This window comes from Centruroides sculpturatus, unplaced genomic scaffold (assembly GCF_000671375.1).
Source record: "Centruroides sculpturatus isolate CEXI.00-Female unplaced genomic scaffold, Cexi_2.0 scaffold59, whole genome shotgun sequence".
Lineage (NCBI taxonomy): Eukaryota > Metazoa > Arthropoda > Arachnida > Scorpiones > Buthidae > Centruroides > Centruroides sculpturatus.
This window is the reverse complement of record NW_019384301.1, coordinates 520,821-581,768: the sequence shown is the minus strand read 5'-3', so window position 1 is coordinate 581,768 and position 60,948 is coordinate 520,821. Positions and strand designations below refer to the sequence as shown.

Sequence of the window (60,948 nt, the reverse complement as noted above, 5' to 3'; positions counted from 1 at the left end):
AGGACCGTTGTAATACCATAGTGGGTAACTCAAAACGTCTCAAAATCTATGATACATATGAGATTCTGTGTCATACGCGACAGCGTGTTTGATTTGTATTAATGCAAATGGAACATGATGTGCGATTTTGGAAAGTTTAGTATTTCAAATATGGATTAAATAAAACATAGTAAAATTCCTTTTTCTATCTTTTTCTTCGAATCCTTAATGTTTCCTCTTAACACATTTTCTTCAAATTTGAGGAAAATTCCTCAAGGTTGACAACGCATGAAAGTCATAATTAAAAAGCTCCGTTAGCGCCCGCAGAAGTTAATTAAAAATGAAATATATTAAAATCAAATATTAGAATAACATATTAGTTTCTTTTTGCAGTTAAAATTTTAAATATTATATCTCAACATTTCGTTATTATTTCATTTATTAATCTTAATTATAATTATTATTATTATATTTACAAGTATTTTTCTTTCTCCCTCTTTCATTCTTCGTTATTTCTTCAAAGTTCATACGACTCTGTTAAAATTATTTAATATTAAACACCATAACCAAAATCATATCGTCGATTTACGATGAAATAAGACAAAAACTCAGACGAAATCACAACTAACATTGAATGATCCAACTACGGCAAAACTTATTTTTATTTCATATTTATCCGGTCGATTTTCTCTTTTCCTCTACATAAGAAAAGTATAAATAAAAACCGGATATGTCTATTTTGAAACTAGTCATATCAGCAATAGGTTAATGTGGATATTAAAATTTCATACTCCAAATTCGAAAATTTGATAGAATGTGATTCATTACAGATAAGGGCATTCAGCCGATTTATTTCAGTTACTTTTTATTTCATTTATTTATTTATTTTATTTACTTACCCGGCTGTTATATATAACAGAAAGTATGGCAATCGGTCAAAAAATCACCCCCATATTTGATTTTTACATTTCTGGACTCATGGGACTTTGAAACGTCGAGAAATGCAAAAAATTCGGGGTTTTTTCTGTATGTATGAATGTTAGTGTGTGGGGGGTATTTTAAAGGTGCCCACCGGTGGCCGAGTCTCCGCTCATAGCGGCGGTGACCAGACCCTAAACACTGGAGTTCGGTTGTGGGTTCATGCTCGATTGGACAAGCTGGCAGCTTGGAGTTTTTCCGGGTTTTCTCCTTGCAGATGATGCCTAAATATGGGCCAGCTCCCATTAAAGACTGGGTCTCTTCTGACCGTCTTCTATAAGGCCGACTCTTTCGTCGCCTTGCGATCCATCTTCTGTCTCTTCTTCCTTTCGGAGTAAAAACGAATAGCAACACACTCCTCTATCGAAAGGAAAGAACGGGGTATTACGTAAGATAACCTTTGTATAAATCAAATACTATAATAACAAACATTAAAACGAAAACCATATAAAGATTTTAATTAATTTAGCCTACCATTGCCACGTTTATCGCGATACTCGGATGTACGAAATGGCACAATTTCATTGGCCAAGTAGACATCAATTGAAAATATGAAAACTAAAAAAAATTATGTCGTATCTTTTCCTAATGTTGACTTTAAGAAACTGTATTATTCACAGCCTAATATCAAACGGTAATCTGCCAACCAATTAAATTTTGCAAAAAAAAAAATTAAAAATAAATAAATAAATAAATAAAAAGAACCAAATATTTATTAAGAAGACTTCCGAAAGGAATCTCAACTCATATACATGTGAGCACCACAATACGATAAGCTTCCTGCTATTATCTAGGCAAGTTCTCAACAACGATGTCGTGATTTCTTGTAAAATTATTTAAAGATCCAATTGATTCGTAATCACCTTTTATAAAATGTCATTGTCATTAGAAAAAAAATAATTTTTAGCGTGTAGTTTCACACCAAAAAATTTCTAAATTAAAGTTTATTAATCAAAATAAGTTTATGTGAATATCATTGGTTGAGTTTTTCTTGAACGCTTTCCTACGATCTATGGGCACTAAGAGGGTATCTTTTAGCAAGCCCATTATGATTCAGTCAGGCCTACAATGGGGAGACTGGGGCCCGAAATATCCGAACGAACCACTCCCCGAAAAATTTCTGGGGATTTTTCGACCCGTTCGGAATCGAGCCCGGGTCTCCAAAAGCAGTATGCTGCCGCCTTGGCCGCTCGGCCATCCGGCCAAACTTAACTACAGTATTTAACACGAACAAATATTTCTAATAACGACAATTAATGAAAACGCATGTCTTTTCAAATGATTTCATAACCGAGTGTGACAACACTCAACTAACGATAACGACAGGATGGCCAAGCGGTCAAGATGGCAACCAACCGCTCTGGGGGGACCCGGGATCGAATCCTGGACGGGTCGAAAAATCCCTAGGAATTTTTCGGGGGGTGGTCCGTTCGGATATGTCGGGCCCCGTCCCTCACCACCCGGCAGCCCCATTGTGGGTCTGGCCGAACCCATAATGGGCTTGCAAAAAGAGGCCCTTTTAGTGCCCACAGGGCGGAAAGAGTTAATTAAAAAAAAGTTGGTAGATTTTATCGGTATTTTTAATCTGCTTCACACTTTACGCATATTCAAATCGATGAAAATAGTCGATTATAGACAATAAAATTACAGTATTGTAAATTTCCAAATATTAAATTTTTAAGAACAATTTTATAATGCAAATAAAAATTATTTGTTGTGAAAAATAAATATTTTTTTTCTATTTGTTAAAACTTTATAACTTAAAATATATAATATAGGAATGATTTAATGTTGGTTGGCAACGTTAAATTATGTACAGTAAGTATCATGCCGGTGTTGTGAAGTTTTTATTTGATAACAAATTGAGAGAAAATAGCACTATTTCGTGTAACTTAACTGAATAAATAATTAAATTTTTTTTTTAAGATATTTCAGATATCTTTTATACATTCAATGATTTTCATTTTCATTTTTGTAATTATGAAAGTTTGAATAGGCCTATTATTGATAAAGTCCAAATTTACAGTTTATTTTAGGTGTATTTAGAATTCTTCTCCCCAATTTATTTTTTAAAACTTTCAATATTAAGTTCATAAAACAGTTAATTGGAATCTTAAATAAGCACTTAAACAAAATAGCCTATTTAAATCTTAAATCTACATTAGTGAGGAGTTACACTGAATATGTCTCAGTGCATAGTTTATGTACTGTTCTATGTACTGAGTATGTCTCAGTACATAGAAATAATATCTGAATAGCAGAATTTTGTTTCTGAAGTTATATAAACAAACAGTTATCATCTATGTTTACATTATATACAGTACTGTACTTTAACATTATTTAGGTTTTATGGAGTTTCTGGTAGTACCATTAAGGTAAATAAATATTCCTTAATAATCTTATTTTCAGAGTAATGCTCTTATATCAAAAGTAGGAGTACAGTTTATTATTTCAATGTTATATTTTCTGATATTTATCATAATTACTACTTTAGAATTAGAATAAATAGATGATGATGATGATTTTTGGATTATAAATAAATATTCGATAATTAAAATTATAGTTAACAGATTCTTTTTATATTTTGCACTGTTATTCTCTTTTGATATTACAACAGAAAACAACTTAACTTTATGTAGGCTTTACCATTCAGCTTATAAATTTTTCTTATGTTAAAAGTAACTATTTAGTTTCCATACCTTTTCAAAACATAATAATTATTGTTTATGTTTGATTTTTGTTAATTTACTATTATATTTTGTGATAAATATATATATATATATATTTTTTTTTTTTTATGACTAGCCTGAAATTGCTTGAAAAGGTTTTGTTTTAGTTTCTGTTAAAACATTTGAAATATTAATTGTTAACTTGATTCCAATAAAATAATTTTTTATTTTGTAAAAAAAGAAATTTTTAATATTATATGCACTAGACTAGAGAAGTTTTTATTCAAGTGTTCTACTTATTTTTAAGTTTGTTGCCATATTTCATTGATTCTGAGATGCATTTTTAACCATCTTTACTTTGTCTGAATTAGAAATGCATCTTACAATTGATTGTATCTTGCATTTGCAGTCTAAAACAACATTAGGCCTTCATTGCAAGTAGACTGTATGATGCATTATGCACAATAATAAATGTTTTTTGCTGTACTTTGTAATAGTCACATCAGTTCAAATGAGCTTTAGTTTAATTTAATTTAATAACTCCCATTTAATATTTAAAATTTCTTCTAGATGATACATCATTAAAACAAATATTTATTGATATTTTATATGCAAAAGGACAGCTTCCAAACATTATATATTTCATGACATTTGTATTGTTTTTCTAACTTTATTATTTAGCAAAACACAATATCATACTGGACCATAAGTCACTAATAGCTGGAACATACATAAATTAAAAGCAATACACCATGCATACAAAATTCCAGCAAATACTATGTATTTGAATTATGTATTTAATTTGAATACATAGCATTTACTGGAAATTTTGTATGCATGGTGTATTGCTTTTAATTCATACTGGATCAAATATCTAGCTTACAAAAATCTGAAATTACCAGAAAACCAGATAATTTTGAATTTACAACTATAGTTTGCCATATAGCTACTTTGTTTTTTCCTTGGAATATGCATTGCACAATCCCAGTTCCAGTGTAAAATACAATTTTTTTCTTTACTTTTCATTGTTCATTTTATATTTTAAGTATATATTTAGCCTGTGTCCATAAAACTGAAAAAACCAGAAATTCAGACCCTATTTCCAGTACAAGCTTGCCAGGCATATAATGCCTGATTAATTCTAACAATTCAAACTATGAGTATAAAAAAAATTCAAAGACATGCATGTGCGGCTTTGAATTTTTTTTATACATTATTATACTTTGTAATTTTTTTATATTACTAATATTATTATTATTTTTTTAAATTAACTTTTTATAATCTATTAATTATTATTACATATAAATGACATGCACTAAACAATTTATACATACAATTTATACTGTAAAAATTCTCTTGATATGTTTAAAATGACAACATCCATAAATAGATTTGATAGACAGATTTGATAGATTTATTATTATTACAGTTTATAACAATTATCAGATTTTAGCAAAATTACAAATAATTTTGTTTTAAACTGAGAAAAAACTGCTAAAATATATGCAAAGTTCGTAATAAATTCTGATATTTTTAAGAAATTATTTTCAAATAATGTTAAGAAAAAAATCAACTGTCATGAAATGAACTATTCAAAAAATTCACTTACAGTATATATAAAGTCCAAACTTTATTTCTGGATTAAGCATTTTTCATAGGATTTTTAAATAAGATTCTAATAATTGGATCTGAAGATGAAGTCAAACAAATCTAAAAACTGTAAAAAAATGTTTAATCCAGAACTAAAGCTATAATTTTATAAAATACTAGCTGTTATCCGCAACTTCGCTTGTGCAGATTTTTCAAGCAAACACCATTTATATTCAGTATTTCAACAACCCTAGTAATTGTTATATAACACCTAATGAACTGTTTTCAATTTGATCAATTTTCTGGAATGTTTGCATTTGTTCTATAATCGAACCAATAGGCATAACAAATTCAAATTTAAAACGGTTTGAGCATTTGGCTAAAAAATCAAAATATATAAAAATATTTATAACAATGTCTGAAATGTTATCAATTTAATACACCTAAGTACTCAATGAAGACTAAACATAGTTGAAAAAAAATTGCATCTAAAATAGTACAGTAGAAGCCATTCTTCAGGTTAAGCCTGAATGCTTTCCCTCTCCCCCCACGGGGAATTTCCAAAAATCCATTCTTAGTGTGCATCCTCATGGCATACTCTAACTGTGTACCAAATTTCATCTCTAGGTTCAGCAGTTTGCTCTGGGCATGATGAATCAATCAGTCAGTCAGTCAAGACAAGTAATCTAAATATATAAAATTACTTGTTTTGACTGACTTATATATTTAGATGAGCAGATTTTTTGAATTACATTACATTCTGGAATACATTATGGAGTCAAGTGTTTCTTAAATGTTAAGAATGATTTGTTGTATCAGAATATGAAGTTATATTTATTTAGAAATAAAATTTTTTAAGTAAGAATATCTTATGCAAATTTACATAATTGTATTGATTTCATGTGATGATAGTAATATGCAAATTTTTAAATCTTTTGTAAACATTTATAAAATATTTAAAATTTATACATTAAGTCTTCTTAAGAATTTTAGACTTTAAATACATTCATATTTGATTTATGAAATTTTATTATATTTATTCAAAACAGTTCATACTTTACAGGTTAGCAGTTAGTTGACATCATGAGTTATCCAACAAGTCATAAAACAATATTTGTGCTAGATCATAGTCCACAATTTCATTCTTCCTGCAAACAGACCGTTGAGTTTGATATTTTTACTAAGACAAGGCAACCAGGTATAATACCTCTTGCTCCAATAGCAAAATCTTTATGGACCTGTGCTGTTGAAGCTGCAATTGAATACTGTAGAATAGTATGGGATATTTATCCAACAGGAAAACTGGTAAATATTGGAGTTTTATATTTTCAGTTTTTATTTCTCTTTGTTTATATTTTATATATATATGAATGAGGATGTTTATTTGCTTGTTTGCTATACACTCCTCAAGGAAGGAAAGACAGGTGGAGGACAGTCGGAATTTATAGGCTACAATTTTTTCAAATTGCAATCCAATAATCTTTCTATAAATGCAATATTCATGAGAACATACTTCCCACATAGTTTATACAATCTGTTGCAAAATTATAAACACTTATTAGATAAAAGCAAATATTTTCACAGTTTTACAAGATTTTTTATTTAAATAAGTCATATGAAGTCTTTCAGATATTAAGGTTAACAACTCGATCACATGCAGGGCCATCACAACCTATCAACATGGATTACTTTTCAAATATTAATAGCAGATTAGTATTAAGTAGTAGTCATTGACCATCCTTTTTTCCAGGAGGATGTCATTGATTACTTTTGATCAAATTACTTCAATCCCCTTCAGCAATAGCCCCTTCTTTCTATTGGACCAGTCGTTTGATGGCATTTGAATTGAAAAATTACATAATATAAGGTTACCAGCCTGCACAAAATATTTTTAAAGTGGTTTTCAAGGGTGTCAAGTTTAAATATTTGGTCAGTATTAAATATTCATTTGTAATTTAATGCCTATATGTTAAGAAGTTTCTCTTATTAAACGATTGGTGTGCTGTCCATTTCTGAATTATAAATATTTGGTCCATTTTTCACAAAATTTCATTCATTGGCAGAATTACTATTTTATATTTGGCTGTGAATGGTACAGTTTCTTAGAGTTAATATTAGGAGAAAATATGATATCTTAAAAAATTTAACATGTCATATTTTCAATTGGTATCTACTTGGCCAATGAAATTGTACCATTTTGTATCATTGTAGTATTGTGATAAACATGACAATGGTAGGCTGAAATAACCAAACTTTGTGTGGTTTTTGTTTTAGTGTTTGTTATATTATAGTATTCGATTTATATAACTATGAAGATTATCTTACATAAGGGTTTATCACACCAAGTGATCCCTCTAACACATTTTTAAAATTATTTATTTCTCTACTATACACAATTTAAATCACCTTTGTAGTTATATAAATCAAATACTATAATATAATATAATATAATATAATAAAAAGGGTTAAACGTATGAAATAATGATAAAGTAGTGGCTGAAAACATTAGAAGATTGAATTTCTTTGCTGGAAATATTGAATTGGGATGTAATTTTTATCTTCATGAAATAATCTAATAATCTTAATCTTTGTTGTTGTTATTTTTACCCAGGCAATGCCGGGCTCATCTGCTAGTATACTGTAAATTAGAGAATGACTTTATATATAAAAATTATATTTTACAAAACAATTTCATTTTTATTTTTAGATTCAGTTTATCATCAGTGATAACACTACAAGGACTTTAAATACATGGTCGCAATCAGAGCAAAATCTGAATTTGGTAAATATATTAGTTTTAGACTTCTATTGTATTTCTTTTCCTCAAAATATATTTAAGTATTAAATGAATAAAGTTTTCAAGGTCTTAACTTAAAAAAAAACTTTTTATCTGTGTAGGTCCACAGTAATTTCAATTAAAGCAATGGCTAACTAAATACAGTTTTATATTTTCTTTTGAGTATTGTTGATAACTTTTCTCAACAATGACATTTCACTTGTCAGCTCAAAAAATTGATCTAGATAAACCAAAATAAAAAAAAAACTTTCCATGAAAAAGGCCCAAACCTTACACTAAAAGACCATTCTAAGTTCTAATGTTACTAACTCAAAATTCATCACTACATATTCTAAAAAATCCAGCAGTGAGTTGTTTAACTTTTCTGGCAACATTTAAAATTTTAGTGGTGCCATTTGTTTTGCTATTTTATTTTAAAAATTTTTAATATTTTTTAATTATTATAAAATGGCAAAAAGCTTAATTTTGAAGGTAGGGATGGGTTTTATAAAAAATTGTAAATGCTAATAACGAGTAAAATTGTCATTAAGTCCAACTCTACTTGAAATATGACACATGACCTCCTTTATCTCCCCCACCCCTTGACTTTTAACCATCAAAATTTAATAGAATCAATCCCCTTAATACACAAATCTCCGTGTAAAATTTCAGAAATTTTTGACAAAAAGTACAGGAGTTATTAAGCTTCAAAGAGGAACTAAATCATGTCCCCCTACACACAAATGCTTATACATACAGAAAAAACTTCCAAATTTTTTTGCATTTCTCAATGTTTCAAGGTCCTCTGAGTCCAAAAATTTAAAAAGCTTGGGAGTCATTTTTTGACTGATTGCCATACTTTCCCTCTGTCATTTATAACAAAGCCAGTAAAGTAAAAATAACCAAATCTATATTGACACAACCACTGTATGTATCCAAGAAATACTATTTATTATCCTACAAACGTTTTCTACATGCTCCACAGGTCATTATCAGGTATATTTGAAATTTATGGAAAGTTTCCTTGAATCTGTTTCAGTTCGAATGCTTATGTGCAACCAAAATTCAAATTTCTGTATCCATTCAACAATTGTTTAAAATATAAATATATAAAAAATAAATAGAAAATAACTAAATACATGGATCCAANCAATTAAATTTTGCAAAAAAAAAAATTAAAAATAAATAAATAAATAAATAAAAAGAACCAAATATTTATTAAGAAGACTTCCGAAAGGAATCTCAACTCATATACATGTGAGCACCACAATACGATAAGCTTCCTGCTATTATCTAGGCAAGTTCTCAACAACGATGTCGTGATTTCTTGTAAAATTATTTAAAGATCCAATTGATTCGTAATCACCTTTTATAAAATGTCATTGTCATTAGAAAAAAAATAATTTTTAGCGTGTAGTTTCACACCAAAAAATTTCTAAATTAAAGTTTATTAATCAAAATAAGTTTATGTGAATATCATTGGTTGAGTTTTTCTTGAACGCTTTCCTACGATCTATGGGCACTAAGAGGGTATCTTTTAGCAAGCCCATTATGATTCAGTCAGGCCTACAATGGGGAGACTGGGGCCCGAAATATCCGAACGAACCACTCCCCGAAAAATTTCTGGGGATTTTTCGACCCGTTCGGAATCGAGCCCGGGTCTCCAAAAGCAGTATGCTGCCGCCTTGGCCGCTCGGCCATCCGGCCAAACTTAACTACAGTATTTAACACGAACAAATATTTCTAATAACGACAATTAATGAAAACGCATGTCTTTTCAAATGATTTCATAACCGAGTGTGACAACACTCAACTAACGATAACGACAGGATGGCCAAGCGGTCAAGATGGCAACCAACCGCTCTGGGGGGACCCGGGATCGAATCCTGGACGGGTCGAAAAATCCCTAGGAATTTTTCGGGGGGTGGTCCGTTCGGATATGTCGGGCCCCGTCCCTCACCACCCGGCAGCCCCATTGTGGGTCTGGCCGAACCCATAATGGGCTTGCAAAAAGAGGCCCTTTTAGTGCCCACAGGGCGGAAAGAGTTAATTAAAAAAAAGTTGGTAGATTTTATCGGTATTTTTAATCTGCTTCACACTTTACGCATATTCAAATCGATGAAAATAGTCGATTATAGACAATAAAATTACAGTATTGTAAATTTCCAAATATTAAATTTTTAAGAACAATTTTATAATGCAAATAAAAATTATTTGTTGTGAAAAATAAATATTTTTTTTCTATTTGTTAAAACTTTATAACTTAAAATATATAATATAGGAATGATTTAATGTTGGTTGGCAACGTTAAATTATGTACAGTAAGTATCATGCCGGTGTTGTGAAGTTTTTATTTGATAACAAATTGAGAGAAAATAGCACTATTTCGTGTAACTTAACTGAATAAATAATTAAATTTTTTTTTTAAGATATTTCAGATATCTTTTATACATTCAATGATTTTCATTTTCATTTTTGTAATTATGAAAGTTTGAATAGGCCTATTATTGATAAAGTCCAAATTTACAGTTTATTTTAGGTGTATTTAGAATTCTTCTCCCCAATTTATTTTTTAAAACTTTCAATATTAAGTTCATAAAACAGTTAATTGGAATCTTAAATAAGCACTTAAACAAAATAGCCTATTTAAATCTTAAATCTACATTAGTGAGGAGTTACACTGAATATGTCTCAGTACATAGTTTATGTACTGTTCTATGTACTGAGTATGTCTCAGTACATAGAAATAATATCTGAATAGCAGAATTTTGTTTCTGAAGTTATATAAACAAACAGTTATCATCTATGTTTACATTATATACAGTACTGTACTTTAACATTATTTAGGTTTTATGGAGTTTCTGGTAGTACCATTAAGGTAAATAAATATTCCTTAATAATCTTATTTTCAGAGTAATGCTCTTATATCAAAAGTAGGAGTACAGTTTATTATTTCAATGTTATATTTTCTGATATTTATCATAATTACTACTTTAGAATTAGAATAAATAGATGATGATGATGATTTTTGGATTATAAATAAATATTCGATAATTAAAATTATAGTTAACAGATTCTTTTTATATTTTGCACTGTTATTCTCTTTTGATATTACAACAGAAAACAACTTAACTTTATGTAGGCTTTACCATTCAGCTTATAAATTTTTCTTATGTTAAAAGTAACTATTTAGTTTCCATACCTTTTCAAAACATAATAATTATTGTTTATGTTTGATTTTTNAAAAAAAAAATCTTTATTTGAAATTTAATATTAATTTCAAAGTAAGAATTTTTTATTTGATCAACAAAATATACAAGGTGCGTTCCATAAGTAATGCGACCAAATTCATAAAAAATCATTTATTGAACATATTGTTACAATTAGTCAAAAATCCTCGAAATAGCACCCTTCTGCATCGATACACTTGTGAAGGTGGTGTTTCCAGGCCTGGAAGGCCTTCTCCAGAATGTCTTTTAGAGCTGATGTAACATAAGCCTTGATGTTTTCAATTGTGTCCCAATGTTTCCCTTTCATGGCCCTTTTTAAGCGAGGAAACAAAAAAAAGTCGGCGGGAGCCAGGTCAGGACTGTAAGGTGGCTGTGGAACTAATGAGGTGTGGGTCCTGGCCAGGAAATTGTTGACAATGAAGACACTGTGGCTTGGCACATTGTCATGATGAAGTTTCCACGTGTCCTTGATGTCACTTCGGCGGCGCATGACCCTCCTTTTCAGTCTTTTGAGTACTTCCAAGTAGAAAGCTGCATTTACAGTGGTCCCAGCAGGTACAAATTCATGGTGGATAATGCCTCTGACATCAAAGAAGACAATGAGCATGGTTTTGATCCTGGACTTGCTCATGCATATCTTCTTGGGGCGGGGAAACACTGGGGTGTATCACTCCGAACTCTGTCTTTTTGTCTCAGGGTTGTACTCAAAAATCCATGACTCATCAACGGTGATAACTGGGTTTAAAAAATTAGAATAATTTTCACACATTTCCAAGAGATCTTGGCACTGGAGCACTCGCATGTCCTTTTGTTCGTCAGTTAACACTTTTGGGATCAGTTTGGCACACTCCTTTTTCATGTTTAAATCTTCAGTCACAATGCGATAAACAGTTGTTTTTGTCATGTTTAGAGTGTCTGCTATCAATTGAAGGCTCAACCATCAGTCAGTGTTCAAACAATCATGCACACGCATCACATTTTCGTTGATTCAGGAGGTTGATGGACGTCCACTGCGTGGTTCGTCATTGACCTCCTCTCAGCCATCTTTGAATGACTTGTACCATCAGAAAACTTGTGATTTGGACAAGTAATCACTACCAAAGACCTGCTGAATTAATTTAAAGGTTTCGGTGGCAGACTTTCCAAGTTTAATGCAAAATTTGATAGCGTAATGTTGCTCCACAAAATGATTTATTGTGCCATGTTACATTAACTGAAAACGGGGTTCATGGGATCAAACATCCTCGCATGCCGGCACTTTGGAAGCAAACGAGACCGAGTGAGTTTTGAAGCCAACACTTCACGCCATCTAGTGCAGCAGGTTAGAACTAGATACGGCATATCCTCGCGTCATGAAAAAAATTGGTCGCATTACTTATGAAACGCACCTTGTATAAACATTTGACAGAGGAGAATTTTTTGAAAGTATTCTAGAAAAAAATATAGAATTGTCTTCATTATTTTTAGTTATTTATATCATTATTGAAATTATATTTTTGTATGTAAAAATGAGTTAAGTGAAAAGAAACATTTAATATTGTATCATCTTTAAATTTTAAAGTTTTTATTTCAATTTAAATTATAATTAAAACTTATAAGTTGTATGTTTTAATTAATTATTGCATACCATCATATGTAATTTAAAAAATTTTTTTACAGTTAATAATTAATGTAAATTAAATATAACATCTTAGATAAGAATAAGAATTGTCCATATATATTTCCATTAGTATTATACTATTAAGATACAAGCTAAGTAGCTTAACTTAATTAATAGTGTAATATTAAGAGGAAATTTACCTTACTGGTAAATTTTTACATATGGAATCCCAATGATAATGCTAATCATCATCCTTGCTTGTAAACATGATGTCTACAGGATAACAACTAGTGCCACTGCTATCTATCACAACAATCAAAATGTATTAAATTCTACTCACTGAAAATGTATGCCTAAATGCATTTTTTCTTTCTCTTCAGAACACCACTAGATGTATAAGGTTGTTCTGGTTCTTCCATACTCCAAACAAATTTTTTGGCTGTTTCTTCTGTGCTCAAAATGCATATCTTGGCCCAAATTTTCCTTGCATTGAACATGTTTCTTTGCTGTAGATTTCAGAGCTGTAGGAATGATTTCCGACTCTTGCCACATTGCAGTGTGCCTTGCTCCTTGGTACACTTTCCCTGTATGCTGAACAAACACCTCAAAATGTTTGCCAGGTTTTAACTTTTCTCAAAGTTAAAGTTTCTTGTAGATAAAGGCATATAAATACAAACTGAACATATCATTTTGTGAAATGCATTGCTGGGACCATCAATTTTCATTAATGCTAAATTAAAAATGGAAATAATCATAATGTGCTATATGAAATTTAGCACATTATGATTATTTCCCAATTACAGCACTACATGCCACAGTCAATGTGCACTCAATGCAAATTATATGTCACACAAACAACAGAATAGTTCCCTGACAAATTTTTTCAAAATTACTTTTAAAAGTGCCATTGAACACTGAAGTAAACAGGTTGCATTTATGGCACTGAAAAGTTATTTTCTGCCAACATTGATACTTTTCAAAAATTACTTCCATTGGCTGCAATCCCAACTTCACATCTGACAAAATTTGCTCAAAATCAACTGAATAAAGTGGATAAATGCCAAGTGTTTTAATAATAACACAGTCTTGTGTTCAATAGCAAAAAAAAAAAAAAAAAAAAATTTGCTCATTGACATCAATGTCAGGAAACAAAGAAAACATTAACTGGAAAACATCCAAGGATGTGCATCTCCAACAAATCTCTTGCACAGTTTTGCATGACTCCATCAAACACAAAAAGTATTTAAAATTTATCAAACCAGTAATGCAACTGTGCATTACAAGATAAGACACACCACATTACACTTTTCAAATTACAGTCTACTGACTATTACTAAAAAACAATGGATTGTCTCCAGAATTGAACACATTATCATCTAATTGCAATGTTAACAAGATTATGGAAGTATCTCCATTAGGGTTCCATAAGTAAAATTTTATCTACTTACTAATTAAGCTACTTACTGCAGAATAAATAATTTTGAAATATGATTTTTATTCATTTTAGCTTACACCACAAATAACAAGTGAGATTCATGTTGTGAAATCTGGTCGCAATCTTGCAGCAAAATTAGGATATTTAGTGCAACAGCATTATAATTTAGCTTCTACCACAGTTACTGGAATTCCAATGAAGGTAAATATAAATTTAAAAAAGCTAATTGGATGGTAGGGTGATGGATGTAACCATCCCACGGATATTATATTTTTTTTTTTTTTTTTTTTTTTTTTNTGTATTTAATTATTTTCTATTTATTTTTTATATATTTATATTTTAAAGAATTATTGAATGGATACAGAAATTTGAATTTTGGTTGCACATAAGCGTTCGAACTGGAACAGATACAAGGAAACTTTCCATAAATTTCAAATATACCTGATAATGACCTGTGGAGCAGGTAGAAAACGTTTGTAGGATAATAAATAGTATTTCTCGGATACATAAGGTGGTTGTGTCAATATAGTCAAAGAATCTGAGTGTTTATTGAGAAATAACCAAATCATAAATTCAAAATGTTTCAATTATAATTCTTCTGATTTTATAATATAATTTTTACTATCAAAGAAATTAGTTTATTAAAATACAATTCATCAACTGTTTGAAAGTTTTGCATGTAAGTGAGACATCTGTTATTAACAATTTTGGTCTACACTTTTTTGGTACAATACCAAGTATACAGATAGATTTTTCCAAAATTAAATCATTTTGCTGCTCAGATAACAGATTTCTCACTTATGTGCAAGGCCTGCATAATGTTGTTGAATTATATTTTGATTTATGTCTTGTTATTAGAAGATTAATTTACTAGTTTATTATAATTTTGTATTAATTTCACTTACTTAAGCATTAAAAGTATGTGATTGATCTAATGTGCAATTGATCTAAAATGCAGCTTTAAATTTTTTATCTATGTTTTGTCAATAAATCTGCTACTCCAAGACAAAAGGTTCTATTTCCAGATAATTTAAAATCAAGTTGAACACTTGGTATCATGTCTAATTAGTATTCTTTATTCTTCATTGATGCTACAAACTACCTAGCATAAAAAATATTTTATGTAATTATTACAGAATGTTTTTCACTCTAGATATTGGGCAGTATCAATAAAGGATGTGTAAGAGAGACCTGTAAAAGAGATATTGTTAGTAAATTCTACTAGAGTATAATGGTACTGTGAATTCATTGTGGCTTCATCAGTTTTTCTGGTGGTTGTATTGAATTGAACAAATTTTCATTCAAGATTATATCCTGGTTAAAATGTTTTTGTTTGGTAGAGTTTTGTTGCATCTGCATGTAATTGTATGTTGTAAGGTTTTTACCATGAAATTATTAATGTATATTCATATACTTACAAATTCTAAACAAAAGGATCTATGTATTAAGACTGAAGAGGAACTTGTCTTGTCTGAAATGAATATTGTAAAATAAATACACAGAATTACTCTATAAATTATGTGCCTCAGGATCATTCTGTTCTATATTTAATCCAGTATGTTAAGTCTGTCTTTGGGAAAAGTGTACTAAGACAAAACATACAGACCAGGACAACAGGACAAAAAGCAGTCAGAATAATCAATAAAGGATACTAATTACGTACAATATCAAGTATACAACTTGATTTAAAATTTTTTGAAGGTAGAGTTTTTTTGCCTTGAGGCAGTAGAAATGTGGTTAGTTACTTCAGTGTAAAGTGAGATGAAATAGTTCAAAATTAATAATAGATGTAAACTTAATACTTCTATATACATAAATTATTCATTGAAATTTTAATTAATTTAGATATATTAATAAGACTTGGCTGTGATGGGTATGATAAAGATGATTCATTGACTTTATTATAATTGCCTTACAGTCCTTACTTCTAATTTTATTTTTAATCATCTACTTGCTACTACAGGTAATATAATAAAGAAAATTTGTTTTTTCTGAACTAACTCTCATTATTGTGTCAATTTTTAAATAACAGTATAAAGTCCTATTAATGAGTAACGTCCAAGTAGACAATTAAAAATAAAAATGATTCATTGGCAATTAGTTATTGAAATCTATCATGCTATCAACATGTGAAATATAAAATATGCATAAAACCTAAGAAAGTAACAAAATATGCTTTTTAGTCTCAAATTTGTTAAATATGCTTTTATATCTTCTAAAGTAACAGGAGTTGCACCAAACAATTTAGTATTTAAGTACTTTCAACAAAGGAAACCTGGAAAAAATATGCTTTTTACCTTCATTCCTTACTTGTAATATCAGCATGAAGAAAATTTTCAGAACTTGTGATTACAATTTAAATTTTGTATACTTTAACACATTTAAATGGTTGTTATGAAAGTTTTCCAATGTGTTTAAATATCTAATAAACATTCTTAAGTTTTACAAGAATGTTTGAAATGAAGTTATAGAGTATTAATTAATAATAATTCACAACAATATCTCAAACATTCAAAATTAATCTAGTTTACAAAATTAGATAACATTAGAAAAATTAATTAAAAAATAAGATAATTTAAATTATCTAATTATACATATAAATAAATTTTACAGCTGATGAGTTCTCTTGCACATGTTGGTACACCAGATACACAAATGAAAAAAGATTGTAACATTCATCATGGTTTGAGAGCGGCAATAGAATCTCTTTGTCAGTGTAGTGAAGTTCAACATGAAAAAAGAACATCTCTCACAGAAAATGCTGGAAAGGTGATGAATCGAGGAAGAATAGTATGCATTACGTATTTAAGAAGGTATTAATGTTTGTACATATATTAATNAAATCCAGCAGTGAGTTGTTTAACTTTTCTGGCAACATTTAAAATTTTAGTGGTGCCATTTGTTTTGCTATTTTATTTTAAAAATTTTTAATATTATATGCACTAGACTAGAGAAGTTTTTATTCAAGTGTTCTACTTATTTTTAAGTTTGTTGCCATATTTCATTGATTCTGAGATGCATTTTTAACCATCTTTACTTTGTCTGAATTAGAAATGCATCTTACAATTGATTGTATCTTGCATTTGCAGTCTAAAACAACATTAGGCCTTCATTGCAAGTAGACTGTATGATGCATTATGCACAATAATAAATGTTTTTTGCTGTACTTTGTAATAGTCACATCAGTTCAAATGAGCTTTAGTTTAATTTAATTTAATAACTCCCATTTAATATTTAAAATTTCTTCTAGATGATACATCATTAAAACAAATATTTATTGATATTTTATATGCAAAAGGACAGCTTCCAAACATTATATATTTCATGACATTTGTATTGTTTTTCTAACTTTATTATTTAGCAAAACACAATATCATACTGGACCATAAGTCACTAATAGCTGGAACATACATAAATTAAAAGCAATACACCATGCATACAAAATTCCAGCAAATACTATGTATTTGAATTATGTATTTAATTTGAATACATAGCATTTACTGGAAATTTTGTATGCATGGTGTATTGCTTTTAATTCATACTGGATCAAATATCTAGCTTACAAAAATCTGAAATTACCAGAAAACCAGATAATTTTGAATTTACAACTATAGTTTGCCATATAGCTACTTTGTTTTTTCCTTGGAATATGCATTGCACAATGCCAGTTCCAGTGTAAAATACAATTTTTTTCTTTACTTTTCATTGTTCATTTTATATTTTAAGTATATATTTAGCCTGTGTCCATAAAACTGAAAAAACCAGAAATTCAGACCCTATTTCCAGTACAAGCTTGCCAGGCATATAATGCCTGATTAATTCTAACAATTCAAACTATGAGTATAAAAAAAATTCAAAGACATGCATGTGCGGCTTTGAATTTTTTTTATACATTATTATACTTTGTAATTTTTTTATATTACTAATATTATTATTATTTTTTTAAATTAACTTTTTATAATCTATTAATTATTATTACATATAAATGACATGCACTAAACAATTTATACATACAATTTATACTGTAAAAATTCTCTTGATATGTTTAAAATGACAACATCCATAAATAGATTTGATAGACAGATTTGATAGATTTATTATTATTACAGTTTATAACAATTATCAGATTTTAGCAAAATTACAAATAATTTTGTTTTAAACTGAGAAAAAACTGCTAAAATATATGCAAAGTTCGTAATAAATTCTGATATTTTTAAGAAATTATTTTCAAATAATGTTAAGAAAAAAATCAACTGTCATGAAATGAACTATTCAAAAAATTCACTTACAGTATATATAAAGTCCAAACTTTATTTCTGGATTAAGCATTTTTCATAGGATTTTTAAATAAGATTCTAATAATTGGATCTGAAGATGAAGTCAAACAAATCTAAAAACTGTAAAAAAATGTTTAATCCAGAACTAAAGCTATAATTTTATAAAATACTAGCTGTTATCCGCAACTTCGCTTGTGCAGATTTTTCAAGCAAACACCATTTATATTCAGTATTTCAACAACCCTAGTAATTGTTATATAACACCTAATGAACTGTTTTCAATTTGATCAATTTTCTGGAATGTTTGCATTTGTTCTATAATCGAACCAATAGGCATAACAAATTCAAATTTAAAACGGTTTGAGCATTTGGCTAAAAAATCAAAATATATAAAAATATTTATAACAATGTCTGAAATGTTATCAATTTAATACACCTAAGTACTCAATGAAGACTAAACATAGTTGAAAAAAAATTGCATCTAAAATAGTACAGTAGAAGCCATTCTTCAGGTTAAGCCTGAATGCTTTCCCTCTCCCCCCACGGGGAATTTCCAAAAATCCATTCTTAGTGTGCATCCTCATGGCATACTCTAACTGTGTACCAAATTTCATCTCTAGGTTCAGCAGTTTGCTCTGGGCATGATGAATCAATCAGTCAGTCAGTCAAGACAAGTAATCTAAATATATAAAATTACTTGTTTTGACTGACTTATATATTTAGATGAGCAGATTTTTTGAATTACATTACATTCTGGAATACATTATGGAGTCAAGTGTTTCTTAAATGTTAAGAATGATTTGTTGTATCAGAATATGAAGTTATATTTATTTAGAAATAAAATTTTTTAAGTAAGAATATCTTATGCAAATTTACATAATTGTATTGATTTCATGTGATGATAGTAATATGCAAATTTTTAAATCTTTTGTAAACATTTATAAAATATTTAAAATTTATACATTAAGTCTTCTTAAGAATTTTAGACTTTAAATACATTCATATTTGATTTATGAAATTTTATTATATTTATTCAAAACAGTTCATACTTTACAGGTTAGCAGTTAGTTGACATCATGAGTTATCCAACAAGTCATAAAACAATATTTGTGCTAGATCATAGTCCACAATTTCATTCTTCCTGCAAACAGACCGTTGAGTTTGATATTTTTACTAAGACAAGGCAACCAGGTATAATACCTCTTGCTCCAATAGCAAAATCTTTATGGACCTGTGCTGTTGAAGCTGCAATTGAATACTGTAGAATAGTATGGGATATTTATCCAACAGGAAAACTGGTAAATATTGGAGTTTTATATTTTCAGTTTTTATTTCTCTTTGTTTATATTTTATATATATATGAATGAGGATGTTTATTTGCTTGTTTGCTATACACTCCTCAAGGAAGGAAAGACAGGTGGAGGACAGTCGGAATTTATAGGCTACAATTTTTTCAAATTGCAATCCAATAATCTTTCTATAAATGCAATATTCATGAGAACATACTTCCCACATAGTTTATACAATCTGTTGCAAAATTATAAACACTTATTAGATAAAAGCAAATATTTTCACAGTTTTACAAGATTTTTTATTTAAATAAGTCATATGAAGTCTTTCAGATATTAAGGTTAACAACTCGATCACATGCAGGGCCATCACAACCTATCAACATGGATTACTTTTCAAATATTAATAGCAGATTAGTATTAAGTAGTAGTCATTGACCATCCTTTTTTCCAGGAGGATGTCATTGATTACTTTTGATCAAATTACTTCAATCCCCTTCAGCAATAGCCCCTTCTTTCTATTGGACCAGTCGTTTGATGGCATTTGAATTGAAAAATTACATAATATAAGGTTACCAGCCTGCACAAAATATTTTTAAAGTGGTTTTCAAGGGTGTCAAGTTTAAATATTTGGTCAGTATTAAATATTCATTTGTAATTTAATGCCTATATGTTAAGAAGTTTCTCTTATTAAACGATTGGTGTGCTGTCCATTTCTGAATTATAAATATTTGGTCCATTTTTCACAAAATTTCATTCATTGGCAGAATTACTATTTTATATTTGGCTGTGAATGGTACAGTTTCTTAGAGTTAATATTAGGAGAAAATATGATATCTTAAAAAATTTAACATGTCATATTTTCAATTGGTATCTACTTGGCCAATGAAATTGTACCATTTTGTATCATTGTAGTATTGTGATAAACATGACAATGGTAGGCTGAAATAACCAAACTTTGTGTGGTTTTTGTTTTAGTGTTTGTTATATTATAGTATTCGATTTATATAACTATGAAGATTATCTTACATAAGGGTTTATCACACCAAGTGATCCCTCTAACACATTTTTAAAATTATTTATTTCTCTACTATACACAATTTAAATCACCTTTGTAGTTATATAAATCAAATACTATAATATAATATAATATAATATAATAAAAAGGGTTAAACGTATGAAATAATGATAAAGTAGTGGCTGAAAACATTAGAAGATTGAATTTCTTTGCTGGAAATATTGAATTGGGATGTAATTTTTATCTTCATGAAATAATCTAATAATCTTAATCTTTGTTGTTGTTATTTTTACCCAGGCAATGCCGGGCTCATCTGCTAGTATACTGTAAATTAGAGAATGACTTTATATATAAAAATTATATTTTACAAAACAATTTCATTTTTATTTTTAGATTCAGTTTATCATCAGTGATAACACTACAAGGACTTTAAATACATGGTCGCAATCAGAGCAAAATCTGAATTTGGTAAATATATTAGTTTTAGACTTCTATTGTATTTCTTTTCCTCAAAATATATTTAAGTATTAAATGAATAAAGTTTTCAAGGTCTTAACTTAAAAAAAAACTTTTTATCTGTGTAGGTCCACAGTAATTTCAATTAAAGCAATGGCTAACTAAATACAGTTTTATATTTTCTTTTGAGTATTGTTGATAACTTTTCTCAACAATGACATTTCACTTGTCAGCTCAAAAAATTGATCTAGATAAACCAAAATAAAAAAAAAACTTTCCATGAAAAAGGCCCAAACCTTACACTAAAAGACCATTCTAAGTTCTAATGTTACTAACTCAAAATTCATCACTACATATTCTAAAAAATCCAGCAGTGAGTTGTTTAACTTTTCTGGCAACATTTAAAATTTTAGTGGTGCCATTTGTTTTGCTATTTTATTTTAAAAATTTTTAANAAATTTTATGAGTTTTTACTTGAAAACAATAAATACAGTTATGGAAGAAAATATTGATATATTTTCTGAATTTATTTTCTTAAATATATAACATTTTTTAATGCCTCTATTTAACTTCATGCACTCCTTTTCCTATTGGAATAAATCTATGTCTATGTTTATATCTACTGTTTCAAAGATAAATTGTTGCTGTTTATATTAATGGTATATAAAGTATCTTTAAATGTATTAGTTAAATCTATTATGCCTTTTTTTGATAATGAAAAAAATAAATTTATTATAATGACTTTCAAAACTCATTTAATATCAAGAATATGAAAATTCAAATTCAAAATTCACTCATTCTTTATTTCTGGATAAAAATTTAATTTGAAGTGCAATGTAAGTGCAAGTGTTTTATATTATTATTATGTTTTGTGAGTTATACTCGGTTGACACCAATGGCTGTGTACTATGTTGGGTAAGAGTCAAGGAAAGTAACCAAAACAAAACAAAAGTTAAAAACCTGTGACAGTGTGTGTGTCTGCATTTAGGAATTTCCTAACAATATGACATGTATTCAATATAGTGACCTTCTATAATGTGAGCCATGTGTTTCTGTTCAATTGTAAGGTAGCAGCCAACTGTGTGGAACACTGTCGAATGCTTTTCTGTAGTCTATATATNTTTTATTAAAATAATTATATAATCTAATATCTTGAAAGGAAATATAGTGATGTATAAAAGTTAACATAATACAGTGGGTGATCGGATAACGAACACTTTCGCGAAAGATTTTTATGTTCGGACAACAAACACATGATTGGATAATGAACACCCCACAGAAAAAACACAAAAAGAAGTGATGTAAAATAATGAATACTGATTGGTCTTCCCTTGTCTTCGGGCAACAATTCGAAACTTTTCAGAGTGTGAGAGATGTCGACATTGACGCTCAAACTGGTATATACCAATCGGATAGTATTCCTCTGAACTTGAAACTCTCCCTTGTAATTCCAGCCTTTTATTTTTCTGACAAAACAATTCTTTTATGTATTCATGAGACTGTCGGGTAGGCACTCATTAAGTTTTGCATCTGTTTTTCCTTTCGAAAGATGAGAGTATAATAGCAAAGGTAGAGAGTGGGCAAAAGATGTCTGATGTTGCTGGGCAGTATGGCGTGAACAGGTCTACAGTAGGCCACAGTTCAATCTTATTTAAGAAAAATACTGTATAATCAAGAAGACTCAAACATAAAGGAATAACAAAAATCACATCTGAGAAATAAAGAACATCGAAGAGTTCATAATGGAACCTGAAATGTATCTGACGACAGAATGCCAAGAACTCTTGAATGAAGAACACCAAGAAACTCGCCGAGATATGTTTTCTTCTGAAAAAGAGGATTAATACTGATATCTGTTATTAAAGTTCCTTTGAAGAAGTGGGAGGATGTCAGAACAACGGTCTTAGAATGGCCTCCAAAGCAGGTTGAGGCTTGGGGATTTCTACAATTGCAATGCTATTAATNTAATATATAGATAAAAATACAATTGTTAAATCTGTAAATATATTAAAAGTAAAATGTTCTTTCACCAGTGCACACAAATAACGTAAATTTAAAAATAAATTTAATTTTTAAATTTATCCAAATTATAGCCTGATTATTTATGCAGTTGTGGGTGTATATTTGCTTAGTATCAGGTTTCTTTTGGTGTTTATATTTGTATATGTATGCCTTGCCAAGTTTGTGATGGCTGACTGAGTGCCTTGAGTGGATGTTCCTGGATGAGGACGCTGAATGCACCCCAGTCAGCACCGTAATAACCAACAATGGGTGTATCTTAAGCTTATATGTATTGGAAGAAGAGATTGGACCCGAGGTCTGGGTAGTGTAACTGGCAATGCATCCGTACAGTAAGCAGGAGTTGCAGGTTCGAGTCCTATTTCAAGCCAATTCTTTTCTTCCAGTTTAATCTAAATTAATTAATTAAATTTGATTTTATTTTTAATTGTAATTTTATTTTTGGTTTTGATTTTAATGATGTAGTAAGAAAGTATATATTTTTTATTTTTTGGGGTCTCCAGAACGAATTAATTAAATTCCCATTAAAACCAATGGTAAATCAATAATCGGTTAACAAATGATTCGGATAGTGAACAAAGTCTTGAAACAGATTATGTTTGTTAATTGATCACCCACTGTATTGAGTTTTAATTCTTGAAAAAACAGATTGTGACATTATACCATTGAAGTAATAGATATTACTGTTAGTAGAAAAAATAAAATTATCTTAAAATGTATTTATGAGTACTTATTAATTTTTACTAATATTTATATTTATGTAGGCCTTGTAAATACCGAAGGAATTCATGTAAGTACAGTTAAAGAAGGCCAAGTGTATGAAACAGTGACATTAAAATGGTGTACTCCTCGATCCAGTGCAGTTGGTAAGTTTCTCTATAGACTTTAGTTTTAAATCTATCATATGAAATATTTTGTAGCTCAACTTTTTTATATTTATAAATTCCTGTATTATTGAAATATTTTTCAGAACTTCAGTATTGTACTGGTTCATATCGCATAACTCCTGTTGATGTAAATAGCAGACCATCATCTTGCCTTACAAATTTTTTATTAAATGGTACAAATTATATTATTAGTAACATTTAAATGTTAAAATTTTAAATAAATTATTTATAATATATATAATTTTATTAATATTTTCATTAATATCAATAAATAATTAAAAAATTAATTATTTCTTCATTTCTTTTAAAATTTAATTTATTTTAGTTAAAATATTTTTATTTCTGAAGCAATTCATATTGTGATTGATTAATCATGTAACATGTCTATCCTCTAATTAGACATTTTAAACAAATATATATAAGTTTTAAATTGAAAAGTATACTTCCTAAATTTACATAGTAATATTAATTTTTAAGTATTTGTTCGTTTAATTTGATTTTTTTTCCTGATCTAAATTTTATAATAAGTTGTTTTTAAAATGTAGGTTCTTCTTTGATGATGATGATTATGATATGGATCAGGGATTCACAACTTGTGTTTCATGGACCCTAGGGTTCTGCTAATAAAAATTTGGTGTTCCACAATAAAATCCATTAAATCTAATGATGTATGAATGTTCCAATGCAGATTTGGGATGTGAGGTGTAATTACTGTAGTCTTGGATCAAGTCCTTGTATGATGATATGAGGACTCCATTTGAGACTACAGTAGAGCATCGGTTATCTGACTCAATTGGGGACTGGGGTTGGTCGGATAATTGAAAAGTCGGATAACCAAAAAGTATGAAAAAATCCATTATCAGTGTAGTATATTATTATATCCCATGTAATTAGTATATTAGTATATCGCTATTAACCTACTTTGCGTTGAATTTTCATCGATGTTAAGCCTAACAAAAATTTTTTAAAATAATAATCGTCGCTATTGTATCGTTAAAAATTAGAAAATTAAGCCTCGTTTAAATACTGGCTCCCTTTCATGGTCGAATGAGTGTTGCCAGCTAAAACACGTAAAAATAATATTAAAGTAGCCAAGACATAGCCAAATATTGTAGTGCCACATCACTAGCGGACATTTGAATTTGCCGACTAGAATGCAGTCGGTTAACCAAGGTGACAGTACATCAGGGGTCAGATAATCGATGCTCTACTGTATATACATGCTAAAGTTATTTATAGCTTTATAAACAGTGGGAACCAATTTATTGGTAATGGAACAAACTGAAATCATCATATACGGTTTAACAAGGTAATGGAGACCATAAAAACAGTAAAACAAACTAAAGCTAGAAAATCATTCAAAAAATCATAAAAATCATAAAACCTTAAAAAGGATTTAATATATAGATAAAAATACAATTGTTAAATCTGTAAATATATTAAAAGTAAAATGTTCTTTCACCAGTGCACACAAATAACGTAAATTTAAAAATAAATTTAATTTTTAAATTTATCCAAATTATAGCCTGATTATTTATGCAGTTGTGGGTGTATATTTGCTTAGTATCAGGTTTCTTTTGGTGTTTATATTTGTATATGTATGCCTTGCCAAGTTTGTGATGGCTGACTGAGTGCCTTGAGTGGATGTTCCTGGATGAGGACGCTGAATGCACCCCAGTCAGCACCGTAATAACCAACAATGGGTGTATCTTAAGCTTATATGTATTGGAAGAAGAGATTGGACCCGAGGTCTGGGTAGTGTAACTGGCAATGCATCCGTACAGTAAGCAGGAGTTGTGGGTTCAAGTCCTGCTTCAAGCCAATTCGTTTCTTCCAGTTTAATCTGAATTATTTAATCAAAAATTATAATTATTAATTTTAATGTGAGATGGTGCCTAACGCCTCTCTCTAGTGTCAAATTCATTTCCAATCTACAATCATTATATCCAAATTATAATTTGACCATTTATGGCAGTTGTGGGTGTATATTTGCTTAGTATCAGGTTTCTGTTGGTGTTTATATTTGTAAATTTTATTTACAATTTGAAAATTTCAAAACAACTTTTAAATGGTTTTTAAAAATTATTATTGTAATTTTCAATTAATTTGATTTCAATTTTAATTAATTAAATTTGATTTTATTTTTAATTGTAATTTTATTTTTGGTTTTGATTTTAATGTAAAGTGGCTACCCAGTATGCAATGAACAAAACACACTCAGCAAGTAATTAGTAGACCATTAAAATACACCTTAAGTTGCTGAGATAATTTATTAAAGCTAAACTAATGTTTTCAGCCTATTCAATAGGCCATCTTCAGGTTAAAGGAGAAGATTAGAACATCAGTGTTCCAAAATAGAATACACAAATTTAAATACAAAAAATAATGGAAGATAATAAAATAACAAAAAAATTATATATATGAGGACAGTTTTTTCAATTTCCGATGGTCCATAAAACAAAGACAAGTGTAAATAATAAAATGAATTTATTACCATAAGTTAGGTACAAACATGGTTACTTTTTGACCATGGTTACCGTGAAGATTGAGACATTTGTTTATCTGTGGACGAGCTTTGAAATCCTCTCTTCATAGAATGTTTCCGCCAGTGATTGAGACGGGCCTTAACATTGTTTTGAAGATCATCATTAGTCTCAAACCTCTACCCTGCTAGCCAAGTTTTTAGTTCAGGAAAGAGGTAGAAGTGTTCACACATTAAAGGTATGAAGACGTCCACCTTTCAGACTTCCATCTAGCTTGGAACTTTTTAAACACCCAGTGTACAGCCCCAATTTAGTGCCAAGTGACTTCCACCTCTTTCCTGAACTAAAAATGTGGCTAGGAGGACAGAGGTTTGAGACTAATGACGATTTTCAAAACAATGTTAAGGCCCATCTCAAGTCACTGGTGGCAACATTCTATGAAAAGGGGATTTCGAAGCTCGTCCACAGATACACAAATTCCTTGATCTTCATGCTGAATATGTCGAAAAGTAACCATGTTTGTGCCTAATTTTTGGTAATACAGTGGTACCTCAGTATACGTCTGCTTTAGAATATGTCCAATTCGGAATACGTCCTGTTTGGACGAAACAAATTTTGCTCGGTATACGACTTCTGTTTGGTATACGACTTAATTCAATTATACGCACCATCTATGAACAAGTAGCACTATCGGTGTACTAGACCAGACTAGACGTTCACTGTGCCACAGTTTATAACTTTGTTAAATTTCTTTTTATTTTAATTTGTAAGTAAAATGTTATTATTTTTATTAATCATGAATTGCAAAAAAGGCAACAGAAAAATAAAAAAGTGACTAAAATCACAATGGAACTGAAAAAAGAGATTGTTGAGAAATATGAAGGTGGCACGCGTGTTCAAGATTTAACTCTTGCATACCGTATTCCGAGAATGACGATATCGACAATCATGAAAAATAAAGACATTATTAAATCTGCTAATGTTGCGAAAGGGGTTAAATCAATTTCTAAACATAGATCGAAGACATTAGATCATGTCGAGAAATTGCTTTTGCTTTGGACAACTGAAAAACAGTGTGCCGGCAACAGCATATCAGAAGCAATTATTTGCAAGAAAGCTAAAAAGATACATCCTGATCTCATGAAAAATCAAGCAGGAACTAGCCAAGAAAGCGAGGTGTTTAAAGCCAGATATTTTTTTTACATGAGAACGGATTAATCATTTTTACATTACTTCTTACGGGAAAGGTTGGTTCGGTATAAGCCCAAACACCAGGAATGAATTAAGGTCGTATATTGAGGTTCCACTGTAAATTCATTTTTTTATTTACACTTGTCTTTGTTTCATGGACCATCAGAGGTTGGAAAAAAACAGACTACATATATATATATATATATATATAAATAAAAGAAAACAAAATATAATAATAAACCTTAAATAAAACAGTAATTGAAAAATATTAAGATATAATTATAAAAAACTGGAATATGAAAAAACATAAAATAAGCATAATTTAGGTATTCTTAGGAAACTTCTTAACCATGTATTTCTATGCAGACTGTAAATTTTCAGTGTTCCTTGCATTGATGCATGTATCTTCTAGTTTGCTTCTAAAAATTTCAATTTTTTTAGCACTTGTCATAACTGTAGTGTTGGATCCTTTCTTGACATTATATTTGTGTTCTTTAAGCCTGACTCCCAAACTTCTTGTTGTAATGCCAATATAATTTTTCTTGATTCCTAATTGTATGTTTTTGTAAGATATCTTCTACAACCCCACTTAGTTTAACTTTAATAAATTATCTCAGCAACTTAAGGTGTATTTTGATGGTTTACCCAGTATGCTTTAATTTGTTGATATTTGCAGGGTTCCAATATTTTTTATTAAGGTGAAAGGGGTTTCATGATAAAAATAAGTTGGGAACCTCTGGTATAGATGATGATATAAATATCAATGAAAATACTTCAATTTTAAATACTATGTTGTTTTACTGTTTATATTGTAACATTTGAAAATAGAAAACAGTCTAAATTTCAAGAGACAAGCATAATGTTTAAATAAAATATTCTCAGTGTTAGAAGGTGTTAAAGGTTTATTAAGTGTTTTAAAGGAAGCAGAGTTTAATATTTAATTGACAAGCATTACTTTTTCTAAGTAGTACAAAATATACTGAACTGAGAACTGTCAATCAAAATAAAATTTAATATGTAAAATTTTCATAAAAATTTTTCCAGTATTAAAACAGAGTTAAATATTCTTAATTTAATTAAAGTTAATTCTATAATAATTTTTTATAAAATGAAATTAGAAATAGAAATCAGAATAAAACATTATAATTTCATTTTATAAAAATTTCTGTTTCTAGGTTTGTTAATATTTTTCATTCTTCTAAATTCAACAAATTTTATATTTATCTAATACTTACCTTATAAACTTAACAGAGTCTAGAATTTTAATGAAATAAATTAAAATATAACAACAAAATACTAGAATTCAATGAAAATTTTTATTAGAATTTATTGGCATTTATTTTTGTAAATACATAATACAGTGGAACAAGCATAATTCGTTTCAGAATCATACTTATAATGCGAAACAATTTTTCCCATATAAATTCATGTAAAATACGATTATGTGTTCCATGCCAAAAAAATATCCAAATATTTTATGTCTAACATTTATTAAGAAAAAATTATACAATATACATTATTAAGGAGCATGAATCATCACTATCTTTTCTTCTAACACGAAATGAATCAACCTGGAATGCAAATTCGATTTGCAGGAAACAAGAAAAATCACAGATAATATGTCTGATAAACATGCCAAATGATATGCCAAATTCTTGTGCTATGTAAAGACTATAATTAAATATTAGAAAATTATTAATTTGACTAGAGATAGGCAGTTATGCTGCCATCTCATATTAAATTTAATAATTATAAATAAATAATTTTTAATTTAGGCATTTTTAAAATTTAATTTGGAATTGGTCATTAAATTTAATATGAGAAGGCAGCATAACTGCCTATCTCTAGTCAAATTAATTAATTTCTAATATTTAATTATAGCCTTTACATAGCCCAAGAATTTGGCATATTGTTTGGTGTGTTTATTATATAACGGGCTATGGTTGTTGATGTTTATACGTGATATGTGTGATCACAAGCGACACTAAGATGCTAGTGGAACAAGTGCTAAACGCAGACTGATAGATCATGCGCACAATCTGGGACTTCCCCTCTCCTTGTCACTGGTTATGTGAAACGTCACTTGTTAAGTGAGTCATTTTTTACAATTTGTTTTGCTCATTATGCGAATTACTCATTATGCAAGGTACTCATTAAGTGAGGTTCCACTGTATTTCTGTTTTAGTTTTATAACTAAATTTAGCAACACATAAGTTATTAATTTAATCTGCCTTAAAATATCTAGCAATTTGAATAAGGAAATTTTATAAATTATTTTTTGAAGAATATATCAATACATGGTTTATACAGTAACATGCAATTAATTAAAGTACATTACTCTAATTGATGATAAAATCTTTGTTATAAATGTAAATATATAATATTAAATTTTCTGAGATCTTTACAAATTAGAAATCTTTTATTTAACAAAGAAGATAAATAATACAATAATAATTAAAACAACTGATAAATTTTTAATGTATCTTCAATAGGACGTGCTGTTATGTTGGAAATGCCACGCAAAACTGGTACAAAAGTTCTCTCTCATATGCTGGCCAGTCATGGTGGAGAAATATTTATCCATACTTTAGGTACAAGTAGATCAATTTTAGAAGATCCTCCCTCAATAAGTGAAGGTTGTGGTGGCAGAGTTACAGATTACAGAATTAATGTGAGATTAATTTTATTTTAAATTTTCTTTTGATAGAATCAGTGCATTAATAGTTGGTATTTTTAGTTATTGTAATCATAAGTTTCATTATATAAAATGTGCAAATAAAATANAAATTAATTTGACTAGAGATAGGCAGTTATGCTGCCATCTCATATTAAATTTAATAATTATAAATAAATAATTTTTAATTTAGGCATTTTTAAAATTTAATTTGGAATTGGTCATTAAATTTAATATGAGAAGGCAGCATAACTGCCTATCTCTAGTCAAATTAATTAATTTCTAATATTTAATTATAGCCTTTACATAGCCCAAGAATTTGGCATATTGTTTGGTGTGTTTATTATATAACGGGCTATGGTTGTTGATGTTTATACGTGATATGTGTGATCACAAGCGACACTAAGATGCTAGTGGAACAAGTGCTAAACGCAGACTGATAGATCATGCGCACAATCTGGGACTTCCCCTCTCCTTGTCACTGGTTATGTGAAACGTCACTTGTTAAGTGAGTCATTTTTTACAATTTGTTTTGCTCATTATGCGAATTACTCATTATGCAAGGTACTCATTAAGTGAGGTTCCACTGTATTTCTGTTTTAGTTTTATAACTAAATTTAGCAACACATAAGTTATTAATTTAATCTGCCTTAAAATATCTAGCAATTTGAATAAGGAAATTTTATAAATTATTTTTTGAAGAATATATCAATACATGGTTTATACAGTAACATGCAATTAATTAAAGTACATTACTCTAATTGATGATAAAATCTTTGTTATAAATGTAAATATATAATATTAAATTTTCTGAGATCTTTACAAATTAGAAATCTTTTATTTAACAAAGAAGATAAATAATACAATAATAATTAAAACAACTGATAAATTTTTAATGTATCTTCAATAGGACGTGCTGTTATGTTGGAAATGCCACGCAAAACTGGTACAAAAGTTCTCTCTCATATGCTGGCCAGTCATGGTGGAGAAATATTTATCCATACTTTAGGTACAAGTAGATCAATTTTAGAAGATCCTCCCTCAATAAGTGAAGGTTGTGGTGGCAGAGTTACAGATTACAGAATTAATGTGAGATTAATTTTATTTTAAATTTTCTTTTGATAGAATCAGTGCATTAATAGTTGGTATTTTTAGTTATTGTAATCATAAGTTTCATTATATAAAATGTGCAAATAAAATATTCCTTATATTACTTGTATCATATTTATAATAATAATAAATTAAAGTATATCTGGAAAATAAGAAATATTTTGGATGAAGAACTCTGTATGTAGACAGTTATTCATTCTAAGGCTAAATAATAGTCTTAGTTTTTAGTTTTGGAAAAAATAGAACAATCTCTTTTGAATGGTCACTTTCTTAATAACTATTTTTTTTTTTTTTGTTTTCATAATTTAAATCCTCAAAGAAAAACCACATAAGTCATGTGTTTTTCATATTTCATCATTCAAAAAAATTTTCATTTCGATTATCTGCTATGGCCATTACTGGTGACCAAAACATTTGGATTTTTTCTTTGAGAATTTAAATAATATTAATCTTTGTGACATTTTCACAAACAAATAAACACTATATGATACAATTGTACATCAGTTAGCAGATTCTCTGGAAACAAAGCTCCTTTATAACAAAACAGTATAAAAGACTAATGTACAGTACATACACTACATCACTTTGGTACTCTCATCAGGTATTCCCATGACCAAAGAACCATTTTTTGTTGTTGTAGCATGTAAGTAGGATGCAAAGTTTAAGTGTAAGTGCTTAGTGATTTTTCAGTTTTTAGTATTATAAACCAATCTATATATATAACCCATTCAACGGGTATCCGTCTGTCAGTGTAACGGTATGATAACGGACATTAGAGGCACCCTAGTGAAGATTTTAAATTAACAATAAATTATTTTTATTTGTAATAGGAATTTATTATTGATACAAATTTATTATTTATACCACGGAATGGTATAAATAATTATTATATGCCTTGCCTTGCCTTATTATATGTCTTGATTAACCTTGTGCCACACGTTTATGACATCCCGTGACTCGGTTAACATCGCGCATTGACTCACATGAAATTTGTTGAAAAAATGGCAGATACATTTACAATCGAGGTTTACAGGCCGGAGCTGTAGAACATATTGATAGAAACAAAAAAGTCAAAGGAACTGTGCCTCGTGGAAATTTGTAAAGAACTCCCACTAGGGGGCGTCTTGGGCTAATAGTATAATATAATGTGCACAGTGTCTCAAAACTTAAATTGATATTTTTAGAAATTAAAATGTAGATTATAAAGCAGATGGAAACTAGGAAAAAAGAGAGACCATATGGCAGAATCATTGGAGTTATCACAATCAACATAAAAATAGTTTGCTTAAATTAACTTTATCTGCTTAATTTAAATCTGTAGAAAATTGTAATGATACCAATTAACACCAAACACTTAGTAGTACTGCAGAGAAGATGGAGAATATGCCAGATTCAGCTTTGTATTAATATTTAGCTCAAATATAACTATGGTATGATCATCTTTTAATTTTAATTATTTATTAAATTAAGAGATGATGATTGTTTATTTCTATTGAAATATTCATTTAATTATTGATTAATTTTGTACTAATAAAAATAAAGCAGGTAAATCATCTAAATCATTTTTTTGATTTTTAAGAAAACTACTTGGTTGGAATCTTAATTTTCAAAATGTATTCTTAAAAAAAAATCAGATTTGGAACATATATAAATCAATCTTATTTAGTAAATACAATAATTAAAAATTGATTATTTATATAATATTATATATTATATATATGAACGTTTTAATTAATTTAAATAAATTTCTTAATTTCTTNATAACAATTAATTAAGAATAGGCAAAATGACAAAAACTACACAAAGCTCTATACCGACCTAAAGTTTCTATACGACAGAGAGAGTTTCACAGTGCTTTCATACCTCTTATAGCCGTCCACTTTGACGATTCTGAACGTGGATGCCTTTAAAATATCGATCCAAGGAATAATCCACAAATACGGCACAAATTATATAAAATCGCGACTTAAGCGCTCATTTAATTCGAGATTCATCAGGGACCGGAATTCGGCTGATTCGGAAGATCGGCGCGATGTTGTTAATCCTGCGTTCGGTAATAGACTCCCCTGAGAGGGGGTAAGAACGGCCTTTTATCCGTTTTAGTGGGGAATTTCCACCACGTGATCGGATGTACATAGGTTAGGGGTTATAGGTGTTCCGGGGATCTAAATAAATGACAAAATTTGGATGCTAACTGTCAACCTTCTTGCAAGATGAGATGCAAGTTCTGCAAAGAACAATGGATGTTGCTAGTTATGACCGGAAAGTTTACACAATCCCGGGCAAGATCGTTTTTTCTACCAGGGCGTTACATAAACGAAAGTTTAATTAATTAACAATTTTGTTAATAAAAGAGCGATATTTCTGTCACCAAAATTCCGGATCTCACATAAAGTTTATTAATCAAGGCTGAGTAGGTTAACCATTAATGACTTTTTGATACAAATCATTAATTCTTTTTTGTTATCTTGACAGATAAAAATAAAGCTCTAATTCATAGCCCTAATTTTTTAATCTAATAAAAATACTGAATAATGTCACTTTCACTTTCAAAATTGCATGATAACCAATCAAGGAAAAATTAAATGCATTAATTTCCATTACAAGTACAATGTACTAATCAGACATTCTTGATATAGTAAATTCCTCTTCTATGGTTTGTGTATAGAAATAGATTCAATAAAAATAATAAAATGTAAATTGAATTTTATCATAACGAGTTTGCTTGAATTTCCTTTCTTCTGAGATCGCAGCAATGCGCGATGGGTAAGCTAGTGTAATATATATGTAATTGCATTCATGGCTGTCTATTGTCTGAGTATTGTGAGAACATCTGAACTATTTCTATTAAACTTTGTACAGTCAAACAAAGATTTTTGAATGTAATTCGTTCCTAAAAGTTGAAGTTGTTCTAAAACCTTTTCTTTCTTTTTTTTTTAATTGAAACAAATTTTCCTGTAAAAAAAAATATAAAATAGATTATTCCATTCCTGACCTTCCAAAATAAAGCCCTTTTTTACAATTTTAGCTGCATTTCATGCATAAAAATGCCTACAAATGCAGTGTAAAATATTATATATANCCATTCATATTTTGATTTCAGCTAACTATTTTATAAAAGTGATTTAATAACTTTTTTCCTTGGCAAAATAAAATTACAATTAAGCATCATCAAAAAATATATAAAAAAAACTCAATAAAAATACTGTTATAAATAAAATAACTTTATGTATACTAGAATCCCAACTAACTGAGGTAATGTAGACTGAGGCTACTGTGGATAACTAAATATTCAGATAAGATTACAAATTTTGGATTTAAAATTAAATATAAAAGATTTATATGGTATCACTTTTAAGCATCTTTTTTACACCTTAGTAAATTTAATCATGCATAAGAATCATTTATTATACATCTAATATATATATACAATAATTTTAAGAATCACTCAAAACAGTTGAGGTTAAAAGTAGTGCTGTATTTATACATTCAAAGCTTTTATGAATTACAGTATAAGAAAAGTTTGCCTCAGATAATGCAAAACCTCTGGTTAAATGGGACTGATAATTGAGGTTCTGCTGTGTTAGAACTATAATTTTATATTAAACAATTTGATTGATATTGAAATGTGATGTGTACCAAAAAATGGTAGTATCTTTCTCACATGTGCATTGAAATCTAATTTAAATAGTAATAGTAATTTCATTGATGATTTGTATCTTGACACCTAATGACACAATGCAATCTCAATACCATTAACTTCTGAATCAGTAGTCCTGTCGTTGATTGGTCAGGCCATTGACTTTCTTTAACACAGGAAATATAGGGAGTTAACCATCTGTCTCTCTCTAATCTGTGGCTGGCTCTTGCCAAGTAACTTGTTTGGTAACCAAGTTATCATATGGCAACCAGTGCAAATATGAGTTTGAAATTCTGTTTGTGAACTGATTTCTTTGAAAAGTGAGACATTGATAACCAAGGTTTGACTGTTGGGAAGGACATAAGTTAGTTTCCAAAAACATTCAGCTTTATAAGCTTTGATCAGGGCTGTGGAGTCGGAGTCATGGAGTTTTGGTGTTTTAGTCGGAGTTGTCAAAAAATCCGCCAACTCCGACTTTCTTTTACTTACCAACTTGTTATGTATATGAAACGGAGTCGGATGGTAAGGAAGAGTCGGAGTTGGAGTCGGTAGATTTTTACGCAACTCCACAGCCCTGGCTTTGATAGAATTGTTTGCTAGAGTAAATAGTTTCCATCTGGTTGTTATCAGGTTTCTTGCATAAATAGGAAATTTTGTCTGATGGCTGGTGGGTGTAAAGTGAAAGAATTTGAATACGATAGGCTAATGCTGTGGTCATTAATAGGCCAAAAGTAGACATCAGCAAAAACTGATCAAATGAAATTTGAAGTGGTCAGCCTGTTTGAACAAAATGTGTGCAGTTCTGAATGTATGGTCATTTGCCATTTTTGTCTGTGTCAGACTGTTCTAGAATTTTGAATTGAATTAATAATGTCATGCAATTTTATCTAGAAGGGAATAATGAATTGGCACATTCACTATAATTTCATTGAAAAGTCTTGACAAGTAGCAAAGGTAGAAAAGAAAGTAGTTTTGAAAATTTTGTTTATCTGAGAAATTTGATTTAGAACTATGAAGAAAGGCTATTGGCTATGACTTTAGTTCAGATGTCTATTAGCTGCCATTATTTTTCAAATACTGAACACGTGACTTCATTGGTTTGGTCCAGCAAAAAATCCAACAGGAAGAAATTGTACTGTCTTTCAGTGTTATATTTATTCATTTGCTGAATTAAATGCAAGTACTTTTGACATATTAAATGTTATCTTCAAGCAAAAAAAAGAATACATAAAATTGAAAGTTTTATATATAAGCTTTATTATATTCATGAGCTTATTAAGTTTTAAAATCCAACAGATTGAATTCTCTCATTTCTGTGCATCAGATCAAATGAATCAAATCCATTCATATTTTGATTTCAGCTAACTATTTTATAAAAGTGATTTAATAACTTTTTTCCTTGGCAAAATAAAATTACAATTAAGCATCATCAAAAAATATATAAAAAAAACTCAATAAAAATACTGTTATAAATAAAATAACTTTATGTATACTAGAATCCCAACTAACTGAGGTAATGTAGACTGAGGCTACTGTGGATAACTAAATATTCAGATAAGATTACAAATTTTGGATTTAAAATTAAATATAAAAGATTTATATGGTATCACTTTTAAGCATCTTTTTTACACCTTAGTAAATTTAATCATGCATAAGAATCATTTATTATACATCTAATATATATATACAATAATTTTAANTCCAACACCAACGTTTTGTATGTGTTGGACCGAAATTCACGCCTGTGAGATTTTCCGGATTTTCTTCACGTGTCTAATACCTAAATAAGGGCCAATCTCACATAGAAAATCCTCCCGGAAGGCACTCCCCGTTGTTAGATTAGTCCTGTATTGGGTGGCAATATCTCAACAAACACACAACACGTAAATTATTATAGCTTTTTATTTAAACAAATAAGATTTATATACTAATATTATACGTTTAATTAAGTGTAATTTAATAAAGGAAGGAAACGGATTCATAGTTCGAAAAAATATTATTTTTTCTAATTAGAAATGTTTTCCGGGATTATAAAAATGATGTTTCCTTTTCCGTTTCTACTTAAATGTAATAAAAGTTTGTTTCCACTTCTAATCTATGACAGATTACTTGTGGAAACATAAGCTTTTATTACATACCAGATTGCTAACACACATAAACATAGGATTTTATGAGAAATAAAATATTTCATTGCGTATCAGACGGTCGGTAATTTTAAATTGAACATTCGAAATTGATATCATTCAAAGATAAATTATAACTGAAAATAAAATAATTAAGAATTTCTGTATAAACATAATAATAACAAAAATAAACATTTATATGATTTAAAACAAAAATTGAAATTAACAAAGACAAATCTTTGTTTCTTGTCAATATGGATTATGATATTTCTCAAGAAACATAGGACTAAAATTTTATAACTTTCTTAGTGAAAGTTATACGATGGTTATAATTTATTCTAGATATAATTTCAAATAATTATAACAATAAACAATCACAAACAAATCCTTTTTTAACCAGTAATTGAACTTTAATGTAACTTCCGAACATTTTCAGCCTTCACCAAGTCCTGCCTCAGGTAATGAACTAAACTGACTTCCCAAACTGGAACGTTAGAACAATGTTGTTCGACTTTAAACTTTGAATATATTAAATTCGTGCAGCTGATTGGCTTTGTTCAAATTTCTTGTACAGGTACTTCTACGCATGCGCCATTGTCTTGCAATCTTTAAAGTTAATACAGTTGCCTTTCAAGTTGGCTTTATAAATTTTGAAAGCCTCCAGGTAATGAATATGGTCTGTTGAAAGGCCTGCCTAATTAATCTGGTGTTCTGGATGGTCCGCATGTTTGAATTTGATATATTCAAAGTCGAACAACAACATTCTAACATTCCAGTTTGGGAAGTCAGTTTAGTTCATTACCTGAGGCAGGACTTGAAGGCCGAAAATGTTTGGAAGTTACATTAAAGTTCAATTACTGGTTAAAAAATGTTTTGTTTGTGATTGTTTATTTACTCACTCCAGTAGTTTTGAGAAGACTGTTATAATTAAAACAATATTTTAAATTCGTGATGTTTCAAAATCAGATAAGCATTCATTCATATTTATGAATGTATAGATGGAATTATATTGAATTAAAGTTATATTTTGATAGAGGGATAAAAAACTATTAATAATTCTTGTGAAAACAGATTTAATTCCTAATTATTTATTTTTTCTTTCATGTGAATAAAAATAAAACCTTCAAAGTTACAAGATACAAGTATTTACTGTATATCTAGTAGTAATTGTTAAAAATTTCCAATTTTTTAAAAAAATCCTTAGCAACCTTTTGATTACATGCTTAAAATGAGTTGCTGATGTATTATAGTAATCATGAGTGTTTTATTTTGGAATATATATCTGCATTTAATTTATATTATAAATTTAAGATGAAATCTTATACAGTAGTTAAAATGATTTTATTTTATTCATTTTGATGAAAACACTAAATGTGATATTTTTGATTTATTTATTTAGCAATTGAATCCATTATTGACTCTGGTAACAAAGTCAACTTTAACAGAAGATGAAGTTATAGAATGTAAAAAAATTATTTATCAATTGGTTGGAATGGAAAGCAAAGGCACATCATTACCAGTACCTACCATTGGTACCAGAGGAAAAGGTCCTAAAAGGTATTTTTAATTTATTGTCTTGTTCTAATAATCATATTTATATTATTTATTTCCTGTTAATATTAATTATGCAGATTTGTTTAAACTAATATTAATTTTTTTGTAGGGAAGAGCAATATCGTGTAATGTGGAATGAGCTTGAAACTTTTGTTCGTCTTTACTGTAGCACAGCAGAACATCGTAGTATTTTAGATTGTTTAATAGAATGTAGGAAGCCAGGAAGTGAAAGTGAGAATAATTCAAGAGATAAACTAAGTGGAGGAAATTCATCAACAAATACAAATCCATTGCCAATAAAAAAAACAGAAAAATTATTTATTAAAGAAGAAAAATCTGACAGTTGTCTTCTTACTGAAACAGAATTTGGTTGTGGAGAAAGGTATATATCTATACACTGAGCTAGAAGTTTACATTTTATATAAATCAACCTCTAGTTTTGGAGAGATTATTCAAATTTAAAAAGTTTATATATACACTATCACATAGGGTAGGGATGGCAAACCTTTATGAGTCTGCATGCCACATAGTAAGCATATTAAGCATACTTTTCTTTAAAAATGTTTATGCATGCAGAAGTTTTAGACTTCTAGTAACTGTATTTAAATTTGGCCAAATGGCCGAGCGGTCAAAGTGGTAGCTTATCGCTCTTGTGGACCTGAGATCAAAACCCGAGAAAATTTTCAGGTGGTGATTCATTCTTCACCACCCGGCTGTTCCATTTGGAGTTTGCTAAATAAAAAAGCCCTCTTAGTGCCCACAGGGCAAAAAGAGTTTTAAAAAACTATATTTAAATAAATAAAATAATATGTTGTAATTAGAGTAAATATAAAGAACCTGTTTGAAAAAGATGATAAACCGAAATCATATAATATGTTACGTGCCAGATGATTTCTTCAATGTGCCACAGTTTGCCATCTCTGACATAGGGTAATTCTTTTAATAGTCTAACAGATTTGTTTAATATTCCTTTTTTTATTGTATTTGTAAATTAAAAATATAAATGAGTACTAAAATTATAAAATATTAACAAAAACTTAATATAACTGACAATTAAAATAAAAGATGTCAATGAAAATTTAATAAAAAATAAGCATAAAATATATAGTAAGCAACATTTAATTATAGTTGTTTTCAAATATATCATTATGATTATTTTATTGGCTATTTTTGTAAAGAATTCAGATTTTTTTTTTGGAAGTTTTTGCAAAAATTTAAATTCAAAGTTTTTGTGAATAACATTAATTTGAATAATAATAATGATGATATTTTTTGTTTTAGTTTTTCTTCAGCAGTTGATAGAGATGATGATGATAGATTTAAATTTCCACCATGGAAGAAATCCAAATCTTCAGTAGATATGTTTCGAAATAAGTTATCTGGACCACAGTCATTATTATCTTTGTGGACGAATAGAATTAATAGTGAACATTCAAAACATCATGTTGAATTTGCTGGAAGAATTAACAGCAATAATGGAATTGCAAAGTTATACACTAATCTAAATACTGAAAGGTAAAATTATAAAATAAAGGTTTATTTTTAAGATTAATAATTGATTTTGGTAATTTAATCTTTGATGTTTTTTTATAAAATTACATTTTAATATACATTATTTAATTTTTATTCTAGCAACAGTGATTGATGCTATTAAAGAATGTTTTTTGATCAGTGTTTAAGTAAGTGTTTAATGTTTATAATTTATATATATATATATATATTTAAATTCTTTAATAAAATGTTGTAAGTTACTTTTGCTAATTAAACTGTTTAATTATAATCAAAATTTAAAAAGTTGATTTTTTAAAACAACAGTTATCAGATCTGTTTGAAATATTATGTTTACTAGCTTTATATAAAATATATTATGATATAAATTCTTTTTTAAATTGGAAAACTAGGAATTTGCAAAAACCAAAGAATCTAGACTTTCCTGAAATTTTTCTTCAATCAAAAATTTTTTTATAAATACTTTCAATTATCACTCTATAACACTCATTAAAAAGAAAAATATCACTTACTATTTTTAATATAGTTTGTTTTTAAAAAATTAAAACTTTTATAAATATATATTTAAATATTTATTAATTAATAATAGACATCAAATGGGTATGTACAAAGGAAGTAACTTTCCTAAAAATGCAGAGAATAATATAATTGCAACTGCAGAGAAAATATGCTGTTAAAATAGTATCTGCGACTATTATATGAAGAAAACCAGTAATTATGTATTAGCTAAGGCATAACTCTTCAAATAATTGATATCCTTTTATATTAAAATAACTAATCTTTATTCTTTTTTCAGATGACTGCCTTATAAATTTATAAGAACTGTATATATGTTTAAGAAATAGAAGCCATTTTTTAGAATGATTTTGTAAATATTTTTATATCTGTCATAAAATATCATCATATGTACAGTTGACAATGATAAAAATTTATTCACATAAATAATAAACTTTAGTTATGTATTTCTTAAATTTTAGCTTTAAGTTTTGCTTCAGAATCAAGTTCATGTAAAATAATACAATTCCATTATATTTTATTTTATAAGAAAAAACTTCAAACGTACATTTGTACATTAGCTATTTTGGGCAATATTTTTCAAACAGAATTTGAAATACTTGTTTTCATTGGAAACTCTTAATGAATATAGGCTATATAATTACAAAATGAAATGTTTGGATATCAGTTAGAAAGTATTTCATAATTCTTTAGATTAAAAAAATTAATTTTTTTTAATCTAAAGAAGCATTAAAACTTATATAAATTATATTTGATATTGAATATTCATGTGTGCTATCACAAAAATTTAATGTACTTACAACAAATTTCATTGATGTATTAACAATATAGAGTTGAAGACACAAAATAGGGGATTGCTCTGTTGATATAAATGCGAATACGGGGGTGTAAGGCTCCCGTTCAATGGTCAGGATATGATGTCAGGCGAGTGTAAGGAGAGGTGATTGGGGGTCGACGATAAGGTGAAGGGCGAGATCGAGTAAAAGAGTCTACCATTTTTTTAACGTATATAAAATAACAATTTATTAAGAATAGGCAAAATGACAAAAACTACACAAAGCTCTATACCGACCTAAAGTTTCTATACGACAGAGAGAGTTTCACAGTGCTTTCATACCTCTTATAGCCGTCCACTTTGACGATTCTGAACGTGGATGCCTTTAAAATATCGATCCAAGGAATAATCCACAAATACGGCACAAATTATATAAAATCGCGACTTAAGCGCTCATTTAATTCGAGATTCATCAGGGACCGGAATTCGGCTGATTCGGAAGATCGGCGCGATGTTGTTAATCCTGCGTTCGGTAATAGACTCCCCTGAGAGGGGGTAAGAACGGCCTTTTATCCGTTTTAGTGGGGAATTTCCACCACGTGATCGGATGTACATAGGTTAGGGGTTATAGGTGTTCCGGGGATCTAAATAAATGACAAAATTTGGATGCTAACTGTCAACCTTCTTGCAAGATGAGATGCAAGTTCTGCAAAGAACAATGGATGTTGCTAGTTATGACCGGAAAGTTTACACAATCCCGGGCAAGATCGTTTTTTCTACCAGGGCGTTACATAAACGAAAGTTTAATTAATTAACAATTTTGTTAATAAAAGAGCGATATTTCTGTCACCAAAATTCCGGATCTCACATAAAGTTTATTAATCAAGGCTGAGTAGGTTAACCATTAATGACTTTTTGATACAAATCATTAATTCTTTTTTGTTATCTTGACAGATAAAAATAAAGCTCTAATTCATAGCCCTAATTTTTTAATCTAATAAAAATACTGAATAATGTCACTTTCACTTTCAAAATTGCATGATAACCAATCAAGGAAAAATTAAATGCATTAATTTCCATTACAAGTACAATGTACTAATCAGACATTCTTGATATAGTAAATTCCTCTTCTATGGTTTGTGTATAGAAATATATTATATTCTAGAATATTCTATATATAATAGAATATTTGATCTAGAATGATCAAAGAAAATTCATATTTGTGGATGACAGTCATTCTCAGTTGCCTTAGATTTTGAATATCATTTTTTGTTCTTACCATAGTCACATACTTTATAGGATTAAAGGTTGGATGGTCAAGGCAGTAAAAGCTCTGGGGACATTTTGAGTCCAGATTGGAAACCTCAAAATTTTCAAGGAGGCGTTTGTCCTGGATATGTCAGGATAACCCCTCACCATCTGGCTGTTCTCATTATGACAAGCATAGAAAAAAAAATGCCTTCAGTGATCTCAAGGTGGAGAGAGATAACTTTTTTGAAAGTTTATATGGCATATTTCCTTGATTTAATGGAAAATACTAAATATGATGTTCTGTCTAATAACACTTAGTATCATAAAATAAAAATAATTTCAATGTAATCCAATTTACCAGTACTTTGTTCCAGCATAATTCAGTCACCCATGTTCCTCAAATAACATTAAAGTGTTAATTAGGCTATTCACTGATATAAAAGGAACAAGTGTGAAATAAGAGAAAAGAATAGGAAATAAGCAAGTTGCCAGACGACAGTAAACAAGCAGAAAACAAGTATATTATATCAAAATACTGTACTTGTCTTTTACTTTCTCAGGCTGTGTTGTTTATAACAGAGGAAAATTATGGCGATCGGTCAAAAACTGACTCCCCAAGATTTTTACATTTTTGGACTGAATCTTGAAACGTCAAGAAATGCAAAAAACTTCGGGGGTTTCTGTATGTATGTACAAAGGAAGTAACTTTCCTAAAAATGCAGAGAATAATATAATTGCAACTGCAGAGAAAATATGCTGTTAAAATAGTATCTGCGACTATTATATGAAGAAAACCAGTAATTATGTATTAGCTAAGGCATAACTCTTCAAATAATTGATATCCTTTTATATTAAAATAACTAATCTTTATTCTTTTTTCAGATGACTGCCTTATAAATTTATAAGAACTGTATATATGTTTAAGAAATAGAAGCCATTTTTTAGAATGATTTTGTAAATATTTTTATATCTGTCATAAAATATCATCATATGTACAGTTGACAATGATAAAAATTTATTCACATAAATAATAAACTTTAGTTATGTATTTCTTAAATTTTAGCTTTAAGTTTTGCTTCAGAATCAAGTTCATGTAAAATAATACAATTCCATTATATTTTATTTTATAAGAAAAAACTTCAAACGTACATTTGTACATTAGCTATTTTGGGCAATATTTTTCAAACAGAATTTGAAATACTTGTTTTCATTGGAAACTCTTAATGAATATAGGCTATATAATTACAAAATGAAATGTTTGGATATCAGTTAGAAAGTATTTCATAATTCTTTAGATTAAAAAAATTAATTTTTTTTAATCTAAAGAAGCATTAAAACTTATATAAATTATATTTGATATTGAATATTCATGTGTGCTATCACAAAAATTTAATGTACTTACAACAAATTTCATTGATGTATTAACAATATAGAGTTGAAGACACAAAATAGGGGATTGCTCTGTTGATATAAATGCGAATACGGGGGTGTAAGGCTCCCGTTCAATGGTCAGGATATGATGTCAGGCGAGTGTAAGGAGAGGTGATTGGGGGTCGACGATAAGGTGAAGGGCGAGATCGAGTAAAAGAGTCTACCATTTTTTTAACGTATATAAAATAACAATTTATTAAGAATAGGCAAAATGACAAAAACTACACAAAGCTCTATACCGACCTAAAGTTTCTATACGACAGAGAGAGTTTCACAGTGCTTTCATACCTCTTATAGCCGTCCACTTTGACGATTCTGAACGTGGATGCCTTTAAAATATCGATCCAAGGAATAATCCACAAATACGGCACAAATTATATAAAATCGCGACTTAAGCGCTCATTTAATTCGAGATTCATCAGGGACCGGAATTCGGCTGATTCGGAAGATCGGCGCGATGTTGTTAATCCTGCGTTCGGTAATAGACTCCCCTGAGAGGGGGTAAGAACGGCCTTTTATCCGTTTTAGTGGGGAATTTCCACCACGTGATCGGATGTACATAGGTTAGGGGTTATAGGTGTTCCGGGGATCTAAATAAATGACAAAATTTGGATGCTAACTGTCAACCTTCTTGCAAGATGAGATGCAAGTTCTGCAAAGAACAATGGATGTTGCTAGTTATGACCGGAAAGTTTACACAATCCCGGGCAAGATCGTTTTTTCTACCAGGGCGTTACATAAACGAAAGTTTAATTAATTAACAATTTTGTTAATAAAAGAGCGATATTTCTGTCACCAAAATTCCGGATCTCACATAAAGTTTATTAATCAAGGCTGAGTAGGTTAACCATTAATGACTTTTTGATACAAATCATTAATTCTTTTTTGTTATCTTGACAGATAAAAATAAAGCTCTAATTCATAGCCCTAATTTTTTAATCTAATAAAAATACTGAATAATGTCACTTTCACTTTCAAAATTGCATGATAACCAATCAAGGAAAAATTAAATGCATTAATTTCCATTACAAGTACAATGTACTAATCAGACATTCTTGATATAGTAAATTCCTCTTCTATGGTTTGTGTATAGAAATATATTATATTCTAGAATATTCTATATATAATAGAATATTTGATCTAGAATGATCAAAGAAAATTCATATTTGTGGATGACAGTCATTCTCAGTTGCCTTAGATTTTGAATATCATTTTTTGTTCTTACCATAGTCACATACTTTATAGGATTAAAGGTTGGATGGTCAAGGCAGTAAAAGCTCTGGGGACATTTTGAGTCCAGATTGGAAACCTCAAAATTTTCAAGGAGGCGTTTGTCCTGGATATGTCAGGATAACCCCTCACCATCTGGCTGTTCTCATTATGACAAGCATAGAAAAAAAAATGCCTTCAGTGATCTCAAGGTGGAGAGAGATAACTTTTTTGAAAGTTTATATGGCATATTTCCTTGATTTAATGGAAAATACTAAATATGATGTTCTGTCTAATAACACTTAGTATCATAAAATAAAAATAATTTCAATGTAATCCAATTTACCAGTACTTTGTTCCAGCATAATTCAGTCACCCATGTTCCTCAAATAACATTAAAGTGTTAATTAGGCTATTCACTGATATAAAAGGAACAAGTGTGAAATAAGAGAAAAGAATAGGAAATAAGCAAGTTGCCAGACGACAGTAAACAAGCAGAAAACAAGTATATTATATCAAAATACTGTACTTGTCTTTTACTTTCTCAGGCTGTGTTGTTTATAACAGAGGAAAATTATGGCGATCGGTCAAAAACTGACTCCCCAAGATTTTTACATTTTTGGACTGAATCTTGAAACGTCAAGAAATGCAAAAAACTTCGGGGGTTTCTGTATGTATGGATGTTAGTTTGGGGGACACGGATTTGTTCACCCTCCTTGAAACTTAAAGCCGTCCCTAACCTCAAAATTAAGCTCTCCTATATTTTTAATTATTATAAAATGATAAAAGTTTTTAATAGTAGCGCCGCACACGCAGTTTTATATTTTATCTATTAAATGTTGCCGGGAATGTTAAGCAACTGCTTACTCCAGTGGTTTCCAAGCTTTCTGTACTTTCCTCATTTTCAAAAAAAAAAATTGTTGCAAGGGTTGTAAATTAGGCTTAACCGTTTTGCTGATTCATGTTTTCGACATCGATTTGACTTTTTTTTTGTATTAAAAAATGATTATTTGGTAAAAGCTGCGGGCTCCCTTGCAAAAGTCTCGGGCCCCAAAGATTGGAAAACACTGGGTTACTGAGTTTTTAACGAAATTATAATCATCAGTAGAATTTTTAACGTAGAAATAAAGTTCAGTAAACTGTACACCGCTCTTGAACGTTTTGCCGTTAATAATGCATTCCGGATTGGTAATTTTCCAATCCTTCTTCGGGCTCACGGCTTCAGTGTCTAAAGTGTTTGTCTCCAACATAACGAACAGAAGGTTAGTTCGTCTTAATATACTTTTGTTATCCACAATGATGGATATAGTGCACAATTGGTACACATCCTAATGGTGTAGTTTCTACATATCAGTCTCTTGCACTTACTGGCATGTTTTCTTTGTTTATTTTTGATAGGAAAATGCCATTTCCCACAATTATTAACTCCTTATTACCTCTCAGAAGGATTTTAACTTCGATATTCTGGTTCATAACACGACAAAGATCAAAATGTAGTTTTTATCGTAAATATGTGAGGACCCAAACGGTGTCCGAAAGGCGGCATTCAATGGGTTTTTAAACGAATTACGTTTCATAACGCAAAAAAAACAAAATTAAAGATTGAAATAAACAATGAAAATTTTTTTGTTAAAAGATTTAAAACGATAGCTAGATTAAAGTCGAGGAAAACGCGACCGGAGGAGTCGTGTTCGGTCGCAAAGTTGACCTCTCTCGCGCCCTTCGCAGGGAATTGTCACCATGTGACGATGAGAGACAGTGCCGGCCCGAGGTAAGTTTTAGGATGGAGCGAGATCCTATTATGGCGCCCCCNTTGCTTTCTAAACTACGTCTTAACTTTAATATTTTAAATTTTCTTCTTTTATATCTAAAAGTTTGTTTTTCCCGTTATTCTTTATGAGCGCTGATGTCAAAGTCGGGTATCGCCGATTCGATACTTATATAATTTGCTTTCTTGACGATTTAACTTAACAAACTGTTTTTTTTCTTATATCTTTCCCTTTTGCGGGGGCTATTTCCGGGGCCTCACAGATTGTGCCGGCGCTTCGAAGTGGACTCGCCAACTAAAACAGCGATGCCTGCGGTGCCAACAGAGTTGTCACCGCAGGTGGCACCCCTGCTTGCGGTAGACGGGGTTGGAATCCCGCCCACGCGCGTCTCAACAGATAAGGCCATTCATATACTGGCCACACGCTTGCAATTAAAATATCGAAAAGTGAAAAAAATATTTTTTTCTTTAATTTTCTTTACCACTGAAGCGCCCCCTAGGACTTAGCGCCTGGAGCGGCTGCTCAGTTCGCCCTATGGTAGGGCCGGCTCTGATCATAACACACAAACCTCGATGCAAAATTTCAGAAATTTTCGACAAAAGACGCAGGAGTTGAGCTTCAAAGTGGGTGAACAAACTCGTGTAAGAGACACCACTTTGTTCACCATTTTCAGGATAGGAATGGGTCACGTTCTGGTACTGGAACTTGAGGAAGTTCGCTGCAGTACTTTAGCAGTTAAATTCGTGAATCTTGCAGTTAACGAATGCTATAAAGAATTAACACAATTAACAGAAAAGTGGCATTGTTATATAATGAAAGAAAATAAAGTAAAATTCACATATTGCCCGACATATTAAGCGAAAAGTGTCGACTGGAGAAAAGAGACATCGCGCGTGACGTTTCTCTCGAGTCGATTGGCACGGAGTTTTAAAGTCCAGTTCGGTATTTTAGAAATCACCTTTAATCTCTAAATGAATACAAGTAAATACAACATAACTAAATTAAGAAATCCAGCTTCTCGGGTTCTCCAACTTGTCCGCCTGGTTATCTTCTCGCTAAAACGTCCTAGCCTCTGAGTCTCGCGCAGGCATAATTAAAAAAAACAGCAACGAGTTGTATAACTTTCTCGGAAACAGATTTTAAATTGCATTTGGTACCATCTGTTACGAGATATTTTAAAGAAATTTTATATTATTAATAAATATACAAAGGCAAAAAGCTTAATTTTGAGAGCAGAGATGATAATTTTTAAATGCTTTATGTTGTACAGTACATCATTATTCACATACATTCGTTATATATATTTAATAGTTTTAGCAAATTTTAGTTAACAAAATAATTAAAAATTTAGGAATAAAGTCTGAAATTTATTCCCAAATTTTTCACATAGAGTTTTTCCGAGTTTTTTTATATTTGTAGGGGCCACTTTCCTATAGAAAAGCATCCCCACGGTATATCGCCCAGGTGTTGCATTGCCGTATATAATTATCCAATCTAATCTTGAAATTCGTCATACAGTTTTTTAATGGACTAATTATCAGGCAAAAATGTGTTGTAAACTTTTTCGCTTTTGACCTTCAATAAAACGGATTAATATTCCGAAGACGTCACGGTCAACTACTAAACGTTCTCGATAAGATCTATGTTGTGATAAATACCTCGTTGACCCTACCACGTGTGACACTCCGGTTTAGAAATAAAATAATAGCGTCCTTGATATGTATTTTACACAGAGCTGTCGTCGGGAAAAATAATATATGAACAGTTTTTCATCACGTTCGTTGCCATTCGTATTCACGTAGCTCGTTTTATACGGCTTCGAGAACTGCACTAAATGAGTTTTAAGTGTGGGAATGACCGGTGTTAACAACCATTTTTAAACAATGTCTTGATATAAATGTCTGACAATACGCTCTTTTATTTCTGCATTTAAACACCGTTACTGTACAGAAGAACAAAATCTCGAGATTCCACGAAACAACAAATTATCTTAAGGATAGAGATCAAGATGAGGAGCTTACACTATACTGTCACATCAACCCCTGTCTACGGCTAATTGCGCAAAGGCGCAATTAGCCGTAGACAGGGGCTCGAAGTGACGCTGTTGTTAAGGTCACTACTGCAGAAAATAGGCAAACTTCACAGAGCATATAACACGGAGTTCGTAAATATTGAATTTACATTTATTATGAACTGCAACAGTTAATTTTTTATTAACTGAACGGAAATACGGTATTTAATATTTAATATTAAATAACGTATTTCGTTCAGTATGAAGTGATCATAATAATACAAGGCGATTCATTGGGAACTCAACACTTACTTTGTTCAACATTTCTTAATTACACAGCCATCACAGCCAAAGCCAATATGTTAAAATATGATATATTATTAACATATTTGTAAAATTAAAAATGTACAATATACTTTACGTTATAATACGGTAGAAAATATTGATTAAGCACTGATATTTAGATATAGCCTATCAGTTTTATACAAAATATTAACAATCATCGCATAACAGTTATAATAATGTTATATGAAAGTATCTATATATAAAAATTTACGTTCTTTTATAGTTTAATATGTGATATCGTCGTTTATATAGCAATAAAAATTGATATCTTTTGTCGAATATGATTTTTATAGACGATAAATATATTTCGTTTAATCCTTATCCTGTGGCAAACTAAGAGTAGAACTGCAAACAATATTAACATGCGTATTATTGTATTCTTTGACGATTATATCGTTCTTCTGAGAAATAAATTCATTTGAAGCAGACTTTTTTCTATTTCTTCCAAAAATAATTGATTGTAAAGCGAGAAATGGAGATTCGGTTACGAGAGAAATCACAAATGCACAAACAAAGGATAAAACAATATGGCCTATTATCATATACATCTGAAAATATAAAATTTGTCTGTTGTAATTAATATCGTTCAATAACTATTTCGTAATAGTCTATTTCACTTACCCAAATAAAGTAAGTTGGATAAATTGTATCTCGTCTTTGAGCGTTGTATACCCATAATATTAACGGGTGAATAAGATAAGTGCAATAACAAACTCTACTAAAAGGCGCAAACAATTTACAACTAAGAAATTTACTTACGATCCCTGTTTTGAAGGAAATGTTAATTTATTTATTGCAATTCATATAAAATTTTCCATAATTTGGCAAAACTTTTACCTCCGTAACCGTACACAGACGTTATTACAACCCAAGACACGCAGAGAGACCACACAGTTCGATTCGTAGATGCATAAAGAGCCGAGATCCACGGTGATGGTTTATGACCTACGTTCCAATCTCTGGCAGAAAACAATACTGCGCCACTACAGACACAAGTGCAAATCCATCCTAAGACTAGAATCCACTGAACATTTTACAAATAAATTAGTTGCATTCGTAAATATTACAAAATCAAATTGTTTAAAAATTGGAAAAGTTGTATTACTTTACTTAATTTTAATTGAGGCTTCTTGACTAGTAAATAACCAGTTGCTAATCCAATGCAAAATGCTCCAGCGTGGGGATATGGTTTATAATATACTTTTGACCAATCGAGGAATCGATCACTAAAACGAATAATATTTTGTGAAAATTTAAACGTATAAATTATTACTTTTAAAAAATGCATTATTAAAACGTACCTAGGATTTAGATACGCCGAAGCTAATGCAGTTGGTGGCAATTTCATGTAGTAAGTTATAAACGCAGTTACTATCATTGATAGAATCAATAATGTGAAATTAATTATAAGTCCAAGAGTAGACCACCTAATTGTATTTATAGAGAGGAAAGACAGAATTAGTTTTTGATTTATCAATTAATACATAAGTGTAAACTGCGTAATCATTTTTTACCTAATGAGCGGTATTACTACTATTAATGATGCCATGTAAAGTTGTGTATCCGTTGCTAAGTACCAACTGTGATCTAGACACTAAATAAATAAAATCGATCTATGAGATATTATAATTATTTACTCAATTTAAAAATATTATTTTTGTGATATTAAATATTAAAATGAATTTAATAAGTAATTATATTTGGCTTGCATAATTCGAATTAATTATAAAGGGAAGTAAAATAATGCAGAATGGAGATTATTTAATTTACGCAAAGCAAAAAATACACGGATTAAAGGATTATTTCTGCGTGTTAATAAATAAAATGAAGTGTATGAAGTTTAAAATCTCATTGCTGTATAATATTTTGCACTCTTGACAATTCCTATCGAAGTGAAATGTGCGATCAATCACGAAGGAAAATTTATAATATTCGAATTGCAACTTTTTTCCTTAGAAACTAATTAAAAATTACAGTTGTATGAAGATTGTTTATAACAATATAAGATAATGTAATTAGAAAAATTCATTTACTAACGAGTTAAACATTACTTTGGATTGGTGGAAAAAACGGCGTTAGGAAGTTTTCGAGAAAAAGAGAAATTTGTTTTTTAAATCACCAGCACTTTAAATATACGCTTTATTAATGTGAGTGTGTAATTCACTTTAATAAAACGTAGTGGAGAATGTTGAGGGGTTTGTAATGAAACGTGCGTGAGGCATGTCCACGAAAGAACACGGATTAACGATGTGTAAAACCAAATTTGGTAATAGCGTGTCGTTTTTCCACTAAGTCCTCAATTTTACTAAAGGAATACAATGCAAATACATTCTTCTAAAGATTAATTCATAAATTATGTATTATTTTATAATTCACTTTTAACGTGTCTACCAATTATGCCAAGGATAATGATCCTGTTAAGTACTTTTTGTGTGTTCGAGGATGACGCTCGAGGAAAACTTCAATTATATCCTTAGATTAAACAAATCTGCAGATTATATCATTAAAAAAAATCAATAATGAAAACGTTTATTATTTATATTTTAAAACAGCCAGCCTTTGTAATTAAAGGCATATAAACTTTTTTTAGATATCGCTCTTTCTATATAAAATATATATAAGTATAAATAATATTGTAGCGTTATATCGTTACGACAAATATATATTTATAACTTGGCCTTGTTTAAATTATCTAAATTTCAAGATTCAATTTTAAAACTTCGATTTGAATAATTATATTAGTTTAATTCAAGTTCTAAGAAGGCTGATTTAATAATACACTTTTAAAAATGTTCTAATTATAAAATAATTGTAACCCGGACAGCAATTCTTTAACATAAGATAAAAAGAATTCTAAGTTAAATAATTGTTTAAAATTAATGAAAAATTTATCCTGAATTCAATTATATATTTGGATACGTAATCAAGGATATAAGAATACAGATTAAAAATAATTTTAACTTTAATGCACCTTTTTGTTGCAATTTAGGTAAATGTTGCAATAGTATGGCGGTTAGGAAAATCAATCGACACAAACATGTAGTAAGCATTACGATTGCTGCTTTCATTATTTGATTGGTAAATAAATTCGAGCAACTTTCTTAAAATAAAGCAGAGAACTGACAGTTTTACACGTTTATTTCCTTTATTAAAGTAAAGAAAGTTTAATAGTACTTCAGTGCATTGGTATAATGAGATTGGTGTGCACTATAATTTTATATATAATTTTTAATATGGCTTCGCTTTTTATAATAAAAATAACGTGAAAATTACTCCGTATTGTCATAAAAGTGTAAATAATTCCGATAAGACAAATAAGCTTTAGATAATGTAAGTCAATATTTATGTTTTACAGCGTAAGTTGGAAAATATTATGAATAAAACACGTAAAATTTTTTAAACCAAAAAATGGTATTTCGATCAGGAAAATTAGAAAATTAATTTTAATATTAACAATTAAAATTATTTTAAAAAGTTGTATATTCATTAAATTTAAAATTTCTATCGGCGCAAAAAAAGATCATTCTGTATTAAAATATATAAACCTTCATTATTTAATATAATTTAAAAAATTATGATTCATATGTTCAAGTTCCTGTATTAAATTGAATCGCCTTACCCCGTTATGACTTTCGATAAAGTTATTAATAAATAATAAATTTCTCCACCATCCTTTACGGCATTTTTCAACTTCCGGATCAAGAGTTAAGTTCCAGACAGGTCCATCACCCAACAATGGTAAAACGAATAAAATTCCAATAACCACCGCGTACGTCGGTGTCAATCTGAAATATTGTTAAACGATTATACAGTATAAAAGTTATTAAATTAATAACTTCTGTATATAATTTGTTATTCTAAATAACAAAATATCGATAGTAACATTCTGGACTTCTCATTTTAGAATGTATTGTCCCTTTCTAATGTAAGAAGTGTATTTCTACTCAAGCATTATAAACCAGTGAGTGAATGAGACCAAAATAAAGCTTTTATTATAACTTTATTGTAAGCAGAAAATATCACAATTACTACATGTACGACATTTCTAATGGCTTCGGGTTCTACACGAGAGTTTTAAAAGGGTTGGGTTTTACAATATTATTTATTCATAACGTATTTTATTAATTTTTATGGTATAGGTAGAGTAGATTAAGGAGGAAATAAATATAAGATATATTTTCGTATTTTTTAAATTTTTAATTCTTTCCAAATACAGGAGGTTATACTCCAAAACTCTTCCAGTGTGCATAGCTTTGAATGGCTTGGTTGGTAACGTATTAATTATACGAAATGTAGGTAAGTAGGTGCTTCATTTTGAGTAGTTTATTAATTAATTAATTAGTTTATAATTTGTAACGATAAACTATTTAAATCTACATCATTAACAATTTATTTTATGAACTTTAATAAATGATTTACCTGAAAAATCGATAGATGATGAACACAGGAATATTAAACTTCTTTTTGTGTTTTTTAACAAGAGTTATTGTGTTATAAGACACTAATAAACCACTGAAATTTAAATTAAAAAAAATTAAATACTTTTAATTGTTAATAAAAAATAAATAAAATAAAATAATAAATTTTACCTGATAAAGAAAAATGTATCCACCGAAAGTGTCCCATTGGCGACAAATTGATAAAAATATTCTTTAAAGAATTCTTTATAAATGAGTATACCAGCTAAAAGCGGGTAAATTATTAAATTGAAACGTGAAAAATATATTTTCTACAGATATTAAAATTATAAATTAAAAATATAAAATTAATAATCAAAATTTGTATTAATTTTAATGACTGGATTTTTCGAGTAATGTAAATAGCAGCAATGATAATAAAATAAGATCGTACATAAGATGGAACATTATGATCAATCGCTATAGTCTACTGTTATGATTAATACGGTAATTGAATCTCCATATCTTATTCTACAGCCACTTCCAAATTACAGAATAAAATATATATGAGCGCCATTTATTTACATTTGGCATTTTTATACTCATGGCAAATCCAAATTAAAATGTTTGTTTTGTGCACACACGCGTTACAATGTCCTCTTGCTTCAAATACTATGGAAATTATCAGTCACAATATAAGACAAAAAACATTGTATTGTTTATAAAATACATTTCGCTATTATACATTGTACAGTTGGAAATAATAGTAGGCTACAGGAAATTTCGAAATCACGAATTCTTCTGTAATTTAACTTCTCCCTACGTCGAACAACTGGCAATCTCCGGCAATTGCAGTATACAAAAACATGGAATTTATTACGCCATATAATGAATAAATTCCAAAACATTCTGGTAAAATTCCGATTATTTCGAACTCCATCTATCCATATTGAGGCAGTTGAAAATATGGGATTGATGAAAAGGCGCAATATTGTTCAGTAAATTTGTCGCTTAATAACTGCTGTGTTTTCGTCAAAAATTCTTGAAATTTTGCAGGAAGGTTTGTGTATCGGGAGAATTGATGCTATTAAATTTTGGTGATTAAAGGTCAAAGGCATGGAGAGATAAATAGGGGTCATCGGTCGAGTGGAATCGTATTTAATAAATAATATACTCGTTAGTATCGTTTACAACTTTCTCGTTTATAAAACCAGTTTATATCTTGTAAAAAATCTAAATGAAGCTTTTTCCCATTTTATAGTAATTAATAATATAAAAATTTTCAAAAACGTCATAATAGATAACACTACATACAATTTTAACTGTTTTGCAAGGAAAATTACGCAACTCGTTGTTGGATTTATTTTATTAACTTATAAATTAATTTGATAGTCAACAAGGAGGTCTCAAAACCCACTAAATGACTGATTCGCAATTGCTTGTCATACTTTCATAAATTGCTTTCAAAGAGCGCGGTTACCCGACTTTTGGGCCACCCTGCATATAGTTTTATATAAATGTAAAAATTGCATAAACTACACTACATATTAAGGAAATTTATTTAAAAATTAACTTACCTATAGACTGCGTGTCTACATACAAATGAGAATGGGAATAAATAATCCACGATATAGAAATGACTCTTAAACCATGNTTCGATAAAGTTATTAATAAATAATAAATTTCTCCACCATCCTTTACGGCATTTTTCAACTTCCGGATCAAGAGTTAAGTTCCAGACAGGTCCATCACCCAACAATGGTAAAACGAATAAAATTCCAATAACCACCGCGTACGTCGGTGTCAATCTGAAATATTGTTAAACGATTATACAGTATAAAAGTTATTAAATTAATAACTTCTGTATATAATTTGTTATTCTAAATAACAAAATATCGATAGTAACATTCTGGACTTCTCATTTTAGAATGTATTGTCCCTTTCTAATGTAAGAAGTGTATTTCTACTCAAGCATTATAAACCAGTGAGTGAATGAGACCAAAATAAAGCTTTTATTATAACTTTATTGTAAGCAGAAAATATCACAATTACTACATGTACGACATTTCTAATGGCTTCGGGTTCTACACGAGAGTTTTAAAAGGGTTGGGTTTTACAATATTATTTATTCATAACGTATTTTATTAATTTTTATGGTATAGGTAGAGTAGATTAAGGAGGAAATAAATATAAGATATATTTTCGTATTTTTTAAATTTTTAATTCTTTCCAAATACAGGAGGTTATACTCCAAAACTCTTCCAGTGTGCATAGCTTTGAATGGCTTGGTTGGTAACGTATTAATTATACGAAATGTAGGTAAGTAGGTGCTTCATTTTGAGTAGTTTATTAATTAATTAATTAGTTTATAATTTGTAACGATAAACTATTTAAATCTACATCATTAACAATTTATTTTATGAACTTTAATAAATGATTTACCTGAAAAATCGATAGATGATGAACACAGGAATATTAAACTTCTTTTTGTGTTTTTTAACAAGAGTTATTGTGTTATAAGACACTAATAAACCACTGAAATTTAAATTAAAAAAAATTAAATACTTTTAATTGTTAATAAAAAATAAATAAAATAAAATAATAAATTTTACCTGATAAAGAAAAATGTATCCACCGAAAGTGTCCCATTGGCGACAAATTGATAAAAATATTCTTTAAAGAATTCTTTATAAATGAGTATACCAGCTAAAAGCGGGTAAATTATTAAATTGAAACGTGAAAAATATATTTTCTACAGATATTAAAATTATAAATTAAAAATATAAAATTAATAATCAAAATTTGTATTAATTTTAATGACTGGATTTTTCGAGTAATGTAAATAGCAGCAATGATAATAAAATAAGATCGTACATAAGATGGAACATTATGATCAATCGCTATAGTCTACTGTTATGATTAATACGGTAATTGAATCTCCATATCTTATTCTACAGCCACTTCCAAATTACAGAATAAAATATATATGAGCGCCATTTATTTACATTTGGCATTTTTATACTCATGGCAAATCCAAATTAAAATGTTTGTTTTGTGCACACACGCGTTACAATGTCCTCTTGCTTCAAATACTATGGAAATTATCAGTCACAATATAAGACAAAAAACATTGTATTGTTTATAAAATACATTTCGCTATTATACATTGTACAGTTGGAAATAATAGTAGGCTACAGGAAATTTCGAAATCACGAATTCTTCTGTAATTTAACTTCTCCCTACGTCGAACAACTGGCAATCTCCGGCAATTGCAGTATACAAAAACATGGAATTTATTACGCCATATAATGAATAAATTCCAAAACATTCTGGTAAAATTCCGATTATTTCGAACTCCATCTATCCATATTGAGGCAGTTGAAAATATGGGATTGATGAAAAGGCGCAATATTGTTCAGTAAATTTGTCGCTTAATAACTGCTGTGTTTTCGTCAAAAATTCTTGAAATTTTGCAGGAAGGTTTGTGTATCGGGAGAATTGATGCTATTAAATTTTGGTGATTAAAGGTCAAAGGCATGGAGAGATAAATAGGGGTCATCGGTCGAGTGGAATCGTATTTAATAAATAATATACTCGTTAGTATCGTTTACAACTTTCTCGTTTATAAAACCAGTTTATATCTTGTAAAAAATCTAAATGAAGCTTTTTCCCATTTTATAGTAATTAATAATATAAAAATTTTCAAAAACGTCATAATAGATAACACTACATACAATTTTAACTGTTTTGCAAGGAAAATTACGCAACTCGTTGTTGGATTTATTTTATTAACTTATAAATTAATTTGATAGTCAACAAGGAGGTCTCAAAACCCACTAAATGACTGATTCGCAATTGCTTGTCATACTTTCATAAATTGCTTTCAAAGAGCGCGGTTACCCGACTTTTGGGCCACCCTGCATATAGTTTTATATAAATGTAAAAATTGCATAAACTACACTACATATTAAGGAAATTTATTTAAAAATTAACTTACCTATAGACTGCGTGTCTACATACAAATGAGAATGGGAATAAATAATCCACGATATAGAAATGACTCTTAAACCATGGAGAATCGTTAACGTATCAGAAGATTTCTTGCTAGAAAATAGTTTCTGCGCATTGGTATACAACGAGAAGGATAAAAACATTTTTTTCGTCAAACCTTACGTAAAAGAATGAATTTTATTATAAATTATTTGAAAAAGCAAAGCAACAGAATATAATACGGAAAGAAATGTACTGTACTTACTAGAATTCTGTTTCTCAACGTCATAATTACTTGCACGTCTTTGTAACAGATCCATAATTGTGCCAATTATCGATAGCAAAATTAAACTCGAGATGAAAATGCTGAATATAAATATTTTAGAATTACTTTTAAAATATTAATGTTTAATTAAAGTACGATTATTTATTTTAACATGTATTTTACATTACAACTTTCTGTTCTGTACTCAAAGCAACTGAAGCATCGCTGTCACAATGGCTAACTTTTACGATTCCTTCAATTCCAATTTTATTCAAAACTTCATGATATTTTTTGAAAATTTAATATTTATTTTATTAAATTTTTATACTTATTAAAATAATTAATAAAACCTTACATTTTTTGAACACTATTTGAATATCTTCAGAACTGCAAGAAGAGGGAACACATATTCCATTTCTAAAAGTATGTTCGGTAAAAAGGTGAGATTTATTGGCCAAAAAACTCTGTACCTAAACGATATTAAAATTTATTATAATAGAAAATAAGTTTATAGATAAATTTACGAAAAATATTATATGATCTAAATATGTATATATTATAAAATTTGTAGCCACATACGGAATCTTTGTCGGTAAGATTAAGAAAATCGGGAACTGTATGGAAAGGTGAAATATCTTTTGCTACTGAAGGTGGAGGTAAACGATAATCGAGAATGCAATAACGGGGAGAAAAGTTCTTCCAGTCTGTGCTAAAAGCCTCCTTTGTATCGTGAACAGCATTTTTACATTCGTAATACGATCCATAATCCGTTAAACTTCCTATCATACTTCCCGGTGTAATTTTACCCCACGAATCAAACACTGGAATAGAAGTTTTACTTGATTATTTCATTACTTACATTGTATAATCTGTTGATTGTTATTTTAATAAGTAATCTTGTTAAAAGTATTAATAAAAAATACACTTTATCTTTTCTATTTTACTGTATTAGGTTTATAAATACTCAATAAAATAAAATACATTTTAACTAAAAGTTAGATTATTTATAAATTCGATTATATTTCAAAAAATTTGATTTTTTATTTTGAAATGCTGTAACTGTATTTAACGTTAGTATTTCGAAACGTCTTCAACACGGTGGAAAAGCCTCGGATATATACCCAATATATTTATAGTTATTTAAGTTTTAAAATACAAGTACCTAAAATACTTAAAATACAAGGATTTTAGTACGTGATCCTGTAATACAAATACATTTTCATAATCCTCTGAGGGAGGGAATTTTCAGAGTTAAAAAATCACAGCTGAAAACGAGCAATTGCTGTTTTTTTTAAACATTTTCGAATTGAAATAACGTGAGGTTCGTATATAGTTAATCGGGGCCTCCTATCCCTAAGCTATCTAGTCTTGAATTTCATTTATCTGACGCCATTCCAGAGTTTAAAAAAAGACATTCGGAATTTATTAATTTACAATTTTTTTCAAATTGCAGCCCAATAACATTTACATTATTAATCACAATAAATAAATAAAAATGTGTGTTACGCCATCTATTACGATACTTTGTTATAATAACTTTCTACATTTTTAATTATTATAAAATGGCAAAAAACTTAATTTTCAGGATAGGGATGGGTTTTATAAAAAGTTATATATGCTAATAACGAGTGAAATCGTTATTACGTCCGACTTTACTGGAGATACATACAATCTACATTATCTCACCATCCCTCGAGCAAAACATAATAGTATCAATCCCCTAATAAGCAAACCTCACTGCAAATTTCAGAATTTTCCAGATCGTCCGAGTTAAACAACAATTCTGAAGAAGTTAATTTATGGGGAAACTGTAACAATGATACCGTGATACGGACGACCTGGGCCAGTTGGTTTATTTGCAAATTGTTCATATAAAAATAAATGCTGGTTCAACAAAAAAGGACCCGTTTATAAGAGTTAGTTAACCAAGTCTCAGTGAAAGCACCTAAATCATAATTTTGTAATAAATATATAATGTCATGGTCATTCAGTGTCAAGTCCAACGTTCTTTGACAATTCCAAGACAATATCCTCATTACTAAAGTTTTATCTCTCTCTTTAGCAATTGTTCTATGAGGCTCCTAAAACCCAGTCTAGAAATTTCGGAGGTTAAACCGGAACAAGAGCTTGTGTTGGTGATGTAGACCAGACAGGAAGGAAGCAACATACGTGCTTGAAAACAAACGCGACGCGATGATAAACGGCGGAGGTGAATGTCAATCGAGAGAGAGGGAGCTTTGTCAAGGTGCTCGCTAATAAGTGTCGGGTTTAAACAATCGAGAGAAATGTTAATGACCAAAAAGACATTTGTTAAGTGTCATCCGAGCCCGAAACCGATAAGGGGTGAACGGCCACAAGAACATCTGTTAAATCGTTTGAGTCCAAAACGTTAGAGAAAAGGGCCATAACGGAGTAAAAAGCTCCTTCAACACCTCTCGGACCTTTCCCGACCCGGATCGGTCTCGGGTTTCCCCTAGAGACAAAGGAATGACCAATCGGGAT

The 60,948-nt window shown here is 29.4% G+C and overlaps 2 protein-coding genes across 3 annotated transcripts in view; one reads left to right on the top strand and one right to left on the bottom strand.

The window, feature by feature from the left end:
* Nucleotides 1-3,166: 3,166 nt before the first annotated feature.
* Nucleotides 3,167-41,405, top strand: LOC111641814 (integrator complex subunit 13-like). The gene is made up of 17 exons (XM_023388085.1): nucleotides 3,167-3,332; nucleotides 6,280-6,521; nucleotides 7,924-7,998; nucleotides 16,871-17,070; nucleotides 19,577-19,590; nucleotides 19,651-19,832; nucleotides 21,235-21,309; nucleotides 21,426-21,432; nucleotides 24,081-24,182; nucleotides 24,287-24,376; nucleotides 30,370-30,558; nucleotides 31,462-31,640; nucleotides 38,824-38,981; nucleotides 39,088-39,360; nucleotides 40,260-40,493; nucleotides 40,611-40,657; nucleotides 41,284-41,405. The coding sequence occupies exons 2-16, from the start codon at nucleotides 6,300-6,302 to the stop codon at nucleotides 40,621-40,623; spliced, it is 2,013 nt and encodes a 670-aa protein (XP_023243853.1). The 5' UTR covers nucleotides 3,167-3,332; nucleotides 6,280-6,299; the 3' UTR covers nucleotides 40,624-40,657; nucleotides 41,284-41,405.
* Nucleotides 41,406-50,010: 8,605 nt separating this feature from the next.
* The window catches only part of LOC111640820 (nose resistant to fluoxetine protein 6-like), a 21,606-nt gene continuing 10,668 nt past the window's right edge, over nucleotides 50,011-60,948 (bottom strand). For both annotated transcript variants that reach the window (XM_023386992.1, XM_023386916.1), the window contains exons 2-16: nucleotides 59,026-59,267; nucleotides 58,802-58,916; nucleotides 58,630-58,723; nucleotides 58,447-58,547; nucleotides 58,261-58,359; nucleotides 55,769-55,840; nucleotides 54,384-54,477; nucleotides 54,214-54,306; nucleotides 53,414-53,579; nucleotides 51,309-51,388; nucleotides 51,096-51,221; nucleotides 50,900-51,020; nucleotides 50,632-50,818; nucleotides 50,416-50,558; nucleotides 50,011-50,342 (exon numbers count right to left, since the gene is read on the bottom strand). In XM_023386992.1, coding sequence (XP_023242760.1) covers nucleotides 50,106-50,342; nucleotides 50,416-50,558; nucleotides 50,632-50,818; nucleotides 50,900-51,020; nucleotides 51,096-51,221; nucleotides 51,309-51,388; nucleotides 53,414-53,579; nucleotides 54,214-54,306; nucleotides 54,384-54,477; nucleotides 55,769-55,840; nucleotides 58,261-58,359; nucleotides 58,447-58,547; nucleotides 58,630-58,723; nucleotides 58,802-58,916; nucleotides 59,026-59,267 — 1,970 coding nt within the window. In that variant the 3' untranslated portion in view covers nucleotides 50,011-50,105. The remainder of the gene's footprint in view (nucleotides 50,343-50,415; nucleotides 50,559-50,631; nucleotides 50,819-50,899; nucleotides 51,021-51,095; nucleotides 51,222-51,308; nucleotides 51,389-53,413; nucleotides 53,580-54,213; nucleotides 54,307-54,383; nucleotides 54,478-55,768; nucleotides 55,841-58,260; nucleotides 58,360-58,446; nucleotides 58,548-58,629; nucleotides 58,724-58,801; nucleotides 58,917-59,025; nucleotides 59,268-60,948) is intronic.

Coding starts and splice junctions, on each gene's coding strand:
- LOC111641814 (XM_023388085.1), top strand. CDS start 6,300: ATGAGTTATCCAACAAGTCATAAAACAATATTTGTGCTAGATCATAGT. Junction 30,559..31,461: donor CAGAATTAATGTGAGATTAA/TTTTATTTTAAA, acceptor TATCTTCAATAG/GACGTGCTGTTATGTTGGAA. Junction 38,982..39,087: donor AGAGGAAAAGGTCCTAAAAG/GTATTTTTAATT, acceptor ATTTTTTTGTAG/GGAAGAGCAATATCGTGTAA.